Genomic DNA, 72,089 nt, shown 5'->3' with positions numbered 1-72,089 from the left:
GATAAATCTGCGGTAGAAGCCAGCATGTCCTAGGAAACTCCTCACTCCTTTTACAGAAACTGGAGGTGGCAAATTTTCTATTGTTGAAACTTTAGCCTTATCCACCTCAATTCCTGCCTTTGAAATTTTGTGCCCAAGAACAATTCCTTCTTTTACCATAAAGTGGCACTTCTACTAGTTTAACACCAAGTTAGACTTCTCGCACCTTGTTAGCACTTTTTCCAAATTTTCCAAACAATGATCGAAGGAAGAACCAAAAACTGAGAAATCATCCATAAAAATTTCAATACAAGATTCAATCAAATCTGAAAAGATAGCCATCATACACCTTTGAAAAGTAGCAGGGGTGTTGCACAAGCCGAAGGGCATTCTTCTGAAAGCAAAGGTACCGTAGGGACATGTGAAAGTAGTCTTCTCCTGATCTTCAGGTGCTATAGCTATCTGGTGGTATCCAGAATATCCATCAAGGAAACAGTAATATTCTTGCCCCGCCAATCTGTCTAGCATTTGATCAATGAAGGGCAAAGGGAAGTGATCTTTTCGTGTTGCTTTGTTGAGTTTCCTGTAATGGATGCAGATCCTCGAACCAGTGACTGTTCTTGTAGGAATCAACTCATTCTTTTCATTCTTGATCACCGTCATTCCACCTTTCTTTGGGACCACTTGCATCGGGCTAACCCACTTACTATCTGAAATAGGATAAGAAACTCCAACATCCAACCACTTAACTACTTCTTTTCTGACAACTTCTTTCATGAGTGGATTGAGTCTTCGTTGAGCGTCAATTGTCGGTTTGGCATTGTCTTCCATGAGAATTCGATGCATCACTGTTGAAGGAATGATTCCTTTGACATCACCTAGTGTCCAAGCGATGGCCTTATTATGAGCTCGGAGTACCCTCAGAAGTCTATCAGTTTCCACATCAAAGAGAGAAGCTGAAACAATAACTGGCAGCTTTTTATCTTGACCCAAAAATTCATACCTCAAGTGACTAGGAAGCACCTTCAATTCAAGTTCTGGAGGCTTTTCAGTAGATGGCTTTAGCTCTTTTGGAAATGCTCCCAATTCCTCAAAATATCTTCTGTTCAAGGGCCCATAGGAATCAAGCTACTTCACATAACCCATGACCTCTTGTCCCTCTTGCTCCGTCAATTCATCTTCAGTTAGACTTAGTTCGAGAGGATCATCTAGCAGCTTTTTCTCACCCACCATTTCATCAATCAAGTCAATGAAGAAACAGTTATCACTTGCCTTTGGGTACGTCATAGCCTTTAGCACATTAAAGACCACTTCTTCTCCTCGGACTCTCAGCTTTAATTCACCCTTCTGAACATCGATCAAGGCTTGGCAAGTTGCCAAGAATGGTCTCCCAAGAATGATTGGGACATTGCTATCTTCTTCCATATCCAGAACGATGAAGTCAGCTGGAAAGATGAACTTGTCAACCTTAACTAACACATCCTCAAGGACTCCTCTAGGATGGGCTAGTGATCGGTCCGCCAATTGGAGAGTTACTGTTGTTGGCTTTGCTTCACCCAGCTGCAATCTTTTAAACACCGATAGAGGCATCAAGTTAATGCTGGCTACCAAGTCACAAAGTGCATTTATTCCCTCAATTCTCCCAATAGTACAAGGAATAGTGAAACTCCCTGGATCTCTGAGTTTGGGAGGGAGTTTCTTCTGTAGGATGGCGCTGCACTCTTCAGTTAGAGCCACTGTCTCATAATCCTCCATCTTTCTCTTCTTTGACAGGATTTCCTTCATAAACTTCACATAACTTGGCATCTGCTCTAAAGCTTCAGCAAAGGGAATGTTAATGTGAAGTCTTTTGAAAACTTCTAGGAATTTGGTGAACTGCTTGTCTAAGCTTGACTTTCTAAGCCTTTGAGGGTAAGGTGTTTTCACATGGTGATCACTATTAATTGGTGGAGACTGCTGTGATCACATGGTATATAGATTTTCTATACTATGGTATACCATTCAGAAAATAAAATAAAAAAACTTGGATTGTATATTAATTTTGTTGTATAACATACATATATTTTTAATCAAAGAATACCAATCTTTAGTTTTTTCTTTCTTTCTTTATTTTATTCGTCATATTAAGATATGTATTTATTTAAAAAACCATTACTTCTTAAGTTTTTTCTTTATTTTTCTTGTTTGATGTACATAAGCACATAAAAAGGATATATTTGTAGATAAAATGGATATTCTATAGTGTAGATAAATTTTTAATATACCGCAAACTTAAATTAATATACTATTAAATCAGATTTTTTTCCCTAAGATATATAATAGCATACACAAAATATATACTACAATCATAGGTAGAAATACTATAATAAAAAATTAATATAATAAATTAAAAAAATTATATATACCAAAAACGTAATTTAATATTCCACATTTTTTTTTTCTTTCCTTCATGATATACTAATGAACATAAAGACAATATATCTTAGTGAAATATAACTATACCTCAAAGTTAAACTAATATTCTACATTTTTTAATTTTCGTCATTCGTTCATTACTATAACTATTCAACTTTTCGAGAGTATTAATTTCATAAACTTAATATATTATTACTATACTCTTAAAAATGATAGCTAAGCATGCCACTTGACAATGAAGAAAATAGAAATGAGCAAATTTGACTACTAAGAAATAGCACTCAAATCTATCAGAAACCAACAAGAAAGGAAATAAATGAGGAAAAACGAATTGCATATAAGAAAAAACTCAATGAAATAGAGGTTGCTGGTTACAAAATTGGTTTGATAATATCCTCGAATAGTACAAATTACACAATAAATATAAACTAACATAACTCTTAGCTGTCTCTGCTAAATTGATATCCTCATTTTTAGATAAGACACCAATAACTAATAATTGTTACTAAAATATGAGTAACATATTTGAAATTGGTTAATTATGTATACTCTTATCTCTTACTCAATCTTTAGGTATTTATAAAAATTATTAGCCTAATAAATAAATCCTTGTAGGATCTACTTTTTTGCGAGAATGGAGCAGTCCTTTTAATAGACCACAAAGACACATCAGTATCCTTATACACCTCACTTGAGATGATATACCAAATGAACCAACATTATTACCACAACATTCTACATGCAAACATTGTCAAGCAAAGCGATTTATCCATGAACGTAATGACTTTTGGTTTTTGGATGGTAAAGTATCCTTAAAATTGAAAGATTGTCCAACTAAACTTTATGAAATATTCACATCTTCAACAATAGAATCTAAACACTTTAGAAAGTACGTTTGCACTTATAACAATAATTTTGTTTTCACCTCCTTTGGGGCTAAAAATAATAAAACTTTAAGCAAAAGAAATAAAGGAATATACACATTTAAGGTACAAGGACAGGTTTATCATTATTAATGAATTTCTTCCATATGAAAGCTCACCGTCTTTTCTACAGTTGTACTTCTATGATACAGAGCATGAGATAAAAAACTAAATCAAATATATCATCAAAAATGAATCCAATAATAGTTGCACAACTTATAGAAATTATAAATATGAATTCTTATTCTTTATTCTTTCAAAGTTTAAGAACTAATCCTAATTTATAAAATTACATAATCCATATACAATCCAATGTAGGATTAGATCAAAGAATATACAACACTTCCTTTACTTAACAAGTAGGAGTAGTATGGATTTATGATAACTTTGTTAGAGAAACAACAGATCGTGAGATTGTTGTATATAGCCATTCAAGAATTAGTCATAAAGTACAGTATTATTATGGTTGTTACGATCCATTACAATATCTATTATAATTTCCCTTTGGAGAAATAGGATGGCATGAGAAAATTAATCGAGTTGATAAAAATAGAAATCAATCTTCTCATGATAGTAGATCAGTTATTGATCCATCTAGAGCCACCTTTATCGAACAATTATTACAAAAAGAGAGAAACGTAACTAACAAGAATAAAAAAGGGTTGGTTGTTTCTTATAGAGAATACTACTGTTATAAGTTACAAATTCGAACAAACGACAATGGGACAATGGGATCCTACTTCATGTAGATCGGCTCTTACAGCGATATGTTATAGATATGTATGTTAAACTTAAAACATCTAGACTAGATTTCTTTTGCAAAAAAATAAGACCAAATTAGTTGTGAACTATATCAAGGTGCAATTGATAGTATACAAGTATGAGAAAATTGAGGTTGAATGGCTATATACAACAATCTCAAGATCTGTTCCAAAAAAACCAAAAGTTTAAAAATACCTTTTAATAGTCCAAATTTTTTGGTTCCAAACAAAATGTTCAGGTAAATCTCTATAAATAAATATTTTAGCTTTTTTATTAATTTTATTCATTTCAAAAAATGCTGTCAATATAGATTTCGATATATTATTATCTCTTATGACATTATTTAAAGGGTAAATAGCGGCATAAGTACCCAAAGTTTTAAGTTTGTAAGCGGCATAAACTCAATGTTTATTTTTAGCGGCAGAAGTACCCAATGTTTGTAAAACTGTAATTTTTTTAAGTTTTGTGAGTATGGACTCCGTTTTAAATTTATTAAAGGAACATTTGGAAGTAACTGATATTACATGTTTCTGTGTAGACCCAATGATTAAGAATCTAGACCTTATATGTGGCCTGTTTAAGAAAATAACAGGGTTTGTACGGACGAAATTAGAGAAAATTTACAGTTTTACAAACATTGGGTACTTATGCCGCTAAAAATAAACATTGGGATTATGCCACTTACAAACTTAAAATTTTGGGTACCTTGCCGCTATTTACCCTTTAAATAATATCATAAGAGATAATAATACATCGAAATCTATATTGACAGCATTTTTTGAAATGCATAAAATTAATGAAAAAGCTAAAATATTTATTTATAGATAGTTACCTGAACATTTTGTTTGGAACCAAAAGTATAAAATTTGGACTATTAAAAAGTATTTTTTAAACTTTTGGTAGACTTGTTATAGTAAACCCAATAGAAGATGAGAGATATTTTTTACGCTTATCATTAAATCATGTTCGTGGGCCAACCTCATTTGACTATTTAAACACAATTAAAGGTAAACAGGTAACCTCTTTTCGAGAAGCTACTTTACTTAATGGATTATTAGAAGCTGACACAAATCAAGAACAATATTTATCAGAAGCCTCATCATTTAATATTCCCATATCTTACGTCGTTTATTTGCTACTATCTTAGTATACTATAAACCTACCAACCCTAAAGAGTTATGGCAAAAATTTGAACAACCAATGTTTGAAGATTATTGTACTATAACACATACCTCACCTACAATAAGAACCCTATTTTAAATCACATTAAATTTATTCTAGAATCAATGAAAAAAGATATCAAGGATTATAGTTTAGTTGATCATTACATAAGTAATAATGAAATTGATAAATAATATAAAGAGATTAATGAGAAATTAGAAAATATCATTAAGAAAGATGATGTATTAGCTAACAGTTATTAAATTTGAAACAAAAAAAGCGCATAAATTAATATTAAATACAAATTTTGACAAAAAAAACTAGCCTTTTCTTTATTGATGGTCCTCGACGAACGGGAAAAACTTCCCTGTATAAGACAAAAATGGTTGTAGTTCGTTCAAAAAATTAATAGCACTAGTTGTTGCATCTTCGGGTATTGTAGCTTCTATTTTACCTAGTGATTGAACAAATCATTCTCAGTTTAAAATACCTCTTCACATAAATAATTATGGTTTTTGTGCCGTTAGTAAACAATCAGGCTTAAGCAAATTATTGAAATTCTATTTTTTTCCCCGCTTTTCTCTCTAGCTTTTTCAGGTTTTATAGTTGTAGCCATGGCGAAAACTAGGTCGAAAGGCTTAGGGAAGCAACGATCTGGTACTAAGAAATTGTAAAAGAAGGGATCGAATTCATCTATTGATGCTCGGAAAAGCAATTCAAAGGAGGAATCACTAGGGATCGAATTTATAATCTTCTCGAATGATGAGGAAGATCAGGATCATGATCATGGATCTGGATCTGATCCTATGCTTATGGACATGTTCCAACCTCCTCTCTCACCTAAATCATCGTTGAGGAGTATAATGCAACAGGAAGATGTACTAAAGGATTTTGAACAGTTCTTAGCAGCAAGTAAGCAGTGTAGCAATGACATACAACAAGGTAATGCCTCTGTACCACCTGTTTTAACATCTGGCACTGTAATTAGGAGTTTAAAAATGTCTTTTAATGGTGTTATGAAGACTCCTAAGGTCAAGATTACTATGGAGGACATAGAAGAGGAAGTAGAATCCTGGAGGCCCTCGATCGTACGTTATGTGTTGGGTTCTAACCCACCCCTGCACATTCTTGAAGGCTTTGCTAACAGAATATGGAAGGAGAAGATCGAAAAAGTTAAGGTACTCTCTCATGGTGTGTTCATTATCAGATTTTAAAGCATGGAGTATAGAGATGAAGTGTTGAATGGAGGCTATATTTTCTTTAATAAGAGACCTATTATTATGAAGCCCTGGGACCCCAACACAAACTTTAAGAAGGAAGATATAAGGACTGTTCCAATCTAGGTACAGTTAGAGGATCTTGACTTGAAGTATTGGGGACAGAGGTCTTTATTCAAGATAATCGGGCAAGTTTGACACCCCATAATGGTTGATGAAGTAACTCGGGAACGCTCAAGACTCAACTACCCCAGAGTTATGATTGAGGTCAATATGGATCAACCATCACCTGACATGATTGAATTTGAAGATTAATTGGGGGCAAATGTTCATGTAGGCCTACACTATGAGTGGAAGCCAAAGAGGTATGCAGGAAAAAAGGGGAGGTCAAGAAAGAATGGATTGTCAAGGAAGATAAGAGTGGGAAACTAGAGATAAAACAAAAGAAAGATGAGAAAGATGATGAGGGTTTCCAACTAGTGATGAAGGGCTGGAAAAGGAAAGAAGTGCATAACACCGAGGAGACATATACTGAGAATGCTTTCCAAGCTTTGGCTGAGACAGGTCAATAAGAACATGAAATAGAAGAGGCAGAGGACAAGAGGACAAAGCACAATAAAGAGAAGACAGGGGAGGGGGGAGATCCCTCTCTTGTCAATGGATAAATTTTTGTGTTGGAATGTCTGAGGGGCCAATAGTCAGCATAAGCAAAATCTGATAAAGCAATTTATGTAGACACAAAATGCTGGCTTTGTTGGGCTCTTCGAGACAAGAGTCAAGGCTCAAAAATTGGGAGCCTTGTACTCAAATTTATTCTCAGGTTAGTGTTTTACATCTAATTTACCTTGGAACAAAGAAGGAAGAATTGTCTTAGCATGGAATCCTCTCATTTTCCAGGTAAACATCCCAGCTTGCACCAGCCAATCTATGCATCTTCATATTATGTTGGAATTGATTTTACCAGGATCTTAGATCTACTCACAAGTATGTTGATTTAACAACCTAAAAATGAACTTCTAAAACGATAAACAAAACACATAAAAGTTAAGAATAACTTACAGTGATGGCAGCGAAATTAAGTGTCTCCTTCCACTCAGATCTCTAACCCTTGATTCCTGTCTGTAGCAGAGTATAATCAAGACCTGAGCCCGAATGTCCTTCAGTTGGATGTGATCCTTCACAGTCTTCCAAACTATGATTGAGGTACTGAATGATGTGTGTGGGCACTTCTCTCTCACAAAGGAATCTCAAATTTTTCTCTCTATTTCTCTCTTGATTTCGTGTGATACAAAGGCATTCAAAGATATACCAAGAGTAGAGAGACGGGGCGGCTTTATATAGGAAAAGGGAAGAGCTCAACTTTCCAAATAAGCAGTTTCCTCTTTTACTGTGTAATTGATTAACTGGCTTATTTAGTGTGATCCACCACTTTCCTATTATTGCTAGGCTTTGATTAGCAATTACATGGCAATTAAAATTGAAAATAATAATTGGGAAACCTGCAAAGAGGTGGCCGGCCATGGTGTGATATGGGCCTCACTTGGATTTTGCAGTTTCCTCAATTTTATTTCTATTTCTCCAAGAAATGCCACTTTTCCAATTCTAACCATTTAAATGCCAAAACTAATTATTTAATAACTAAAATAGATTATTAAATAATATTGTCATTTAAAATAATTATTAATTAGACATGCAAATTCTCTCAATTAATAATTAAACCTAGAAACCCTTTTATTTACAATTTCATCCTTAAACTCTCAGAATTCACAAATTAGACATAGTCTAACTTTTTAGAATTATAATTAATTAATCATAAATCAATTATAGAGTCTTACAAACAGTATAGTCTCAACTAGAATGGGGACCATGGATCTATATTGCTGAGCTTCCAATAAGTTGAACCGATTTACCAAGTAAATCCCTAACTTATCAATTTCTTGTTCAATCCACTCTTAGAACTTGGAATTGCACTCTCAAACTTATATAGAGCATACTATATGTTTCACGATATACATATGCTATCTCATTTAACCATTGTTATAATCTTAATGTGATTAAAAGATCCTCTATATAGATGATTTACATCGAGATGGGACAAATTTACCGTTTACACCCCTCAATGTATTTTTCCCCTTAAAACACTTAGTTACCTGTAAATGATGTTTTAGTGATCTAATATATAGTCACTGAAACAAGAGCTCATCCATTTACTTCTATTTAACTAACCTCGAAGGGAATCATCACTTGACTTCTATACACCAGTAGAAGCTATAGATTCCATATTTATGTTCAGCACTCCCACTCAGTTATGCTATCATGTTCCCAAAATATACGTATCACCCTGACCCAAAAGTAGGCTTAACTAATAAATCAAAGAACATGAATAGCACTCCTGAGATTGAGCCTAAGCATATCAGGATTTAGATTCTCTTAATCTAAGATCAATTTCTGATATTGACTTGGAAAGATACAACGGTAAGTTTATAATATCTTATCTAAGTTCAATATCGCTCCAGTCCAATGTATACTCCATACATTCGAAACTAGTATACTTTACCAATGTCCTGGAAAGAACATAACACTTACTCTAAGTGTAAGTATACTGTATCGCTGATTATCACATCAGTGTAAATCCAAAATACTGATGAACAGGGACTAAGTCTTTTGAATCATATAATTACAATCACATTCCACTGTATTGACAATACTGTAATTGTGAATGAATATATGTTTTGGATTTAACTGATTTTGTGCATATATTAAATATATATATTAAACCATAAACATGTAACATACATGTAATCATAAATCACTTCAAAATTCTAAATTGATAACTAATAAGATTGTAATGGGTTTTATTTAGGGTACAAAACCCAACAAACTCCCACTTGCACTAACATAAAACAAGTTGTGCATTACAATCAATCTTTCGTCTCGATCCTCTGATCAAGTGTAGTATGTTTGAATCCACCCAGATTTCTGGACCCATGTTCATAAAACTTATGAAACCTCCTTAACTATATGCTTTACTCATCAAGGGATACTGAAATCCTTACTGCTCATTAAGTACATCTGAACAAACAGAAGACATATCTCTCAAATTTTAAAATTTGGAATTGAGATAATGCAGTGTAGAATTTTCTTCAGTAAAATAACTTTCTGGTAATTTCGAATTGACAAAGTTATATCTTCTCTGATGGAGCTTGAATTATTATAGATGGGTTTTTACACTCTTCTACAATAATTCCTCCACCCCCAGAGTAACCACCATCTCAAAATTCTTAATGAGTCGGTGTGGATATTAAGATAACTAATGCATAGTTCATTAATATCTAACATATGGGTCACTGTTATAAATCTTTCTTGATTGTCCCCTAATGTTCCCCATTTGATTACATCTCAGATGGCTACCACTCAATAGTAGATGTCTGGTTAGAAACTTTTAACCTTTTACTATTGTTTTGAGAGATATCTCGTTGTGACTTAATATCTTAGTCTGAAACTAGGTCAACAACATAGCAGTCTAGTATTTGAAGTGTAAAATACTTACTAGAGATTAAGCAATCAAATCAAGATACCATAAAATGTTATGAGGATTAGAAATCTTGACTCAAGTCATTCAAATAGACTATGCAAGAATTCTTCTATCTTATTCTCATAATTCTGATAAGTTATTTCTATCCATGTGAATGGTTAGATTTGTTTTATTAGTGATGTTCTTAAGTTCCTATCACAAATATCAACCAAACGAAGATGGGTAAAGAATTTTAATATTCTCCCACTCAACTAAGGTAATGTGATACATTATCAAAGAACTTTAATGGTATCATTAATTATTACAACAGTAAATCTAAACTGGAACATATAATCAAGATCAAGGATTTATTCTGATAATAACTAATTTATTATATTATTTCCATGGTTAAAATTATGTGTCACAAAGAGTACTGTGGAATAAAGTCCACCCCTAAGTTTATAAAGATTATGATCCACCCCTAAAGGTTGTAAAGATCATTATTCCCTAAGTGTGATAGAGAATATGTGGAGTTGAATATAATCAAGAGTTCATTAGACATAAAAGATCGTTGAACTGCATATTATTCTTAACTTTTCTCCACCCCTATCAGATCAAAAGATCTTTTTATTAAACAAATTCTCAATAATTGTTTTAGAATTAACAATTATTCATAAACATAGAAATAATTTCTAATGTTTATGTAGTAATAACTCTGTAAGGAGCTTAAATATGTTGGAATATATTTTACCAGGATCTTAGATCTACTCACAAGTATGTTGTTTAAACACCCTAAATATGAACTTTCTGAAACGATAAATTAAACACATATAAAGTTAAGAAAACCTTACATTGATGCAGCGGAATTAATGTCTCCTTCCACTCAGATCTCTAACCCTTGAATCCTTTCTGTAGCAGTGTATAATCAAGATCTGAGCCCGAATGTCCTTCTTCTTCAAGTTTGATCCTTCACAGTCTTCCAAACTATGATTGAGTTACTGCTTGCTATGTGTGGGCACTTACTCTTTCACTAGGGTCGAAATTGATCAAGGAGAAAAGAAGAGAGAGGGATTCGGCTAGGTATAGAAAGTGGGGAAGGCTCAGTTTTTCTGAAGAGAGAAATTTCTGTCAGAAAGATGATCTGAAAACTTGTGATTTGACTGGGCCATCACTTTCTATTTATAGGCAAATACTAGGTTTAGGTTAGGAATTATTTGGCATTAAAATAATGAAAATATTAATTTGAAAAACCTATTTAAGTGGCCGGCCATGGTGTGTTATTGGGCCTCATTTAATTTTGCAGTTTTATCAAATTTTATCTCTATTTTCTTAAAAATGACAATTTTCCAATTCTAACCTTTTAAATGCCAAAACTAATTATTTAATAACTAAAATAGATTATTAAATAATAAATAAATAAACCTAGAAACTCTTTTCTTTACAATTTCACCCCTGCTTAGTGAAAATTCATAAAATTAGACATAGTCTAACTTTAGAATTATAATTGATCAATCACGAATCAATTAATGAGTCTTACAAGCAGAATGTTCTCAACTAGAATGGGGACCATGAATCTATATGCTGAGCTTCGAATAAGTGAACCAAATTTACCAAGTAAATTCCTACTTATTAATTCTTCGTTGAATCCACTCTTAGAACTTAGAATTGCACTCTCAGACTTATAAAGAGCATATTGTATGTTCCACGATATCAATATACTATCTCATTTAACCATTGTTATAATCTTATTGTGATTTAAAGATCCTCTATATAGATGATCTACATCGAGATGGGATTTCTTTACCGTTCTCACCCCTCAATGTATTTTGCCCCTTAAAACACTTAGCTACCTGTAAATAGTGTTTAGTGATCTAATAATTAGTCTGTTAAACAAGAGCTCATCCATTTACTTCTATTTGCTAAGCTCGAAGGGAATCATCACTTGACTTCTATACACCAGTAGAAGCTATAGATTCCATATTTCTGTTCAGCACTCCCACTCAATCATACTATCATGTTCCCAAAATATACGTATCACCCTGACCCAAAAGTAGGCTTAACTAATAAATCAAAGAACATGAATAGCACTCCTGAGTTGAGCCCAAGCATATCAGGATTTAGATTCTTTTAATCTTAAGATCAACTACTGATATTGACTTGGAAAGATATGTGTAACGGTAAGTTTGTAATATCTTAACTTAGTTGCAATATCGGTCCAGTCCAATGTATACTCCATACATTCGAAACTAGTATACTTTACTAATGTCCTGGAAAGAACATAACACTTACTCCAAGTGTAAGTACACATCATCGCTGATTATCACATCAGTGTAAATCCAATAACACTGATGAAACATGGACCAAAACTTTTGATTCATATGATCACAATCACATTCCACTGTGTTGACGATACTGTAATTGTGAATAAACATATGATCTGGATTTAACTGATTTTGTGTGTATGAATGTAATAAACATATCAAACATATTGAACCATTAGCATGTAAAATTCATGCAAACATCAATCACTTCAAATTTCTTATATTGATAACTAATCAGATTGTAAAGAGTTTTATTTAGGGCATAAAACCCAACAAAATAACTATAGAATTTGTATCAATAATAAAAACACATACACATACAAACTTAATAAATATAACAATTGGTAACTGATTTATAAGATAAAGTCCTGAAGCTCAACTCATAAATTACAATTAAAAATAAATTTATTATAAACCAAAAAAAATTGTTTGCAATATTATGAGAAACGAACAGGGAATAAAATCCCAAACTTGAAATCCAAATTGTTTGAAAAAATAAACAATTAATTCAAAAAAAAAATTAAATGAGCTTCTTCTTTATCATAGACGACCTCCATCCACAATCCAGCTTTCAGATCCAACTCGCTAAAACAGCATCCGAGTTTAAGAAGCTTGAGCTATAAGAAGAATAAGAAACAAGGTTAGTAGTCCAGAATTAATAATCCAAATGGATAATAATTCACTAAAATACATCATTTTATAAAAAAAATACCTTGTTTCTTTGCAAGAAGCTAAGGACATTGGGATTTCCAATGGCCTTTCTCATTGCAGTAGAAACATTTTCCTTTTGGTGTATCACCAGAAGCTCCAGCCTTTTTGTTCTTAGCTGTTTCGCAGCTTGAGCTCGCTTCTTGGCATTTTTCCACTTCTTCTTATTATTGGATTTGGAAGTAGAAGCAACGTGTGCCTCAGGATTACTCGTCATATTACCATTTCCTGAATTTTGAGGTTTATTCCCTCTTTTCTTGGGACCTCCAATCCAATTTTCATATCTCTGAAGGTCGTTGACTAAAGTATGAAAGTCTTGTTCCTTCTTATTCATGACATAATTTGATGTATAGGGCAGAAAGTCTGGAGTCAGACTATTCAAGATGAGACTCACTTGAGTAGTCTGATCCATTTCAGCACCATGATTCTGGGCTTCCTGGAAATAACTTGCCCTCTGGAGAAGGTGATCACGCACATTCTGATGAGGTTCCATCCGTGCGTTGATGAATTTCTTAGTCGCGTCAAAGCGAGACTGGATAGATGCCATACCGAATAGCTCAGTTAACTGCGTCATGATTTCTGCAGCCGTGACAGTGTTAGCAAACCTTGTTTTCAAGGTGTCAACCATGCTGGAAAGCATGAAGTATCGAGCTTTGTTGTTAGCATTCTGCCAACGCTCGTACTTCTCTTTAACAGCTTTGGTTGCATTGTCACTTGGCTGCTCAGGAGACGGCTCAGTCAACACAAACAGGGCACTTTCACCTATGAGAGCAATATTAATATTATCTCTCCATTTTGGGAAGTTAGCTCCATTTAGCTTATTTTCAATCAACAGTGACAACATGGGATTCGACATTGCAATTCAGGATACTACAAGATAATAAATAGATATCAATTATGGTTTAACACAAAATCTTATTCAGAAATTATTAGCACATAGCAAGTAGGAATGGCTAGAGAAAATACTAAAAAATACAATCCTAAGTAATTTCCAAGGTTTTCAACAAACTGATATCAGTGTCCCGTTTAGGCGAGAGTCAAAGCTATCATCCATTGAATAGAGTTGTCAGCTCATCTAAAATGACAAACATTCTAGCAACCTTTTATTCGATCGAAAAGAGAATCTGACGTTGTCCCGTTTAGGCGAGAGTCAAGGTCATTCCTATTTCATGAGCTTCCACCATTGTTTCATACGTTTGTAAGTCTTATACAATCGCCACCATTAGGGTGATCAATACTAATATAAAAAACTTACAAATATACTTATCTTTCGAGATTAAACGGCGCTAACTTGCTAATGAACGTTCCTCCATTAGGGAGGATTACTCACTAAAACAATAGCTATGTAAAACCAACAATGGAGATCGAATATCTTAATAATAATAAAGCTCATTATTTAAAATGTATTTTCTTCTATTATTTACTTTAAATATATACATTTATTTTAATATATATATTTATTAAATTTTAAATTTAGAATAAAACTTTAAATAAAATTTAATTTAATATTTATAAAATTAAACTCAGACGGTTAATAAAATGAATTATTTCCATCTTAGTGTTAATTTTTCAATAAATATTAAGAAAATTACTTAATTTAAGTTGTATTAATTTAAATTAATTTGCAACTCAAATTAAAATTTTTTACAAATATATATATTGTATTTCCAAAAATATATAATTTTCGAAATACATTAAAATAAATCAAACTTTACTAGAAAAAATACTTCAAGCAAAAATACTATCTATCTAGATTTTCTTGACTAATTAATTTAATTTCTAATAATATATTTTAATTCCTTTATCTAAAATTAATCATTAAATGAAAAAATCATTGATTCAAGTTAATTCAAAATTTATTAAAATAATTAATTTACAACTTTAATCTATCTTTCAAGATAAATTCAAAATCATCTTGCATAATCAAATGCAATTTCAAAAAAATGATTAATAAAATAAATAAAATATACTCTGAAAATTATTCAAATTTAAGTTGTTATGGAAATACCCAACTTAAAATAATTTTCTATTTAATTAAATATCATGAAAATAACAATATTTAAGTATCATTATGAAAATCAACTTAGATATTTAATTTTCAATTTAATTTAATGTATTAAATTCAGGAAATAAATAAGTAAGTGTAGAGAAGAATTAATTATTAATTTCCAGTTTAATACTAGGAAAAATATTCTTAACTTGAATTGTACCAAAAATTAATTATTGAATAATTAATTTCACCATCAATAATATTTTCCTATTTTAATATTAGAAATAATAATTAGTATAGAAATAACTATTTAGAAAATATCTCATTTTAACTAAGTAACTTTTCAAGATTTGGAAAATATCTGATTTAAGTTATTATAGAAAGAATTTATAATGTGCAACTTAAAATTTTCCAAATAAAATTTAATTAAATATCAAAATTAGGTGGTAACTACCTAATTTAAAAATATTCCATTTTAAGTTTAAAACCAACTTAAAAAAATATCTTTTAAGAATCTTCAATAACTAATTTCTAGAATTCCTCAACTTAATATTTTATTCAAAAGATATTCAAATTTAAGTTAAAAAGGAAAATTAGTAATAACTAATTCATAACTTAAATAGGAATATTTAATGAAATAATAAAACTAAGTTTCAGAAAGAATCTAGTTAGTTAAAATTCTTTATTTAATTAAATACAAGAAAAATACAAATAGTTTATCTAGAAATAATATTCTACAAACTATGTTTTTTTCTTAAATTAATTTCAAAGAAAGAAATTAATTATGTTGCTATTCAATTTTATTAGGTCAAACTAATTTAATTAAGCTAGTACAGTTGTCCAAATCAGGCAAATGAGCCTTCACAATTGGGGTTGTTCATGTGAGAGGGGGTTGGGTTCAGTATGTCGTACCCACTTCTAAGGCTCCCAACTCTCACACAAGGCCCAAAAGAGAGGAATCTAACCTTAAAATGAACAACTGTTATTAATTGAATAGGCCCATTTACTAAATGAGCCTAAATAAAATCTATCAAGTTATGACATTTTATTTAGCAACAACAACCTATATGTGTCTATAACAGAAATTAAACATATAGGCTCACACAGGCACACAGATTTGGATAGACCCTATCATGTTACTAGGTCATACACATATGAAAGAAGAATGTAAAAATTTACCTGTTACAAATTATTTACTTGATCTATCGACAATTGAACCATGGGTTAAAATCAGATCATTGGATCTGTCATCAAGTTAACCATGACAATTTAGATCAAGTAATAATAGGTTTTAGAAAACTTACAAACAATCTAAAACACATACTCCTGCAACAAGTTAGATTTGGATAGTTAGATGTAAGATTTATTTAATTTTAAAATATTAAACTTTATTTCGAAAAAAAATAATTAAAAAAAAAAATAAATTTCGGTTTTTTAAGAATGAAATAAAATAATATTTAAAATTAAACCTACAATTTTTGAAAAATTAGGTTTTAAGTAACCTAAATATCATTTCAAAATAAATTTGCTAACTTTCCTTTTAAATTTCATGTTATTTAATAAATTAAATATTCAATAAAATAGAATATGGTAAATACATACACTTTTCTGATTTTACAATTTAATTTAAGTAAAAATAACAAAATTTAAAAGTTAACAAAAAAATCTTATTTCCCCTTTTAAAATACCATGATTATAGTAATCTTATTCTAAATAAGGTCAATTTACTAAAAGAATATTTTTATTAAAAAAATAATTTTTGACCTTATATTTAAAAATAAGATAAAATAATCAAAATTTAAAAGAAATAAGAAAAGAGGTAAGCAATACTTGATTTTAACCTATTTTCAAATTCAAATTACACTAATATCTAAAATTAATTTTAAAATAAAATTAATTTATTTCTGATAATTAGATTTCAAAATTGAAAAACAAAAATCAAAATACAAATCTACACAAAAAATCGGAAGCTAATTCCATGAAAAAGCATGAAAAATCGAGGAAAACGAAAAAAAAATGGCAGGTCGTACGGACAGTATTCAAAGCATACTGTCCGCGCGCGTGGAAGGGGAGACACAGCCGAGAAAACTCGGTGCATGCACTCCTGTGCATGATTTCCGCGCGCGTAGGGAAGGTGCTCACCACCTCGATTTTTTCCGATTTTCAAAAATTCATAACTAATTCAAATTAAATCGAAATAGAGTTCTGTAAAAAAGTGAATTGCTTAGAATTTTCCAAACTATCCAATAAACATAATTTCAGATACAGATAATCAATTATTTTTCCCAGAATTCACAAACATCAATCAAACATCAATATGACACACCATGAAACCATCCAAATCACAAACAAATCGTTTTAAATCAAAATTTATTGCAAGCAAATCAATTACCATGGCTCTGGTGCCAGCTGTTGGAATTAATTTTACCAGGATCTTAGATCTACTCACAAGTATGTTGATTTAACTATTAGAAAAATTAATAATAAACCCAAGATCTATTTGTATATAACATAGAACACAATAATAAGATATAATAATTAGGTATGTGTACCTGATTGATCCATAACAATTATCTCTGTTTGATCCACAGCAGTTACTCCACTTTGATAGTTCAATACTATCAACTAAGTCTTCCTCCCTATATCTCTAAATCAGAAGCAGTTTATTTATCTGATTATCAAAAGGTATACAATTGTGATGAGACAATATGTATTTATAGAGTTAGGGAGGGGACTTAGCTACAAAACCCTAGTTGGACTGGGCCTGCTCATCAAAGGCTTCAGTTAACTAGAAAAGCCCACACTTCTGTTTCACCTAGACTTTACACACAGATGCTAAGCCCATTAACAATTGATCACCAACAACATGGGCTAACACAACAAAGAACTATCCAATCAACCCAAGTTTTAATAAAACCAATAAAATTTAATGTAAGCCCAAATAAAATTCTAACATTCTCCCACTTGGGCTACATTGATTTTAATACATATATATTATATATCAAAATAATTTTGTTTGAAAACGACTCATGGGTTGAACAACAGGAAAACATTTGTGGCCACTTTAAAAAATGATAGTTCTCTGATAGCATCTCAACATACCGGTCCAATTTAATCTTTGATAATGAACTATGACAATCATATTGTTTTTAACTCAACAAAAGACATTCATAATCAGAAATACCAAAGTATTAAATCGACATGGTCAATAAGTCTAGTAGTGTGGTAAGGAATTATGTTCAACATGTGATCAATTTAAAATAACATAATATCCTTATCAGTCTCAATTTCACTGATACCGTGATGCTTAATAAATAAGCCAGTGAAATTAAACATACACTACTTAATAAATAAGTAAGTGTCACTAAACTTGCTTAAAACATTAAGCCAACAAAATATCATTGTCTTTTAGTAAATATACTTAAAATATGATCACAACAAGATATAACTACATGCTTTCAATTCAATTATTCTCGAGAATATAACAAAGCCTAACTGAAAGCATAAACATCCAATAATCAAAAAAGTATTGGCCCACAAAGTAGTTCATAACATCAACAAGTAAATTACATATAAATGTAATCTCAAAAGATAAAGCAAGAAACTCCCACTAACCCAAAGGAGCAAAAGATTATAAAATGCCTATATCAAAAACATGTTTATCAAACAATATGGCACTTAATCCTTTGGTTAGAGGATCTGCAAACATCAACTTGGTCTTTCAATATTCTATCACAATGTCTCCTTTCTTAACCAAGTCTTTAATAGTGAGATACTTTATTTCCTTATATTTAGAAGCACTACTAATCTCATTATTCTTTGAAAAGAAAACAACAATACTATTATCACAATAGATTAGTATAGGAGAGGAAATAGGATCAACTAGTCGTATCTCTAAAAACAAAAATTCTTTAACCATAGAGCTTGCAAAGATGCACCATAACATACGACATATTCAACATATATAGTAGATGATACGATTAAAGTCTATTTAACACTTTTTCAAGAAATAGCAGCACCAACAAAAGTGAAAATATAGCCAGAAGTTGACTTTAAATCATCTACATAACCACCAAAATCTGAATCTGAATAACCAACAACTTAAAGATTGTTGACATGCTTATACACAAGCATAAAACTCTTCGTTCTATGCAAATATCTCAAAACTTTATTGGCTGCAACCCAGTGATCATGGCCAGGATCAGATAAATATTTCCTAAGAACATCGACCATAAAAGCAATATCAGGTCTAGTGCAAACCTAAGCATACATCAAACTCCCTACTGCACTTGCATATGGGATATTCTTCATTGCTTCTCTTTTTAAGTTGTTCTTAGGACAATGTTGCTTAGTAAATTTGTCCCTTTCAAAATAGGAACGAAACCAGCTTTACACAAATCCATGTTGAACCTTTTGAGCACACGATTATTGTTTAACTAAAAGCGGAAGTGAAACTGAATTACTTTAAAAGTAGGAATCAATAAAGTACTGTTCAAAACAATCTGAACACTAAACTGTAATTCAAGAATTAATGTGCCAACATAAAGAACGTCAACTCCAATATAAGTGTCCACTGTAAGCATTGACTCCCTCTCACTTGGCTTTCTGAGATCCCTTAGCCCCTGGTTGTGGTTGCTTCTTTTCATATTTTCTTTATCCTTTGTTGGGCTTGAGTTGAGAAACAAAGTGAGAAGATTCATTCTTCTCATTCTATTAGCTTGCTTGTTTCAGCTACACACTGAGAAATAAGGTCACTAACACTCCATGCTTTATTATAAGTGTTTAGGCAGTCTTGATCATAAAGCTAAAAGAGGTAGGGAGTTCATGAAGAACTTAAAGAATGGTGTAAAAGCCGGGAAGAGGAATATTATGTTCTTTCAACTCGGACTGAACATGAATAATTTTCAGAATAAAACCTTGCACTCCTTTGATTTTTCATACTTAATGGTTGCCATTTCATCCATAAGATGTCCAGCTTTAGCGATTTCACTAGTGTGAAATAGTTTTTTCTACTACTTTGAAAAACTCATTGGTATTTGAGGTGTTTGGCAAACCATCAAAAGAATGTCATGGAATTGAACTTTCATAGCAATGAGACTAAGATGATTTGAATTTTTCCAATGTGCATGAAGAATTTTTTGGGCAACAATTCTAATATTAGAATAAGATCAGCAGATTTTTCTTCTCGAAAGCATAAGTCCAAATCTATTATGCCTAAAGCAATTTTCACATTTCGTTTCCATGTCTTAAAGTTGAAGCATTCAGAATTCAGATGAAAACGTTATTGTTGTTCGCAGAAAGGAGACCGAAAAATCCAAAAAATTAAAACTTGAATAAGCAATATGAGCAATGCATTAGAAAATATTGTAGAATCAACTGGTCATTATAAACTCCCCTTTGGTGTGAGAATATAACACACACATGATCTACCTTCATGAAGTTAACAACAAAGAAAAAATACATATCATTTAAGAATTTTATTACCTTTGGGCAAATAAATTTCTTAAAAATATGTATTAATTCAAGCAAAAAATAATAATAAATTTATATATTTAAATTATTACCTTTGGGCAAATAATGAAAATATATATATTTAATATTAACTCACTTCATGGAATGTGAACTAATATATGTAAATACTACATTTGGGCAAGTAATTACACATATAGTCAACCCAAATAAATATTTTCTATAACATGTGAAATTTGGTGATAAAACAATCTTTGAAGATTAATAATTTTCAACCAAATTTCCAAAAGAGATATATAATTGCTTTTATTATATTGATAATCAAAAAATAAAGTGTCCACCATAACACATTATTTTTGTATCAAACAACCAAGTTTTATAATTTTAGAACAACAAATAATCAAAAGATGTGAATATGAGAAAATTGGTGGAGACTACATAGTCAAAATAAATTAAATAAGAGAGTGACTATGTCATATGGAACGAGAAGAAACTCAAAAAAATTTCTATAATCGACAAATTTCGAAAAATTATCAAAAAATATTTTTAATAATTTTTTAACTACATAATTATCATTAAAATAATAATAATTATTAAACGGAGTCAAAAAATTAATTAAAAATCATAGAAAAATCAGAAATTGAATTTTAAGCACGTTGGAAAAAAAAACGTCAAAAAACGACCTCTGACGTGGTCCCACGCGCCCCCATGCGCCGCCTGCGCGAGTGGGCTTCGCGGCTGGAAGTCATCTTCTACCTTGGGCGGGTCTGAAACCGGGTCACGCGACCCGGTTCTCTCCAGTTCGGGTCTGACGTGAAAACCGGCCAAAAAAAACGACGAAAAGTGGGGATTTTGGATGGGTTTCGATCGGGAATCGATTTCTAATTGATTTACACTATTAATTTCGTGTATTAAAGACTAAATGGGTAGATTTATGTTTAAAATCAATCCGAAAATTGAAGAACTTAAAAAAAATTGATTGTGATATAAATTCTCGGTTGAAACACGAAATAAATTGTGTAAGAACATTGATAAACAATTAATTATGAGAAATCTATTATCAATTTTAAATCAAAAACAATAAAATTAAAAAACACAAATTATAATTTCATAATGTAATTATATAAACTCTAAAACTTTAAAGTTAAAATTCTCTTAATATACACAATGATTTCATGCATATAATATATCAATAGAACAAGAATTTAATGATAAACAAAACCCCTAAAGTTTTAAGATTTAAAAACAAAAAATTCAACATAAAATAATAACGAAATTAATATGTAATTATGGATAATTAACATATACAAATTAATTATACTAATTATAGGTTCTAAATCATATACAATAGGCAATCTGATACCACATGTTAGAAAAATTAATAATAAACCCAAGATCTATTTGTATATAACATGGAACACAATAATAAGATATAATAATTAGGTATGTGTACCTGATTGATCCATAGCAATTATCTCTGTTTGATCCACAGCAGTTACTCCACTTTGATAGTGCAATACTATCAACTAAGTCTTCCTCCCTAGATCTCTAAATCAGAAGCAGTTTATTTATCTGATTATCAAAAGGTATACAATTGTGATGAGACAATATGTATTTATAGAGTTAGCAAGGGGACTTAGCTACAAAACCCTAGTTGGACTGGGCCTGCTCATCAAAGGCTTCAGTTAACTAGAAAAGCCCACACTTCTGCTTCACCTAGACTTTACACACAGATGCTAAGCCCATTAACAATTGATCACCAACAACATGGGCTAACACAGCAAAGAACTATCCAATCAACCCAAGTTTTAATAAAACCAATAAAATTTAATGTAAGCCCAAATAAAAGTCTAACATTAACAACCTAAAAATGAACTTTTAAAACAATAAACAAAACACATAAAAGTTAAGAATAACTTACAGTGATGGCAGCGGAATTAAGTGTCTCCTTCCACTCAGATCTCTAACCCTTGATTCCTGTCTATAGCAGAGTATAATCAAGACCTGAGCCCGAATGTCCTTCAGTTGGATGTGATCCTTCACAGTCTTCCAAACTATGATTGAGGTATTGAATGATGTGTGTGGGCACTTCTCTCTCACAAAGGAATCTCGAAATTTTCTCTCTATTTCTCTCTTGATTTCGTGTGATACAAAGGCATTCAAAGACATACCAAGAGTAGAGAGAGGGGGCGGCTTTATATAGGAAAAGGGAAGAGCTCAACTTTCCAAATAAGCAGTGTCCTCTTTTACTGTGTAATTGATTAGCAGTCTTATTTAGTGTGATCCAGCACTTTCCTATTATTCCTAGGCTTTGATTAGCAATTACATGGCAATTAAAATTGAAAATAATAATTGGGAAACATGCAAAGAGGTGGCCGGCCATGGTGTGATATGGGCCTCACGTGGATTTTGCAGTTTCCTCAATTTTATTTCTATTTCTCCAAAAAATGCCACTTTTCCAATTCTAACCTTTTAAATGTCAAAACTAATTATTTAATAACTAAAATAGATTATTAAATAATATTGTCATTTAAAATAATTATTAATTAGACATGCAAAGTCTCTCAATTAATAATTAAACCTAGAAACCCTTTTATTTACAATTTCATCCTTAAACTCTGAGAATTCACAAATCAGACATAGTCTAACTTTTTAGAATTATAATTGATTAATCATAAATCAATTATAGTCTTACATACAGTATAGTCTCAACTAGAATGGGGACCATGGATCTATATTGCTGAGCTTCCAATAAGTTGAACCGATTTACCAAGTAAATCCCTAACTTATCAATTTCTTGTTCAATCCACTCTTAGAACTTGGAATTGCACTCTCAAACTTATATAGAGCATACTATATGTTTCACGATATACATATGCTATCTCATTTAACCATTGTTATAATCTTAATGTGATTAAAAGATCCTCTATATAGATGATTTACATCGAGATGGGACAAATTTACCGTTTACACCCCTCAATGTATTTTTCCCCTTAAAACACTTAGTTACCTGTAAATGATGTTTTAGTGATATAATATATAGTCACTGAAACAAGAGCTCATCCATTTACTTCTATTTAACTAAGCTCGAAGGGAATCATCACTTGACTTCTATACACCAGTAGAAGCTATAGATTCCATATTTATGTTCAGCACTGCCACTCAAATATGCTATCATGTTCCCAAAATATACGTATCACCCTTACCCAAAAGTAGGCTTAACTAATAAATCAAAGAACATGAATAGCACTCCTGAGATTGAGCCTAAGCATATTAGGATTTAGATTCTCTTAATCTAAGATCAACTTCTGATATTGACTTGGAAAGATAAAACGGTAAGTTTATAATATCTTATCTAAGTTCAATATCGCTCCAGTCTAATGTATACTCCATACATTCGAAACTAGTATACTTTACCAATGTCCTGGAAAGAACATAACACTCACTCCAAGTGTAAGTATACTTTATCGCTGATTATCACATTAGTGTAAATCCAAAACACTGATGAACAGGGACTAAGTCTTTTGTTACATATAATCACAATCACATTCCACTGTATTGACAATACTGTAATTGTGAATGAATATATGTTCTGGATTTAACTGATTTTGTGCATATATTAAATATATATATTAAACCATAAACATGTATTATACATGAAATCATAAATCACTTCAAAATTCTAAATTGATAACTAATCAGATTGTAATGGGTTTTATTTAGGGCACAAAACCCAACATATTATGAGAGTAGGTGGATTTTTTAGCATCTATATTACAGTGATATATACTTTTAATCAAAAGCAAGGGAGGCTGGTATTATGGAAAGAATTACAGGGACACAAAACTGTAGATAAATTGCTAATCATGGGAGATTTTAATGACATTCTAGCCAAGGAGGAAAGGATAGGGTAGAGAGAAAAATCTCAGGCTGATATGGAGTTTATTAATTGCATGGAGGCTTGCAACATGGAGGATGTCAAGTACACAGGTTGTTACTTTACCTGGAAAAATAAGCAACATGGACAAGACATGATATATTCAAAGATTGACATAATGATGGCTAATGGTGCTTGGATGGATGCTTATCCTACAGCTGAAGTGTACTTCATGAATGAAGGAACGTTTGATCATGCTCCTGTAATACTTTGCTTACATCTTGATGTGCAAACAAGAAAGAAACCATTTTGATATATTCGAATGTGGAAATCTCATGCAGATTATGATAGGAAAATTAAGGAAGTTTGGCAAGTTCAACAGGGAGGAACCAAGATGTACCAGCTGGTGACAAAACTTAAAGAACTGAAAAAAGTTTTCAAAGAAATAAATAAAGAGGGGTACTCAAACATTCAAGAAGATATCATTCAGTTTAAAGGAGAGCTAGAAGACTGTCAGAATGAAATCAAAACAAATCCTTTAGATGCTAACTTACACAAGAGAAAAGTTGAGGCAAGAAAGCAACTAATTCAGAGACAAGAGGATTACCTGTCAATGCTGCAACAGAAGGCAAAGCTCAATTAGGTAAGGCATGGAGATGACAATTCAGCCATTTATCATGCAAGTATTAAAGGGAGAAGGAGACACAACAGGGTACTATCCATTGAACAAACTGATGGATCAAGAGTCAATGACCCCACCAAATTTGGAGATGCTTTTCTTACCTACTACATTGATCTCTTGGGATCAACACTGGAAGATAGAAAATAGGTTAAAGCTTCTGTAGTTCGGATGGGCCCTATTCTGAATGCACAACATGCTACTATGTTAATGACCGGATATACCAGGGATGAAGTGAAGAAAGTTGTCTTTGAAATCCTAGGTCTCAAGGCTCCGGGAGAAGATGGCTAGTCAAGCTATTTCTTCCAGGATAACTAGGATTTGGTGGAGAATGAGGTCGGTGATGCTGTGCTTTCATTCCTAGAAACAGGGAAAATTCTCAAGGAGATTAATTCCACTATGCTCACATTGATTTCCAAAATTATATGCCCTAATACAGTGAATGACTGTAGACCTATAGCATGTTGTAATGTAGTTTATAAAATTTCTACAATTCTAATTTGCTATAGGCTAAAGACTGTGTTACCAAGTTTGATAGCACAGAATCAGGGGGGATTTGTACATGGGAGGTATATTGGACACAACATCATGATTAGCCAAGACTCATCAAGCATTATTGAAGAAAAAGCAAGAAAGCCAACTGCATGATCAAGTTAGACCTTCAGAAAGCATATGATACAATTGAAATGGGGTTCATTGAGGAGATTTTAGAAGCTTTTAACTTCCCATTTCATCTCACTCAGCTGATTTTAAGATGCATAACAACACCAAAATTATCTCTAATGTTTAATGGAGAGATGCAAGGTTTCTTTGCATCAAAGAGGGGACTAAGACAAGGGGATCCCATGTCCCCCTTCATATTTGTGCTACGAATGGAATATTTGACAAGGATTATGATGAATGTTGGTACTAAGGTAGACTTTAAGTACCATGATAGATGGAAAGAATTACAACTAAACCATTTGAGCTTTGCAGACGATATACTCCTATTTTGTAATGGAGATTTTACTAGTGTCTTACAGATGCTACAAGGCTTGAAGTTATTTTCACATACTTCAGGATTGTTTCCAAATGCAACCATGTCTGAAATTTTTTGTAGTAATATGCCTCAGCAAGACCTCAGCAGAATTTTAGCAATCTCAGGGTTTTCTCAACAAACCCTTGTCGGGTTTTATGTCCTAAATAAAACTCTTTACAATCTGATAAGTAATCAATATAAGAAATTCGAAATGATTAATGTTTGCATGAATTTTACATGCTAATGGTTTAATATGTTTATTACATTTACACATAAAATTAGTTAAATCCAGATCATATGTTTATTCACAATTACAATATCGTCAACACAGTGGAATGTGATTGTGATCATATGAATCAAAAGACTAAGTCCCTGTTTCATCAGTGTTTTGGATATACACTAATGTGATAATCAGCGATGATGTGTACTTACACTTGGAGTAAGTTTTATGTTCTTTCCAGGACATTAGTAAAGTATACTAGTTTCGAATGTATGGAGTATACATTGGACTGGATCGATATTGCAACTTAGTTAAGATATTATAAACTTACCGTTATATCTTTCCAAGTCAATATCAGTAGTTGATCTTAAGATTAAAAGAATCTAAATCCTGATATGCTTAGGCTCAACTCAGGAGTGCTATTCGTGTTCTTTGATTTATTAGTTAAGCCTACTTTTGGGTCAGGGTGATACGTATATTTTGGGAACATGATAGTATGATTGAGTGGGAGTGCTGAACATAAATATGGAATCTATAGCTTCTACTGGTGTATAGAAGTCAAGTGATGATTCCCTTCGAGCTTAGCAAATAGAAGTAAATGGATGAGCTCTTGTTTAAGTGACTAATTCTTAGATCACTAAACACCATTTACAGGTAGCTAAGTGTTTTAAGGGGCGAAATACATTGAGGGGTGAGAATGGTAAAATTATCCCATTTCGATGTAAATCATCTATATAAAGGATCTTTGATCACAATAAGATTATAACAATGGTTAAATGAGATAGCATATCTATATCGTGGAACATATAATATGCTCTATATAAGTCTGAGAGTGCAATTCTAAGTTCTAAGAGTGGATTCAACGAAGAATTAATAGGTAGGAATTTACTTAGTAAATTCGGTTCACTTATTGGAAGCTCAGCATATAGATCCATGGTCCCCATTCTAGTTGAGAACATACTGCTTGTAAGACTCAATAATTGATTCGTGATTAGTCAATTATAATTCTAAAGTTAGACTATGTCTAATTGTGAATTTTCACTAAGCAAGGGCGAAATTGTAAGGAAAAGAGATTCTAGGTTTATTTATTAATAGACTTTATATGTCTAGTTAATAATTAAATTAAATGACAATATTATTTAATAATCTATTTTAGTTATTAAATAATTAGTTTTGGCATTTAAATAGTTAGAATTGGAAAATTGGCGTTTTTGAGAAAATAGAAATAAAATTTGTTAAAACTGTAAAATCAAGTGGGGCCCATTATCTACACCTTGGCCGGCCACTTTATGTGGAATTTCAAATTGATATTTTCATTATTTTAATGCCAAATAATTCCTAACCTAAACCTAGTAGTTGCCTATAAATAGAAAGTGATGGCTCAGTCAAATCATAAGTTTTCATAACCTTTTCTGTTAGAAAATTTTCTCTTCAGAAAAACTGAGTCTTCCATTTTCTAAACCTTGGCCGAACCTCTCTCTCTTTTCTCTTCCTAAATTTCGAACCTAAGTGAAAGAGTAAGTGCCCACACACAGCAAGTGGTAACTCAATCATAGATTGGAAGACTGTGAAGGATCAAACACAAAGAGAAGGACATTCGGGCTCAGATCTTGATAATACTCTGCGACAGAAAGGATACAAGGGTTAGAGATCTGAGTGGAAGGAGACATTAATTCCGCTGCATCAATGTAAGGTTTTCTTAACTTTATATGTGTTTATTTTATCGTTTTAGAAAGTTCATATTTAGGGTGTTAAACAACATACTTGTGAGTATATCTAAGATCCTGGTAAAATAATTTCCAACAACTGGCCTTAGAGCCATGGTAATTGATTTGCTTGCAAGAAATTTGGACTTTAAAACGACTGTTTGTTATTTGGATGGTTTCATGTTGTATTGAGTGTTATATGATGATTGATTGATGTTTGTGAATTTTCGTGAAAAATAATTGAAATTTTGTTTCTGAAATTATTTTTATTGGATAGTATGGAAAAAATTAAGCAAGTTACTTTTTTACATAACTCAATTTCGATTTAATTTGAATTAGTTATAATTTTTTGAAGATTCAAAAAAAGATAGGGATGCTGCACTCACCCAACGCCTATCTGAAGCCTCATATGCGCGCGGAAATGCTACACGTTCCCCCCAGCGCCGAGGTTTCTCGGAAGGCTACACCCGATGCGCGCGCGGACGTGTATGCAACGCATATCGTCCGTACAGCTCGTAATTTTTTTTGTTTTTCTTCGATTTTTCATGCTTTTTCATGGATTTAACTTCTGATTTTTTGTGTAGTTTTGTATTTATACATTTACTATTCCTATTTCAATTCTAATTATCATAATTAAATTATTGAATATTTTTTTAATTTAATTCATGATATTAGTGTAATTTGAATTTGAAAATAGTAAATATCTATCTTTTTGCTTAATTATCTATCTTATTTTTAAATTTGATTATATCTTATCTTATTTTTAAATTTAAGGTCAGATATTAAATTTTTTTAAATTAAATTTTTTTTTAAAAATTATTTGACCTTATTTAAATTTAAAATAAGATAACTATAATCATGAAATTTTAAATAGATGTAAGATATTTTGCTAACTTTTAAATTTTGTTATTTTATTTATTTAAATTAAATTAAAATCTGAAAAAGATATTTCATTTATTTTTTTTTAATTTTTATTTAATTTTTACTTATAAAATAACATTTAATTTTTAAAAGTAGTTAGCAAATTTTGAAATGATATTTACGTTAGTTGAAGCCTAATTTTTCAAAATTGTAGGTTTAATTTTAAACTTTTTTTAATAATTTCGAAATTAAATATAAATATTTTTATTTTTCAAAAATTAAATATTTATTTATTTATTTATTTAATTATTTTATTTTCGAAATTTAATTATTTAAAATTAAATAAATCCTACATCCAACTATCCAGCTAACCTTGTTGCAGGAGTATGTGTTTTTAGCTTGTTTGTAAGTTTTTAAAACCTATTATTACTTGATTGCAAATAGCCATGGTTAACTTGTTGACAGATCCAATGATCTGATTTTAACACATGGCTCCCTTGGTCAAGTTAATAATTTGTAACAGGTAAATTTTACAATCTTCTTTCATCTGTGTATGACCTAGCAACATGATAGGATCCATCCAAATGTGTGCCTGTGTGAGCCTATATGTTTATTTTATTATATAGATGCATATAGGTTGTTGCTAAATAAAATGTCACACCATGATAGATTTTATTAAGGTCAATTTAGTTATTAAACCTATTCAATTAATAACATTTATTTATTTTAAGGTTAAATTCCTCTCTTTTGGGCCTTGTGTGAGAGTTGGGAGCCATAGAAGTGGGTACGACATACTGAACCCAGCACCCCCTCACATGAACTACCCCAATTGTGAAGGCCCATTTGCCTGATTTGAATAACTGTACAGGTTAATTATATTAGTTTGACCTAATAAAATTGAATTAGCAACATAATTTACTTTTAAAACATATGAATTTTTTTTCATTTTAATATTTCAAAGTTAATTTTAAGAAAAACACTTTTAGTTTTAGATATTATTTCTAGACAAACTATTTGTATTTGTCTTGTATTTAATTAAATAAAGAATTTTAACTAACTAGATTCTTTCTAGAGCTTATTTAATTAAATATTCCTATTTAAGTTATAAATTAGTTGTATCAACTGATTTTTCATATCTAACTTAAATTTGAATATTTTATTTAAATTTAAAATTAAGTTGAGGAATCCTAGGCATTAGTTATTAAAGATTCTTAAAATATTTTTAAGTTAGTTTTTAAACTTAAAATGGAATATTTTTCAAATTAAGTGGTTACAACTTAATTTTTGATATTTAATTAAATTTAAATTTGAAAATATTTAAGTTTTAGATTTTTCTATACAACTTAAATTAGATATTTTTCAAATTTTATTGAAAAGATACATAGTCAAATAAGATATTTTCTAGATATTTATTTCTAGACTACTTATTATTTCTAATATTCAATAGGAAAATATTATACATTGTGAAATTGATTATTTAAATAATTAATTTTGGTACAATTTTATTTAAGTATATTTTTCCTAGTATTAAACTAGAAATTAATAATTAAGCCTTCTCTACACTTAATTATTTATTTCTTGAATTTAATACATTTAATTAAATTGAAAAATTTAAATATCTAAGTTGATTCTCATCATGATACTTAAATATTTATTTTTCGTGACACTTAATTAAATAGAAAATTATTTTTAGTTGAAATTTAATTTTTCAACTTTAATTTAAATAATTTTCAAAATATATATTTTTTCTTTATTTTATTAATCAATTTCAAAATTGCATTTTATTTATGCAAGAATTTTGAATTTATCTTGAAAAATAGATTGAGTTGTAAATTAATTATTTATTTTAATTAATTCTTGGACCAACTTAAATCAATGATTTTTTCATCTATTGATTAATTTAAAATAAATGAAATTTAAAATATATATTATTAGAAATTAAATTAATTAGTCAAAAGAAAATCTAGATAGGTGATATTTTTGCTTGAAGTATTTTTTCTAAGTATTTATTATTTAGTATTTTCGAAAATTTGTATAATTTTATACTTTATTTTTCGAATACAATAAATATATTCTCAAGGAAATTTTTAAGTTGCCAATTAATTTAAATTAATACAACTTAAATTAATTTCCTTAATATTTATATTTAAAATTACTACTAAGATGGAAATAATTCATTTTATTTCAATCACCATCTAAATGTAATTTTATAAATATTATATTAAATTTTTTTTTTAATTTTTAATTCTAAATTTGATATTTAATGAATATATTTATTAGAATAATAAAGAAAATACATTTTAAAGAATGAGCTTTATTATTATTAAGATATTCGATCTCCATTGTTGGTTTTACATCGTGTTTGTTTTAGTGAGTAATCCTCCCTAATGGAGGAACGTTCATTAGCAATTTCGCACCGTTTAATCTCATAAAATAAGTAATTTGTAAGTGTTTTATATGGTATGGATCACCCTAATGGTGGCGACCATATTTGACTTGCAAATTGCGAAACAATGGTAGAAGCTCATAAGATAGAATAGCCTTGACTCTCGCCTAAACGGGACAACGCTGGATTCCAATCTTGATCGAATAAAAGGTTGCTAGAATGTTTAACATTTTAGATGAGCTGACAACTCTATTCAATAGATGGTAGCTTTGACTCTCGCCTAAACGGGACACTGATATCAGTTTGTTGAAAAACCTTGGAAATTATTTAGGATTGAATTTTTTTTAGTATTTTCTCATATCACTCCTACATGCTATGTGCTTATAATTTCTGAATTGATTTTGTGTTAAACCATTATTGATTTCTATTTGTTGATTTCTATTATTTTGTAGTATCGTGTATAAGCATGATGAATTCCATGTTATCACTGTTGACTGAAAATAAGCTAAATGGATTTAACTTTCCTAAATGGAATGAGAATATTAATATTGCTCTCATAGGAGAAAGTGCCTTGTTTGTTTTAACTGAGCCGTCACCTGAAGTGCCTGGGGATAATGCATCCAAAGCTGTGAAAGAAAAGTATGAGCGTTGGCAGAAAGCAAATGACAAAGCTCTATACTTTATGCTTTCCAGCATGGTTGACACCCTCAAAACTCAGTTTTCTAAAACCGAGAAGGCTGCTGAAGTAATGACGAAGTTAAATGAGCTATTCGGTAAGGTATCACTTCAGTCTCGCTTTGACGCGACTAAGAAGTACATCAATGCACGGATGGAACCCCATCAAAACGTGCGTGATCATGTTCTCCTCATGGCAAGTTATTTCCAAGAAGCCCAGGATCATGGTGCTGAAATGGATAGCACTACTCAAGTAAGCCTTATCTTGAATAGTCTGACTCCAGCATTTCTACCATACACAACAAATTATGTCATGAATAAGGACATAGACTTTCATGAGTTAGTCAATGACCTTCAAACTTATGAAAATTTGATTGGAGGACCCAAGAAGAAAGGGAGTAAACCTCACAATCCTGGGAATGGTAATGGAACGATCAAACCTGAAGCAAATATTGCATCTGCTTCAAAACCCAAATCGAAGAAGAAGTGGAAGAACACCAAGAAGCGTGCAAAAGCCATGAAAAACAAAAAGGCTGCTGCTTCTGGTGATGCTACACTCAAAGGAAAGTGTTTCTACTGCAATGAGAAAGGTCATTGGAAACCTAGTGTCCTAAACTTCTTGCAAAGAAACAAGGTATTTCTTTCTATAAACTTTAAGAGTTTTAGTGAATTATTATCCACTTGGATTTATGATTCTAGAGTAACTTTGTTTATTTGTTTCTTCTTCTTATAGGCCAAGCTACTTGAACTCAGATGAGTTGGATCGGAAACCTGGACCAAGGGTGAAAGCGTCTAGATGAAGATGAAGCTCTTCTATCTATTTTTGAATTAATTGTTTTAGTTTAAAGACAATTTGGATTTCGAATTTTAGTTAGGGATATTTATCCCTGTTTTTCTCATATTGTTGCAATATATTTTTTTTATTATTAATAAAGTTTATTTTATTTTCGAATTCAACCTATTGCAATTTATGAGATTGAGCTTCATTTACTTTATCTTCATCAACAATTACTACATTATATTTATATGTTTGTATGTGTAAGTGTGGATCATTTTTACAACCTTTAGGAGTGGATCATAATCTCTATATACTTAGGGGTGGAGTTTATCCGCAATACCCTATATGTATATACTTAGGGGTGGAGTCTATTCCACAATTCCCTATGTAACACATATCTTCTTTAAACATGGAAGTAATATAATGACTTAGCTATTATCAATATAAATCCTTGATCTTGATTGTATGTTCCAATTTAGTTTTACTATTGTAGTAAAAGTTTAATACCTATAAAAGTTCTTTGATAAAGTTTCACACTACCTTAATTGAGTGGGAGAATTTTAAAATTCTATACCCATCTTCATCAGGTTGACACTTGTGATAGGAGCTTAAGAACACTACTGAAAAGAAAATCTAATCATACACATGGATAGGTATAACTTATCAGAATTATGAGAATAAGATAAAGAACTCTAGTTCAGTCTATTCGAATGACTTCAACCAAGAATTCTTAATCCTCATAAAATTTTATGGTATCTCAATTTTGATTACTTAATCTCTGGCATGTATTTTTCACTTCAAATACTAGTCTGCTATGTTGATGACTTAGTCTTAACTTAAAGTTTTAGTCTAATACAAAAGTCACAACAAGATAACTCTCCAAACAATAAAGAGGTTAAAAGTATTATTTAACCAGACATCTGCTATTGAGTGGGAGCTATCTGAGATGTAATCAAATAAGGAACATTAGAAGATATTCAAGAAAGATTTATGAAAGTGATCTATACGTTAGATATTAAGGAACTGTGTATCAGTTGTCCTTGTATCTCACCATCTCATTTCAAAATTCTTCAGATGGTGCTTACGTTGGGGGTGGAGTAGTTATTCTATAATAATTCAAGCTCTACCAGAGAAGAATTATAACTTTGTAAATTTGAAATTACCAGAAAGTTATATTGCTGAAGAAAAGTCTACGCTGTATTATCTCAATTTCATATTTTAAAATATGAGAGATATGTCTTCTGTTTATTCAGATGTACTTTAAAACAGTAAAGATTTCAGTATCCCTTGATGAGTATAATATATTGTAAAGGATGTTTCGTAAGTGTATTTATGAACTAGTTTCCAGAAGTTTGGGTGGATTCAAATATACTACACTTGATCTGAAGATCAAGACATCAGATTGACCTATTTGCACACTTTGTTTTATATTAGTGCAAGTGGGAGTTTGTTGGGTTTTATGCCCTAAATAAAACTCTTTACAATCTGATTAGTAATCAATATAAGAAATTCGAAGTGATTAATGTTTGCATGAATTTTACATGCTAATTGTTTAATATGTCTATTACATTTACACACAAAATCAGTTAAATCAAGATCATATGCTTATTCACAATTACAGTATCGTCAACACAGTGGAATGTGATTGTGATCATATGAATCAAAAGACTAAGTCCCTGTTTCATCAGTGTTTTGGATTTACACTAATGTGATAATCAGCGATGATGTGTACTTACACTTGGAGTAAGTGTTATGTTCTTTCCAGGACATTAGTAAAGTATACTAGTTTCGAATGTATGGAGTATACATTGGACTGGACCGATATTGCAACTTAGTTAAGATATTATAAACTTACTGTTATATCTTTCCAAGTCAATATCAGTAGTTGATCTTAAGATTAAAAGAATCTAAATCCTTATATGCTTAGGCTCAACTCAGGAGTGTTATTCATGTTCTTTGATTTATTAGTTAAGCCTACTTTTGGGTCAGGGTGATACGTATATTTTGGGAACATGATAGTATGATTGAGTGGGAGTGCTGAACATAAATATGGAATCTATAGCTTCTATTGGTGTATAAAAGTCAAGTGATGATTCCCTTAGAGCTTAGCAAATAGAAGTAAATGGATGAGCTCTTGTTTAAGTGACTAATTCTTATATCACTAAACACCATTTACAGGTAGCTAAGTGTTTTAAGGGGAAAAATACATTGAGGGGTGAGAACGGTAAAATTATCCCATCTCGATGTAAATCATCTATATAGAGGATCTTTGATCACAATAGGATTATAACAATGGTGAAATGAGATAGCATATCTATATCGTGGAACATATAATATGCTCTATATAAGTCTGACAGTGCAATTCTAAGTTCTAAGAGTGGATTCAACGAAGAATTAATAAGTAAGAATTTACTTAGTAAATTCGGTTCACTTATTGAAAGCTCAGCATATAAATCCATGGTCCCCATTCTAGTTGAGAACATACTGCTTGTAAGACTCAATAATTGATTCGTGATTAGTCAATTATAATTCTAAAGTTAGACTATGTCTAATTGTGAATTTTCACTAAGCAGGGGCGAAATTGTAAAGAAAAGAGATTCTAGATTTATTTATTAATGGACTTTATATGTCTAGTTAATAATTAAATTAAATGACAATATCATTTAATAATCTATTTTAGTTATTAAATAATTAGTTTTGGCATTTAAATGGTTAGAATTGGAAAATTGGCGTTTTTGAGAAAATAGAAATAAAATTTGTTAAAACTGTAAAATCAAGTGGGGCCCATTATCTACACCTTGGTCGGCCACTTTATGTAGAATTTCAAATTGATATTTTCATTATTTTAATGCCAAATAATTCATAACCTAAACCTAGTAGTTGCCTATAAATAGAAAGTGATGGCTCAGTCAAATCATAAGTTTTCATAACCTTTTCTGTCAAAAAATTTTCTCTTCAGAAAAACTGAGCCTTCCCTTTTCTAAACCTTGGCCGAACCTCTCTCTCTTTTCTCTTCCTAAATTTCGAACCTAGGTGAAAGAGTAAGTGCCCACACACAGCAAGTGGTAACTCAATCATAGATTGGAAGACTGTGAAGGATCAAACACAAAGAGAAGGACATTCGGGCTCAGACCTTGATAATACTCTGCGACAGAAAGGATACAAGGGTTAGAGATCTGAGTGGAAGGAGACATTAATTCTGCTGCATCAATGTAAGGTTTTCTTAACTTTATATGTGTTTATTTTATCGTTTTAGAAAGTTCATATTTAGGGTGTTAAACAACATACTTGTGAGTAGATCTAAGATCTTGGTAAAATAATTTCCAACAACCCTCCCATTCACTTACTTAGGAATTCCTCTTTGCTCAAAGAAAATTTCTAGTAAGGAATGTGCTATTCTTGTTGAAAAAATTACTGCAAGGGTGAGAACATGGAGCACAAGGCATCTTTCTTTTGCTGGCAGAGTAGTATTGATCAATTCAGTTATATTGGCCATTCGTGCCTATTGGAGCCAAGTCATGATCTTGCCAATTAAAGTTATTAAAGAAATTGAAGCAATTTAGAGGGCTTTTTTAAGGAAAGGGCAACATATGTTCCAAGGAGCAGGGGCTGTAGCTTGGGACACTATCTCTCAAACAAAAATAGAAGGAGGCATCGGTTTTAGAAGAGTAAAAGAGTGGAATAGAGAACTTGCTAATAAAGAAGAGAACTTGTGGGTTAAGTGGATACATGTTGTCTATATAAAGGACAAAGAGTGGTGAAGCTACCCTATTCCAACAAATTGGAGTTGGTATTGGAGGCAATTCGTAGCTCTAAAAACCCAGCTATGCCCCATGATTAATACTCAGCAGTTTACTCAGGAAAAGTATCAAATTGCAGCAAGTTATATACTGCTATGTCCTCCTCAAGATAGGAAATACTGGGTTGCACAAGTATGGGGTAGGTTCAACATACCCAAGCATCGTTTTATCTTGTGGTTGGCACTTCAAGGAAGACTAAGAACAAAGGAAAAATCACATAGATTTGTCATCATTGATTGTCCAAATTGTTTGTTGTGCAACAATGGTCTAGAAATTATTAATCACTTATTTTTTGAGTGCAGTAAAACAAAGCAATGCTTAATGGAAATTTCACATTGGCTTGGATGGGGAGGGCAAGCCACGACTGAGCTGAATCGTGTCTCCAAGTGGATTAATCGAACCAAAACCTGTAGGTTTTCAAGGAAAGTGATGGTTGCTGGTTTAGCTAGCCTTGTTTACCATGTGTGGAAAACGAGGAATGAGTTAATTTGGCAAGCAAAGGAGCCTAATTGGGTAAATCTTACTGCCAGGATCAAAGAAAATGTAAAGCAAAGGGTAGTTTTTGTATGGCCTAAGAAAGTTAGTCAAAAGGATGAGATTTGGTTTAACAATTTGTAAATTTATGCATAGATAGACATATCAAGGCCTTAGCAAACTTTGTTAGGGTGCTTATAGTTTGTACAAACATTGTTGTGAGCAATAAAAATTATACTGATTCATAAAAATAAAAAAAAAATTAAAAAAAAAGCAATTGAAGCTTTAAAATACATATTGAAAGAAATAAATAATCCTAGTGTCCCTTTTGTTGGTAAAGTAATAGTTTTTGGAGGTGATTTATGCCAGGTATTACCTGTTGTTCTTAAAGGGACGAGACAACAAATGATTAATGCAAGTTCAGTGAAATTTTATTTATGGTCCTTATTTACTAAGATTACATTAACAGACAACATGGGTGCAAGTCAAGATCCCTTATTTAGTAATTATTTATTAAATATTATAAATGGAATTGAACCAGTGACTATAGATGGAAAGATAAAATTACTCTGATCTATGATTTTATCTTATGAGGATGATGATACTTCGCTAAACTACTTAATAGATTTCATATTTTCAAATATTAATAACTACATAGAAAATATGAATACAATACTCAATCGTGTAATATTAACTCCTAAATATAAGTATATTAGCCATATTAATAAAATTCTCATTGATCGATTTCTTGGTAATTGCATAAAATATTATAGTTTTAACGAAACCATGGATAAAATTGAATAAGGGGTACAAGTAGATTTTATGAATAGCTTAACACTAAGTGGATTCCCTGCTCTAGAATTAACATTAAAACTAAATTATCCAATTATATTACTTCATAATATTAATACTTCTGAAAGATTATGTAATGGAACACGTCTAATATGTCGACAATTTGGCTCTAATAATATTGATGCTAAAATAGTTATTGGTGATTATTGTGGAAAGTGAATTTTTTTACCCAAAATACTTTTTACTCCATTGCAAAATGAAAAAAAAAAAAAACATATATTCCAATTTAAACACACTCAGTTTCCCATTAGATTAAGATTTGCTATGACTATTAACAAAGTTCTGGGACAAACTTTAGTTTCAGTTGGTGTATTCTTACTGGAGCCTATTTTCTCCCATAGACAATTATATATTACTCTATCTAAAGAAAAAACTTTATTAGCTTTAAAAGTTCTCATTAGACCACCATCAGTCAACAAAGCTAATTATAATCATACCTTCAACATCGTTTACGATGAAATATTATTATTAAGCAATACTATATAAAAATATAGAACTTCTTAATTCTCTTCTTATATATCTTTTCAATTTTTATCACCATTAATTATTAAAGATTTCACTTTTACTAATTGTTATTATTTCTTTTTATAGATTAAAGATGAATCCTGAATATAAGTTACTACAAAAAATTACACCTATTACTAGAGAATGGATAACAAAAGTTACTATTATTGAAAAACTTATCCCACGTTACTCTCACAACAAAAAATTGTACCAAGGTATAATTCTTGATGACATACAAGTATATTTATCACAACTCTTATATTTATATAAACTATATAAATTATGTTAAAATTTTGTTTCAAATATAAAGATATAAGATTGTAAATTAATTAACTATCAAATCTCTACAGATGTTACTTTTTTTTTATATCATTTTGTGTATTTTTTATTTATTACAAATAGAAAATTCATCTACAAGCTATTCTGTATGGTAATGCAATCAATCATTTTGAAGATACCTTAAATGTTTCAAAAGTCTACCTAATTTCCAATGCTTATATAAAGCGAGTAAAAAAGGAGTTTAGAATTGTTGACAATCAATTTGAATGGAGCCTCAACACTTCTACATCAATTAAGGAACAATTGAAGACAACCAATGCAACTTTGAAGATCTCTACAACTTGTATTATCTTAATCAACAAGACGCCTACATTGATACAAAGACTTGTGTTGGTAATATTTATATAGTTTTTATTATGTGATCTTCTTAATTATTACCAAATAAATAATGATATGTGTTTTAATGTGAATTACAAAAATTATAGCAGTTACATTTTGTGTTGATCTAATAAAAAAAAATCCACACAAGATTCGGACATGCAAGTATTCAAGAATTTTTTCTTGTTGATCAAATGTCTAAAACTAACATCCTTCATATTTTTTAAAATTACTGCACATATTATATTGAGATTTAACAAAATATATTGTATAGCTTGCAATTAAAAACTTTAACTATGTGGGGCAAGCTAACTAAGACCGTCAAAAAAGTAATATGTAAAATTCTTCCTCAAAATTCTATTATAATATCAACACGGCTAAAAGTTGTTTCTCACAATGGTTTAATTTTTTCAACTAATTATTTTACTATTATTGAAAGTCATCTTATAATATAATATAATTTAATAAGTATATCTTTATTGTTCAAGCAACAAAGTTCATTCATCATCAACCTTACGAACATTCTACAAATAAATGAGCTTCGTTAATGGTAAACTAATTTATATTTATCTTTCATAAATTAATTCAAATTAGACCTATGTATAAATAATTTTTACATACCTAATATTTCTTTTCTATAAATTAATAGGAGCATTAATATTAAAGAATACCTAACTGTCATTATCAGTGAGAAGAAACTTTTCTCAACCAAAACTGCTCTAAGAACTCTTAAACATAATGAGGTATGTTAAATATATTTATTTAACTTTTGACTAATTAATTAGTTCATTTTCTTAGTGTTTATAATTAATTTTAATTTCACATAACATTATATACTTAATTTCAATAATCATGCCATGCTTCATTAGCAAAATACATTTTGGATTAATACATCAATCTCTATGAAAAAATTAAGACAACCCTTCTGGTACATGATTTGTACAAAATATCGTCAAAAAGTACATCTTGACAATGAAACATCACCCGCATATTTTAAATGCTACGAATACAACAAATAACCTAGTGAGACAACCCCAAGGTTTATACTAATTCAATTTAGTAAAAAATCTTATGATTATAATTTGTTAATTAAATTAATTAATTTGTATTTGAACATAATTTTTTAGAAGTTGCTTTCAAGCTCAACTAACATACCACACACGCTCACTAATAGCAACATTCTTCAGTGAAACTGTAGAGAAGTTTCTAAATTGTATCGCAGAAGAGCTCATTCACATCTCAAATGAAAATTTTTTACCATTTAAACTCATTCATTTCATTAACATACATTAATATTACTATCTTCCTCATCAATGTTTGTAATAACAGGATCAAAATATATTATAGATTACATGGCTTTTTACTGCTAGCGAATTTTTTATTTACTTAAAAGCAAGAGCGGATGAATATAGTGCGGAAGTCAAACCAAATACAATGTTATCTCATTGCTTGAAAGTGATATTGAGTTAAACACCTCAGATACTGTCAATAATGCTTGAAGCATCTACAAAATAATATGAACTAATATATAAATTATGTAATAGTAATATAAATAGTATGTAAAATATATTCAAATAATGACTATCTTATATAGGACACTATACGTATCTATAACTTTAATAAAAATGAGAATGTTTACAGGCTTATACTAATTGCATTACCAAAATAGCCTTTATTAATTATGAAATTATAAAAATAAAAAAAAATAAAAAAACTCCCATTTAGCAAATATCTATATATATTTATTCAATACCTTGTTTAGTTCTCCAAGCTTATTTTTTATTATGTAAAATTTTGGTATTTATAGATTTCTACTAATTGAATTACTAAATAACTTTTATTATTCCAAAAAAAAACTCCCATTTAGAGCAAATATATATTTATATATTTAATATTATTTAAGCCTCAAAACTCATATTTTTTTTATTTATTTGAAATTTTTGTCCCATTTTTTATATATATATCTAATAAGTGATGAATAGTATTGATATTTTTGAATTATTATTTTGTAATTTTGATTCTGTCTATTATTAAAAATTAATAATTTAATGAACTAATTTATATATTTTTCCTACAGCATTTTGTACATATAATTTAAACTTTTACACATAAAAGTTAAATTATTGTTGAAGGAATTTGTACAACACCAAAATTAAATTATAATAATAATAATAATAGAGAATATATGAGAATACTAAACCCAGAATGGTGAGCACTCAAATCAGGAACACAAAATACTTAATAGAAACTCGAAATACAAAGAACACGACAGAATATAGTGGTTCAGTCAGATCACGGTCTGCTTAGTCCACTGTTCCAAGGATTTCTTTTCTTATTCCATTTCACGATGGATTACTCCTTTATATACAAAGCAAGTGTCCTATTATTTACACATGGATTAAATTTATTATCAATCCGCTCATACATTGAATTACAATAATTAAACTAAAAAACGTAAACACAATAAATAATGAAGAACAGTTTCGAGCTTAATTCATTTAATACAGCAGCATATGCGACTTCTATAGTGCGAGTTGGCTGTTCATATTCCTGCATAAGCTCGCAGGCTTTAAGATGCATTCGAGACTAATCGAGTCTAGGATGTCTGCGTCCTTTTAAGGTTGCTTATATGAACATCATATAAAAAGCTGACAGGACCAAGACATGCAAGTCTGTATCGGTTTATCAAGGTTGTTGGGTCAACGGGACCAGCTCGCAGAATAGAGAATCAATCTCTATGTTTTTGCAGGAGGATCAGGGGGATACTCGAATATAGCCTGGTACATGCGAGCTTAAAATCGTTCCTTGGTCCTCCATAGTGCGAGCTATACGAATGCGATTAGACCCGGTCATGTTCGCATCATCTCGCTGAATATGGTTCAGGCGAGGTTCATATTCGAGGGGTCTCTCATTGACGTCTCAGCTTTCCTCGAGGAGAGAGAATACACGTATCGTTTTTAATAGGTGTTCGATCTCGAGTTTCTAGGTGAGAAAATCTCACTATAATACATGCCCTAGTTTCACGACTGACAGATGAGGTCATGAGGGAAACTATAATCGAGAGGCAGGCGAAGAGACATCACGAGGTGATGACATTTGGTTGTCCCATCAAGTGTTTCAAAAAATGACGGCTGTAATTATTACTTTTAATATCATTTAGGCATTCCCTTTGCCACGTGTCATAATCCCAATTAATGAGGGATAAGGGTATTTAAGCCTCCTAATACGAGCCCATTTTAATTTTCCCTCTCATTTCCATTTTCTTCTTCCTCTCTTTCTCTAAAATTCTAAAGATTCAAAAACTTCCTTTCAGCTTTTCATCCCTTTCTCTCCAGAATATTAAATCTTCTAAGTTTCAGAAACAATCGAAACCAATCAAAGGGAAAATCGACGAATCTCAAGGTCAGGTTTTCGAAACTATTTGCGAACATTTGTTCTCATTTTGAGAAACAATCTGCTTTTTGAATTTTAGGGAGTAGAAAATGTATGTCATTGTAGGGAATACACATAGAGCCTTATTTCTCTGCTTAAAACTGGGTAATTCCTAGGAGAAAATAGGCTTGAAATTTGTATAATCGTGAGTTTTTAGGAGGAACATTTCGAGTATTCGCATCTTTTTTTGCTTGATGTTTTGAATACTTGCAAGTCTTGAGATGAACATCTTGAATACTTACGTGTATATTCTTAGGGCGTCTGGGGACTTAGTCATCCCAACCAATGTTTAGAACATAGGGCTTGCCTTATGTTTTTTGTATGCTTTTGTTGGGAATACTGGTTAGGTCATTCCAATGGTGGGTGGGTCACCGTAACTTAATGTTCATGTGTGCGATCGCATGTTCCTTAAGTTACTACGATACACCCAGCCATTTGCGATATATGGCCAGGTTTCTCTTTTCCTGCTTAATCGCATGTTTTAACAAGTTAGTTTTATCGAAATAGTGAGGATTTTCCATTGACCCAATGGTTATGCGAGAAATGCATGTTCCTTGGGACACTGGAGACTCCTCAACAGTTTCTAGATATGCGCGATGTAGTCGCATGTTGTGATTGGTCAGGTTTCTCGAAATGGTGGGTGTTTCCCAGTAACTCCATGGTCATGCTCAAGAACGCATGCCCATTAGGTCACTGGGAAACCCCCAGCCATTTTTTGAGGCACACTATTCGTCACACATCTGAAATTTATGTTAGGTTTTATGCCCTAAATAAAACTCCATTTCAATGTAATCTATTTTATGCAACATCAATAAAGAAACAGAAGTATTTTTCATTCATTTGTGTATGTTTTAGTTCACTTTATCAATTGCTTGTCTATTTGATTTATAAATTCATCTTAAACCCTTTTCACATACTTGATCATGTTTATTGTGTTGTCGTCACATTGGAAAGTAAACATGACTATGTGAATAAAGTTTCCTAGATTTATCAGACACAGGGTTTTACTGATATGATAATCTACAACAAGAGTTTACTTGCATTTGGAGAAATGCTATGTTCTTTCCAGAACATTGGTTAAAGTAAAGCTCAAGTTGGATGTATGGAGTATGCATTGGAAGGGACCGATATTGAACTTTGACTTAGATTTAATAAAACTTACCGTAAAATCTATTCAAGTCAATATCGCCAAGTTGATCCTAGATCAAATGTTCTTAATCCTGTTATGATTAGGCTCAATCTTGAAAGGCTATTCCTGTTCTTTGATTTGTTAGTTAAGCCTACTTTTAGGTCAGGGTGATACGTACATTTTGGGAACACGGTAGTCCAATTGAGTGGGAGCGCTAACATAGACATTGAATCTATAGCTTCTATCTGGCGAATAGTAAGCAAAGGATGATCTCCTTCGAGCTTGACCAAACGAACATAAATGGTGGAGTACTCATTTCACATAAGCTGAAATATCATTTATACGAGGTCAAGTGTTTTAAGGATAAAATACATAGTAGGGTGTTACGGTAATCTAATCCCTTTACAATGTAGATCATTCATATAGAGGATCATTGATCACATTAGGATTATAACAATGGATAACTAATGATGCGTATATATGGTGGAACATATAGAGCATTCTATATACTGAGAGTGCAATTCTAAGTTCTATGCGTGGATTCAACGAAGAATTAATAAGTTAGTGAATTTTAGTGCTAAATTCTTGATCTACTTATTGGAAGCTCGGTTATATAGACCCATGGTCCCCGCACTAGTTGAGATAATATTGTTTGTAAGACTTATGTAATTGGTTTTGATTAATCAATTATAATTCACAAATTAGACTATGTCTATTTGTGAAATTTTCACTAAGTAAAGGCGAAATTGTAAAGAAAGAGTTATTAGGGGCATATTTGTTAATTATGATACTTTGTATGGTTCAATTAATAAATATGATAAATGAAAATATTATTTAATAATTATTTATAGTTATTAAATAGTTAGAATTGGAATTTAAATGGTTGAATTGGAAAATTGGCATTTTTGAGAAAATCAGATACAAAAGTGTTAAAATTGCAAAATTGCAAAAAGCAAGGCCCAAATCCATCAAGCCATGGCCGGCTACTTTTGTAGGCATTTTAAACTGATATTTTCATTATTTTAATGCCAAATAATTCAAACCTAACCCTAGTGGAATGCTATAAATAGATAGTGAAGGCTTCAGGAAAATCAACACTTCTGGATCCGAAAAACCTGAGCATTCTCTCTCTTCCTTGGCCGCCACCCTCTCTCTCTCTTCTTCCTTCATATTTCGAAATTACCTTAGTGATTAGAGTAGTTCCCACACACAGCAAGCAATACCTCAATCATAGTGAGGAAGATCGTGAAGAAAGATCATCAACAAAGGAGTTTCAGCATCAAGGATTCAGAGAAAGAGATCCAGGTTCAGATCTTGATAATACTCTGCGACAGAAAGGATACAAGGGTTAGAGATCTGAACGGAAGGAGTCATTTAATTCCGCTGCACCCAATGTAAGGTTTCTTAAACTTTATACGTGTTTATTTCATCGTTTTAGAAAGTTCATATTTAGGGTGTTGATAAACATACTTGTGAGTAGATCTAAGATCCTGGTAAAATAATTCCAACAATTTACACTCTGAGAAGATTGCCTAAGTTCTCGAAATGGTGGGTGTGCCCTTGTACCTTAATTTTTATGTAACGACATGATCATTAGGCTACTAGGATACACCCAGCCATTTCTTGAGATGTTAGGTCATCCTTTACGCTTTTAGTAGTGTTTTTTTATGCAGGTGAGGTCACTTTACTTGTTTTCATACTCTCACCACACTGAAAAGATCTTCTATCTTTCAGATTAGCAACCTGTCGGATAGCCAAATGCTCGACTCAGGCGGTGGTGCTTTTGCTGACGAGCAGGATAAAGAAGATAGCTTTATACCAGCTTCGCTCTCTGAAGAAGAAACTCTTGTCACCAAAACTGTGACCTTAGGCACGCTATCTTTCGAAGACATAGAAAGAATGGTTCAGGATTTTTCTGAACCAGGGACGATCAAAATTCACGATAGCAAATCCACGGTGTCTGCCCGGGCACACCTCGTTCACTCCAGGCACGCCCCTAACATCAAAGTCGAGGAAATGGGGGAAGATTGGGAGGTTCGTGACCGCAAGTCAGAAGGAGAGGAAGATGTCGAGGGAAGCGGGACAGATTCGGTGGACAATACCCAACTGAACGAACCCTTCTCATGCGAGGGCCTGGTCTCGCGAGTTACCAAATCCGACCTCAATACGTTTACGAGGTTGAATTTGCTGCGACTCACAACCATGTGTCCTCGCTCTACTCAAAGGTCTCATCTCCCCTTCACCAATCCCGCGATAATCCCCATAGAGGATGTGGTTGTCTCTATACCCATTCTTCGATGTGGAGTATCGATACCTTTCCATCCATTTATTGTTGTTATCCTCAAGCGATATGATGTTTCTTCTTTTTAGCTAACCCCAAACAATTATCGCATAGTCCTTGGGTTTTATGCGATGCACATGGAGTATGCGGGAAGGGAGCCTTCGATGGAGGATTTCAGCTATTTTTATGATAAAAAAAATGTGGGCCACGACAATGGCTTCTATTGCTTCAGAAAGTGGGCCACTTCTGAGATTAATGGGGTAGAAGGCATGGTTTCCAACATGGGAGATTGGAAATCTAAGTGGTTCTATACATTTTGAGTACCAGGGATTAGGACAGATTTTAATCATCGACCTAGTACATCGCATTTTCCAACACTTAGTTTATATTCATGTCACCTTATGAGGTCATTGACATTTGTTTTTTCGTTGATCGCAGATAGACCAGCTTAACCTGTTCTGGATCTGGTGCGCAAAGAAGTCGCTGAGGTCCTCGGTAGCCTTCTTTTTCAAGATCACGACTGGCAATTACTGTGTAGAACTTTGAAGTTGCGAGAACATAAGCTAATCCCTAAGGACGCTAGCCTTCATCGGGAACCAGTGTAGAAAGAGCCGTCTGAAAAGCAAAAGGAGAGAATAGACAAGCGTCTATCCAAACAAACCTCTCTACCAACATCAGGTAAATCATTGCATATATTTTTAATATAACATAATAGATTTATACTTATCTTAATGTTTTGTCTTCGCAGAAATGACTTTCTTGAAGCAAGCTCCAATGCTTAACCGTAAGCCCGAAACCGGAACTGCGACGACTTCTCCCATCATCCCTCAGAAGAGGAAGAATGACGTTGTCGCGACTCCCGCTGATGACTCCTCTAAGAAGGAGGTTAGGCCTGGTGAGGACAAGAGAAAGAAAGTCATGATCGACTTGGCTATCAGAGCTCGCAATTTTGTGACTCTTTAGGACAAATTTGTGAACGCGAGTTCGTGTCAAGGGTGGAGGCAATCCCTACTGAGGAGATGATGTCGTTGGAGGTAGAACTGGCCACGCAGTTCATGATTGTATTCTCGAGGGCATTCGTCACAGGTTCCAAAGAAGTTGATCTCTTGAAAAAGAAGATCACTCATCTTCAGGAGAGAAACAAGAAGCTGAAGCAGGACGCGAGCTCCAAAATAAAGACCTCGAGGACCTCTAAAAGTCCAAAGAGCAGGTGGAACTTCAGGCCAAGCTCTCTCAGTCGAAGGTCGAGGAATTGGCTCGCGACTTGGAGACCGAGAAGGAGAATGGGAAGAAGCAGTATGATTAAGTTGTTTCTAACTATATATACACGACTATATCCAAGGTGTCAGACTTCGATTTCTCCATCCTTGGAGCGGAAGTGGCTGAGATGGCTGAAGCTTTTCGTGCTATGTCGCCAACTCAGACTCAGGGGTGCGGAGGAAATCTTTTTCCCAAGGAGGCAGAGACTGCGGATACTGAGGAAGTCACTGATGGAGCTGCCAATAAGGTCACGGATTGCTTTACTGCTCCAACTGCTTAATTTATCTCAGTTTTTATTTCCTTAGTTATCAAACTCTTTTAGCGGTACATGGGTACTCGCATTTTGTACTTGGACAAATTTCTCTCTGCTTTCTTTATGTTTTGAACAGTATATATCCCATCGAGGATATCTTTGTAACTATTTGCTTTTCGCAGTACACGGGTACTCACATATTTTATAGACTTATTTTTAATTTGTTTTTCCAATTACAGCTTGGTGTAATAACTTAAAAAGGATAAGACTTGCAAAAAATTTAAAATGTTAAGAAACCAATAACTTTTATTATTACAAGAAACCAATAGTACAAAGTAGTTCTATGGTAGGCTATACCCCCTATACTTAGAACATTTATACAAATAAATTGATTAAGTATAATTATACTGCGAGTACTATTGATAATAATAATTGAGACTTTCCCCATTCCAAGCCCTTCGAATCGCGGTACCATCGAGTTGTGCAAGCCGATAGGTTGCGTGGCCAATTTTTTCAGCGATAACGTATGGTCCTTCCCAATTATCACTAAAAACTCCATGCGCTGGGTTTTTGTGTTTGGCATAACTTTTTGTAGAACCAAATCCCTTACTCGCAGAGTTCGCTCTTTGAGCTTAGAATTGAAATAGCGAGCAGTTCGTTGCTTATAGGCAGTGTTCTTTAGATGGGCCTAATCGCACTGTATTATACAACCATAAAACTTATGGAAGTTCTTCTGGCCATACACCTTTATGCTTTTCGAGCTTACCCTTGATGGTATGTTTGATTATCTTATTTACTGCCTCTGTTTGACCATTGCTCTGTGGATAAGCAACTGCGGAAAATGCTTTTTTTATGCCCAACTCATCACACAGCTGGCGCATCTCCTTACAGTCGAACTGTTTTCCATTATCTGAGATCAACTTGTAAGGTATGCTGAATCTGCAGACGATGGAATTGTACACAAACTTTCGCAATTTAACAGGCGTAATAGTTGCAAGGGCTTTTGCTTCGCCCACTTGGTGAAGTAATCAACTGCGACTACGACGTATTATACTCTTCCTTTCCCTTTTGGTAATTCTCTAATTAGGTCTATGCCCCAAACCGCAAAAGGCCAGGGACTCGTTATGGAGTTTAACTAACTTGGTTGTTGGTTGACATACGTGGCTATCCGCTGACTTTTGTCACATTTCTTAGCAAAGTTTGAGGCATCTACTCGTAATGTCGGCCAATAGTACCCTTGCCGCATTATTTTTAAAGCCATGGAATTACCTCCGGTATGGTTGCCGCAGATGCCACCATGAACTTCGCGAAGTATGTACTCACATTCAGTCCCATCTATGTATTTGAGCAATGGTTGGCTAAAGCTTCTGCGATAGAGCTTATCGTCGTAAATGACATATCAAGCAGCTCGATATCGCAGTTTTCTAACTTCTATCTTATCTTCAGGAAGGATTCCTTCTTTCAAGTAATCAATTATTGGGGTCATCCAGGTGACCTTTTTGACGGTATCCACCTCCATTACCTCGTTCCAACTGACTGTTGGATGAGTTAGCACATCAACAGGAATTACATCGAGTAATTCGGCTTCTCTTGTCGAGGCCAAATGGGCCAAAGCATCTGCATGAGAGTTATGAGCACGAGGTATTCTAGAGACAATTACTTTCTTAAATTTTTGTAGCAACTCACAAGTGAGGGCGAGGTATCTAGCCAAACGACCTCCTCTGGCCAGGTATTCTCCATTTACCTGACAGACAGCGATCTGGGAATCGCTAAAGGCTTGTAAATACTCGATTTTCATCTCAAGAGCGAGTTTCAATCCTGCGATCAAAGCCTCATACTTAGCTTCATTGTTAGATCCAGAAAATTCAAATCTAAGTGCAACATGTACCTTAAAATTACTGGGGCTTATGAGTATTATACCACCCCTGAGCCTTTGCTGTTGGATGTTCAATCAACATATAAGGTCCATCCTTCATTGCTCGGTATGTCAGGATCAATCCGCTCTTCGATAATTTCCGCTTCGCTACTTGGAAATTCGAGTATGAAATTTGTAAGGGCTTGTCCCTTAATCAGGAATTTAGGTTTATATTTGATGTCGAACTGGCTTAGCTCCACTGACCATTTCAACAATCTACCCGAGGCCTCTGGTTTCGCTAAAACTTACCTCAAAAGATAGTTTGTTAAAACTACAATGGTATGGGCCTGGAAGTAAGGTCGCAATTTTCTCGACGCTATTACCAGTGCAAATGCCAATTTCTCCATCTGTGGATAACGAGTCTGAGTGTCTAAAATATTCTTGCTGAAATAGTACACTGGGTATTGCCTCCCTTGGTCCTCACGGATTAGTACCGAACTAATCGCATATTCGGACACCGCGAGGTAGATGGATAAGACTTCTCTACGCATCGGTTTAGAAAGAATTGAAGACTGCCCCAAATGCGATTTGAGGGCCTGAAAAGCTTCTTCGCACTTCTCAGTCCATTGAAACTTCTTATTTCCTTTTAAAATTTGAAAAAATTATTTGCATTTGTCAGAGGAACGTGATATAAAGCGATTTAAAGCTGCGACTTTCCCTTTAAGGCTTTGGACCTCTTTTGGTTTGGTCAGAGATCGCATTTCCACCAAGGCTTTGATTTTCGTAGGGTTAGCTTCAATCCTTCGCTGGTTCACCATAAAGCTAAGGAATTTTCCTCATCCAACTCCAAAGACTCATTTGAGAGGGTTGAGTCGCATTTTGAATCGTCGCAGTATCTGGAACATTTCTTGTAGGTGGGTGACATGGTCCTTCGCATGTTGAGACTTTACGAGCATGTCGTCAACATATACTTCCATAGTCTCGCCGATCAGATCCGCGAACATCATGTTTACTAGCCTTTGATACGTCACTCCTTTATTTATCAAATCGAAAGGCATTACCTTGTAACAATACAGACCTCAATCTGTAATAAAAGAGGTATGTTCTTGGTCTGGTTCATACATTGGAATTTGGTTATATCCCGAGTATGCGTCCATAAAACTAAGAAGTTCATGACCTGCAGTAGCATCGACAAGTTGGTCAATGCTAGGTAGGGGAAAACTATCCTTTGGACATGCTTTATTTAAATCAGTGAAATCAACACATGTGCGCCATGAGCCATTAGGCTTGGGCACTAGTACGGGATTTGCTAACCAGTTTGGGTAGAATGACTCCCTTATGAAGCCACATGCCAAAAGGCGATCTACTTCCTCTTTCAACGCTTGGTACCTCGCGGGGTCCATTTTGCGACGCTTTTGTCGGACACCACGCACTTCGGGGTCAATGTTCAAACGGTCACACATGACTTGCGGAGATATTCCGACCATGTCTTAATGTTTCCAGGCGAAAGCATCCAGGTTTTGTTTGACAAAAGTAAAAAGCTTTCTCGCTTTTGAAAAGTTAGTTTAGAACCAATTTTCAAAACTGCGTTATTACCTAAAGGATCGATTGGTACCTCAATGGTATCTTCCACAGCTTGGGCGGTAGTGGTATAATTGAGGACCCTTGGATCCAGGTCTTGTTTTTCTTCATGGGGTATCTCCTCGATTCTAAATACTTCTTGTCGAGGAGGCGGTGCTTCTAACATGTATATCATGTTAACTGATTTCTTCTCTGCAAGTTTTATTGCTGCATTGTAACATTCTCGCGAGTGCGACTGGACTCCTCGTACAGATCCCACTCCAGCGGGAGTAGGGAACTTTATGATAAGATGGTAGATGGATGTCACAATCTTCATTTCCTTTTGGATAGGACGACCAATCACTGTGTTATATGCTAAAGTGATAGGGAGTTTGATCATTCCCTTTAAAGCAATGGTGTCCCCGGTAAAGCCATAGATACTCGAAACCACTGGTCGCATATCCTTCTCCTGTAGTCCCACTTGCTTAAAAGCTTGAAAGTTAAGGAGACTCACAGATTTCTGTTGTCCACTAATATGCGGTGGACATTGTCTCCTCCAATATTATCGACGATGACCAGTGCATCGGCATGTGGGTGGTGAACCCATCTGGCGTCACTTCCATGAATGTGATATTATTGCACTCCTTCTTGAATAGTTTTTCTGGCCGCTCACTCAAATTATTTACATTAGTGAGTGGCCTCTCCTTTTCCTCCTTGGCATATCGTTCCCGTGACTTTTTGGAGTCCTTTGCGATGTGAGGCCCTCCAATAATTGTTAAGATGTTGCGAGGAGTTCTCGAACTGCTCGCGTTGTTACTTTCTTCCTTATCATCCGCTCAGGGATGACCTTACTCATCTTTCTTGTACTTGCCAAATTTCCCTCGTCTGATTAGTTCCTCGATCTCATCCTGCAAAAACCAACATTCCAGAGTGGTATGGCCAATATCCTTATGATACTTACATAATTTCTTTGGTTCTCTCTTGTCGCGATTTCCTCTTATTGGGGGAGGCTTTTTGAAGACTCCATTCTTCTCCTCAATCGCGTATATGTGGTCCCGCGGGACTGCTAATTCTGTATAGTTCACAAAATGTGGGCCTCCTTTTCTCTTAGGAGACGACTCTTTCTTTGGAGGGGATTTGGCCAACTTTGTACTCAGCTGTCTTTGGGGACTGCGTCTTCTAGGGCTTCTCCCTTTGGAATTTTTCCCTCTGGAACTGCGGGATCTTGATCGCGGTATAGGTGACTCCCGTTTATCCTTTCCTTTCTCCAGCTCGGCCAGAGAATTTTCAATCCTTTTATGCGGCTCAACCATAGCGAAGAACTCGACTAACAATTCATGCCTTTGAGCCTGCAACTCCTTCCAGAAATCGGTTCTTGGCAAGACACCTGTTATCAGCATACAAACTAACGAAGACTCGGGGGCCTTCTCTACTTTAGTTACTTCAGCATTAAAACGTTTAAAATAATCTTGTAGTGACTCACCAACGTCTTGCTTAATGTTAGCCAGAGTAGTATAGGGTGGCCTATATGTCATCGTTGCTTGGAAATGTGTGAGGAAAAGGTCGACAATGGTTTCCCACATCGATATAGATGCTTCAGGCAATTGGCTGAACCAATCGTGAGCATTATCCTCCAGTGTAGCCGCAAGAATGCGACATTCCGCAAGCTAGGGTACCTGGTCCACTTCCATAATAGTATTAAATTTCTCTAGATAATCTATAGGGTTAGTGATACCTTTATATTTTAATGATTCAGACAGCCGGAATCCCTTAAGCAACCGAGCTTGTCGCACTTCCGTGGTAAAAGGAAAAGTCCCATGCAATTTGTAAATGGGCTTTCTCTGTTGCTCGATTATCTTTAAAGCCTGCAAAAGAATACCCTGGTCGATACCCCTTGGAAGGGTGGCGTTGCCCTAAGTCGTCGCGGGTGCAGTTGCTACAACGGCTATATTTGATGGGATAACCATCCCAGTAGTTGCAGCTGATGCAGTAGGTGGGTTGGTGAGATTATTTATGCCCTGATCTCCTAACTGGGGATCACGAGGCTCTTCATCGTTAAGGTGATCACGAAGGTCACCCCTATGAACCTGGTATCTTCCTCCTCGTGGTGTTTCCACCAAACCAGACCTAGTGTACAGACTCGGGGTGTGACTTTGCGAAGACGAAGAGCCAGACTCAGCGTCATTCTCCTCATTCCGCGGTTGGGGTCTACTTCATGGATTACGTCATTCTGGGTCCTCTTCTAGTTGCACCTCCCGGTTGAGGTTCCGTGCGGTCTGATCCCTCGAGGTTGGCTGATTCAAATCGAACCCTTCTTGACCTGTCCTTCACTCCCTGCGAGTACGGTTAGCTCGTTGTCTAGAAGTAGTTACCTGCGGATATTCGAATGGGTGGTGGGTACTCAAGGAGGACGTCGAGTCCTGTTTCGTCCATCAATTTCGGCCCGCAATTGGTCTTGTATCGATGTGTACAGATCAGTAGTCAATTGAACAATGCCTTCGGACACCACGACGGGCGTGATAGGTGGAAATTGTCCCACTGTGGCTGTTGGTGTGAGCGTTTCCCCAACGTGAGCAGCAGCATCTGGGAACAAATTGAGCAGTTAAGTTTGTCCGCCCCACTCCGTCATTGATGGTGTCGACGGGAGGTGTCCTGTTTCCCGAGAGTGGGACATTATCCATTGTTGATATCTCCATTCGTCTGATTTCCAGCCATAGTAATTTTCTTTCTAAATCAAAAAAGTATTGCGTTCCCACAGACGGCGCCAAATGTTCTTGAAGGAATTTGTACAACAACAAAATAAATTATAATAATAATAGTAATAGAGAATATATGCAAATACTCAACCCAGAAAGGCGAGCACTCAATTCAGGAACACAAAATACTTAACAAAAACTGGAAATACAAAGAACACGAGAGAATATAGTGGTTCAGTCAGATCACAGTCTGCTTAGTCCACTGTTGCAAGGATTTCTTTTCTTGTTCCATTTCGCGATAGATCACTCCTTTATATACAAAGCAAGTGTCCTATAATTTACACATGGATTAAATTTATTATCAATTCGTTCATACATTGAATTACAATAATTAAACTAAAAAACGTAAACACAATAAATGAAGAACAGTTTCTAGCTTAATTCAGTAAATACAGGAAGGTATGCGACTTCTATAGTGCGAGTTGGCTGTTCATATTTCTGCATAAGCTAGCAGGCTTTAATATGCATTCGAGACTAATCGAGTCTAGGATGTCTGCGTCCTTTTAAGATTGCTTATATGGACATCATATAACAAGTTGATAGAACCAAGACATGTGAGTCTGTATCGGTTTATCAAAGCTATTGGGTCAACGGGACCAGCTCGCAGAATAGAGAATCGATCTCTATGTTTTTGCAGGAGGATCAGGGGGATACTCAGATATAGCCTGGTACATGCGAGCTTAAAACTGTTCCTTGGTCCTACATAGTGCGAGCTATACAAATGCGATTAGACCCGGTCATGCTCGCATCATCTCACTGAATATGGTTCAAGTGAGGTTCATATTCGAGGGGTCTCTCATCGACGTCTCAGCTTTCCTCAAGGAGAATGAATACACGTGTCGTTTTTAATAGGAGTCCGGCCTCGAGTTTCTAAGTGAGAAAATCTCACTATAACATAAATTATTATCTTTTTTTTTTAAATAATGGTAGAGTTCAATGTATATTCAAAGTTCATTAATAATATGTGTTTTTTTTCTTCTTCTTCTTTTTTAAAAAATCCATTTATAAGTGATGAATGTAGTGATATTTTTAAATTAATGTTTTGTAATTTTTATTTTTTTAATTAATAAATTAGATGAAATATTTATGCATTTTTATTTATAGATATAATTTAAATTTTAACATATAAAAATTTTATAATTTTTATCTTAATCTTAATTCTTTTATGGAGATTCTTTTAAATTTTATGTATAATTTAGAGTATTTTGCCTAATTTGATATTCTTAGTTTTATTTAAGTATATTTGTTTAGTTTTATTGTTTTAACAAATATTAATTGTACAATTTTTAATTTTTTCTTTGACCATATAAAAGTTTATATTGTTTTATCAGTAAGTACATTATCATCAAAGCTATTTTATGATCAAGCATCGAGATAACTCATTTTTTTTTTATTTATATATAAATATACAGATATATAACTTAAGAGCAAAACATTCAACCCATAATCAAATTTATATGATAGTATGTTTAATCTTTTTTCACTTAATAATTCGTTAACTCATTACCTTCACAATTAAACATATATAAAGATAATATAATCTCTTCTATATTTAAATGTGTATATAGCTAACTATAAATATGTATAATTATTTTTTAAAATATATTTATTTTATTATTATAACAAGTAATATCTCTCATTTCAAAATAATCTTTTTAAAGAAAATTAAAAAATACCTCACGTGCGTAGCACAAGTTCTCTAGTATATTTAAAATGGTCAATTTCAATTAATTTGTAATTACTATTGTATAATATAATATATATTTTACAATTTACACTTCACTTAAAAATATTAAATCTCTATTTCACATTTTTTATTTTATCACAATCAATTATAAAATGAAAATTGAAATAAAAAATCAAACTAAGAGTTACACACGTGCAATTGCACGTGTAAACTCATCTAGCATTTATTTAAGAAATTTACTTAAAGTGGGTAGAAGTTTAAATTTTGTAAATATTGAAGTTTTATTGCAAATATTATAATCAAATGGTTTGATTGTCAAAAAAATTATAATAAGAATTTAAATATAAAAATAAAATTATTTATAGATATTAATTATTAAGAAAAGTATACTAAATATTTTAATTAAAAAGTTATTTTTTAAAGTATATAAATAATTTAATTCTGAAAAAAAAAAAAGTTACCTATTAATAACATCATATTATAAGTACAAAAAATATAATCATCATAGTTACATTCAAATAAATAATGAAATCATTGAATAGACATCCTAAAGATGAAATATGTAAAAATTGAAAAGCACTTAGTTGCAAACTAAAGAACCACATTTGAACATACAAATTCTTACCTATAATTACAGAGATTTTTTCCGTTTTAAACTAAAAATATTTAGAATAAACATTTATACAATTCAAAGAAAAAATAAACATTTATAATATTTAATATTTACAAAAATATTATTTTTAAAGTTTGGTATTTACAAAAATACTGTAGAGAAATAAGATTAGACAAAAAAAATGCGCGTGAAAGGCACACTCAAGTGGAGAACAATATTCAGAGTCTGCCAGGTGGAGAATGTTACTGAGGCTGCCACGTGAAACTCTTATTATTATTAAAACAAAATTGACAACTATTTGAGAAATCACCTTTCTACAAAAACAAAAAAAAAAAATTTAAATTTATCTTTAAACATAAAAAAAAGATTAAATTTATAAAAAAAAAAATAATAAAATAATATATATTATTAATTTAGGTACTATCACAAATAAGGTGTCATGTCAATGTATAATGTCAGTCACTAATTTTGACATAATTTTTATTTTATAAAATATAAAAAATAATTTTATATTGTACTTTTTTTAATCAATTAGAGAAGTAGTAGCTTTATGCGTATCTTATTATTAGTTTAATAATATATTTGTTTTAGAATGCATAAAATTAAATAAAAAATTAAAACTATATTTTTTAAAATATATATATATATACAATCTCTACAGTTACAAAAACATAAAATAATTATACATGATAATAAAAAAAAACTAACATTATATATATTTGCAACTATAAAACAACTAAAAAAATACCAAATACTAAGAGAATAGTGCTACATAATAACTTAGGCATAATATATTATGTCGACAATATAAAATCTACGAAAAAATAAGAGAAAAACAACATTAATATATAAACACATATGTATATATATATATATATATATATATATATTTTTATCTAAGTTGAGTAATTTAATAACAACTAATAATTTAAATAACAATGAGCAATCAATTAGACAACAACTCTAATATAAAATAACAATAATTAGGTATCAACACATTACATCAATTCAAGATAAACTCCAAAATAACATACAATTAAATTAAAAGTTTTAAAGAAACTACAAAATACTTGTGTAACAATGAGGGTTTTCGCATAAATATTTTTTTAAAATATTTTATTTACATTTTAACAATCTATATTTTTTTATTTGTAAATTTAATTTTTCTAAATATAATTTTAATGTTTTAAAATTACAAAGATCTCATTTTAAAATAATATTGTAGAAAAACACCAGATAAATAATATGACATCAAACGCACTGTAACATCCAAATCAACTAGAGATCAATTATAAATAAACTATATAATAGCAATAAAAAAATATTGAAAAGCAACTAAAAAATAAGATATTAAATCTAATGCAATATACAAATAAACTAATCAACTCAGAATAAACTACAAAACAACATTAGGAAGTTTATATACAACTAAATATCAACTAAATGAAAGCTAAAAAACAATCAAATGTGTATGTTTGCTATAATATAGTTTGACAACACAACTACAAATTACTTATTTAACTCAATGTATAATATATATAGTCGATTAGAAATAATATAAACATCAACTAAAAAATATACATATAATTATTTCTCTTTTATTTGAACAACTAAATAACAACAAGTAAATAATTAAACAACAACCTTATTATAATATGCAAATTAATCAACCCAAAAGAAACTTAAAAACAATATCAAACTAACCTCTTAATTACAAACGAAACTTAAAAACAACTACAAATCACCTATACAATAATTCATTAATGTACTAACAAAAATAAATACTCAACCAAAAAAATCAGCTCATTGCAATACAATATCTAACCAAATAACTAGATTTTAGAAATAAATTAGATGCGATTTGTATTACGTTACGTTATTAGAAAATGATTGAATAAATATTATTAAAAAAGTTACTTTAAATATAATAATCTATTTTACTAGTAAAAGACTTTTAGATTATTCTTTCTTAACAACTAAATAACAGAAAAAAGTTACTAGACAACAACATTACTTTAATACATACGAAAATTAACTAGGCATCAATACATTTTTTTTGTTGCTGATAATCTTAAATACAAAATAAATAAATAAAAAAGACAATACAACAACAATTTTAATGTATGTACCCATAAAAAATTAAATATATATATATATTCGTATTCTGTCAATTAAACAACTAAATAACAACGAAGAAACAACAACAAAACTATATTGGACAACACTACTATAATACGTACGAACATCAACTAGGAATCAATTTTTTTAACAATGTTAAATACAAAAAAAAAATACAACAATAATATTCTTAATATGTATTCCCATGAAAAACTAAAAATATATACATATATACTTGTTTTCTCTTAGTTGAACAACTAAACAACAACAAATAAACAACTGTATAATAACTCAATTGTGATATGCAAATTAAATAGGTATTATAAAACAATCCCACTAATTGCAACCCAAGAAGAAAAAAAAAATACCAATAATTCATAAAATACATTTAAAAGCAACTACTAAATACTTTTACATCAACTTAAAAAAATATATTAATTTTTTTTTGTTAAATAACTTAATAACAATAAATAAACAACTCGATAACAACCACACTCTAATATAAAAATTAATTAGGCATCAACACATTGCAGCAACTTAAAAAAATAACACACAAATAATCATAAAAATTTTAAACAACTTAAAAATAACACACATTACTTGTACATCAACTCAAAAATATATTTTAATTAAACATAAATTCATTTAGTACAATTTAATTTGATATTTTATATTAGTATTTTTTTTTTATTCACTTGAATTTTTAGAGATTAGCAATAGGTCATTTAGGAGTTGTGTTAAGTGCATAAAAATGCATATTTATTTATGTAAGAAATCAAAATAAAGCTATTTCTACTTAAAATTTAATTATATTAATGTGATATAATTTTATTTAAAATATTTTTGTAAGAAAAATATTTTTGTGGCACATTTGAAAAAATATGAAAAAGAGAAAATTCCATTTTTAAAAATAAAATAAAAAGATATATTTATTTTTTATTTTGAAAAAAAAAAACAAGTAAAATCTTATTTTTTTTAACTAACAACATACAAAAAATATTAATACATGCTTGAACAACTAAATAACAACAAATAAACAACAGTATAACAACTCCACGTTAATTAATATTCAAATTAAATTGGCATTAACATAAAAAAAAAATAATAAATATAAAACATACATCAATAATCTAATAAAAATAAAAAATAAATAAAAATTTAAAAGCAAATATAAAAAAATTGCTCACTAACTCAAATGTATATGTACCTATAAAAAAATAAAAAATATACTCATTTTTCTTTTGATTAAATAATTAAATAACAACAAACAAAAAATTTGATAATAACTCTGAAAAAAAATATTGTACATCACCTAACAGAAATATATTTTCAAAAAATTAAAAAGTAGTAAAAAAAATAATTATTTTATTAGTCAAAGCTAAATAAAATACTCTTAAAAAAAGCTAAATAAAATATAACATTTTATTAATAAAAGACAAATCATGTTATCTTTTTATTTTTCATAATTACTCTTACACTTTATTATTAATTTTTTTTTTTTAAAAAAAATAATCTTCTCAATCACTTTCACATGACAGTAATACAACCTACACGTCATTTCATTTTTTACTTTTGTTTAATTATTTAATTATTAGCATTATTTACTTTTAAAGTTTTATTTGTCAAAAAATAATAAAAAAAAAAATTGATAGAAATTTTCTAATGAGCCAGTCTTCCTCCCAAAAGCAACAAGTGGGGTCTATGATAGTCAACAATGCTTCTGACACCGTATAAATGAAAAAAAAAATAAAAAACGTAAAAAAGAAAAAAAAAAGTGTGTCACACTAAATTTGTAAATAAAAAAAGTTTTTAGTTACTAAGTGTAAATTTCCCATTAAAAAACCATTACTCATACATAGGAAAAGGTTCTAAACATAATAAACTATCAAAAGGAATCATAAAATTACATGCTTGTTACCTTGGAAAAAAGTTGGAAGTACACCAATATATGGGTTGTTACATAACTAGAAAAAGAAAAGGGAAACTATGTTTTGTTATACCTTAAAATTACGAATCAGATCTTCTTGACAAAGTATGAAATATTGGTAAATAATATCAACATGAGAAAGATGAACAACTTATAGCTGTTGTAGGTTTCTCTAGCAAATTGCATAAAGGCGGCTTCATCCTTATACTTGGTAGAAATATCTCATTTGTGAAACCTTCTTACCATTATGGTCTTTTAGTTCTTCTTAACAAAAGATTTTGTTAATAAAAAAAAAAGTAAAAAAAGAAAGAAAACTCCTAAAGAAACAGCATACAAGGTAATCATGATGATCATATAGCTCTTGGAGGTTTCTCTAGCAATGCAGAAAAGTAGACTTCATCTTTTGACTTGGGTGAAACAGCCCACTTGTGTTTTTTGTACCTAAACTGCAGAAACATGTACATGAAATCATCTAAATCCTTTCTTTTGCAGAAAAACCGATCTATCCACAACAATCCTCCAGGCCTCAGAATCCGATCCCAGTCGAACAATATGAAATCCACCAACAGCAAGTCTATCCAGCCATCAAGAAATCCAGATGTATGAATCAAATCCATGGTGTTGTCAAAGAAAGGGAGCCTTTGGTTTAATGTGAGATAGAGAGGAATCAAGCCTCTAAGTGCAATCATCTCATTAAAAGGAGCACCCAGGTTGAGAGCAGTTGTGATGATTGTCACATTTTTCTCTCTCATCCTTGCTGCAAAACTCCCTGTACTAACCCCAAAGTCCAAACCAATCCTTATCTCCCCAGGCTTAATTGCCAAGACATCACTGATCAGGATATCAACAGGGAGTGAGCTATTTGTCACCCATTTGAGCTTCTCTTTCTCCATTTCAAAACATCCAGCGCATTTGGAATATCCTCTCTTGGGATTTTTACTTGACAAGCATTGAAAGTTTCTGCACTGATAATTTCCCCACCTCACATTTCTGTCATCTGGGATCTGCCAAAGGGACTCATTGATGGGGTATGGCTTCTGGTAGACCTTGGAGGCTCTTGTCAGGCACCTCCTTCGGGGCAATGGATCACAACCATTGAGCATCAGCTTCTGAGCTAAGTTCCAGTCATCGTTGCAGTAAGATCCAATGTCATAATCCATGTACTTCTCCAATTCACTTTTGCTCAAAACACATGAATGTCCAATTGTATTTAGTACCTTCTCAGTCCCATATATATTGATTTTTCCAACCCTGTTTTCTTTTGGGGTTATGTATTTTCTGATCTCTTCATTGACAAAAGTGTTGATCAAAGGATTTTCCTTCAGTGTTGAGTTTCTAAGTCCTTCAAGCTTAGGCAAACGAATCTGCCTAAGAGCAATATGGGCATTGTAAAGAGGCCTGATTACTTCCTGCTCCAAGTATTTCTTGTGCTCCAATATAGTAATAGTAGTTTTGTCTAGAGGCTCATTCTTCTTCTCCATTTGCAGTACAGCCAACTCAAGCTTTTCTTGTAAGTTGTCCATCTTGTTTAACACTTCTGCAATTCGATCCGATAGTGCTATTATGTCGAACCCTTCATCAACAACCTTATTCTCGGGAATCACAGCATAAAAATGTTTGCATATGTCTTCATTATGCAAGAAAAATCCAGCAGAATAGAATCTGAAGAGACTTGATACACTAACAATTATTACAAGCCCTCCCAATACAAGTTGAAGCCAACCCATGATCCTGGTCAGTCTGCATTTTGGAAAGCACGGCCTTTTCATCCTCCTTAAAGCTCAATGTTGAATCTTTCAGCTAGCCAAAATCCTGTAGTTTTTTTCGTTTTGCTCAGGTTTTGAAACTAGTAAAAGGCCATCATCTCTATAGTGATTGCCATAAACAAAATGAATGTAAATTTTTAATACAGATCAATCATTATAAGCTTTATTGTAACAGATATATCATACATTTAAATATCATGTAATTAAGAAAAAAGAAATGAGATCATTCAGCTAGTCACTCAGTAATTCAAAGATACTACATCACGTATAAACTATGAAGTGATAAAAAAAGTAATTTCTTCATTCTCTTTGAATGGAATGCCAGTCATACCAGCCTCTTCATTAACAAAAGCAAAGCCCGAAACTAAAGGCAATTTGAAAACTCCTAGTATTATCCACCAATTTTCTCAGCAACCAAACAGAAACTAACAAGGTAAGACAAGAAAACATAATGAAAAAAGTTGAATGCAAAAACAATTACTAATATTCATCGAAAGGGTTTGCTAATAACCTCGATTAAGACATACCCAGATAAAGAATCTCCAAGAACATGCATCAAAGTGAAGCTAAATTGCCATTTTGCTAGCTCAAACTCAAATATTCCGATTTCTTTTCCACTAGAAATACAAAAGCTCCCTTTCCTAAACTTCGGATATACGCCTAAGCTCATAAACTTCCCCATGGAGGTGTTTTAGAGCTGGAAATCCGTAGTCCTTAAGCTTAAAATTTTAATAATGAATTAACCAACAAGTTAGTGTACTAAAAAGTTGTAATGGCTTATCATTTATCAATTAAATACTCAAGGCTCTGTCGATCAAGAGGCTGCAAAAGCCAAGCTCGAATCTCAATGAATAACCCATTTGAGAAATCAGTAGAATTTATTGCCAATTTTGAAAATTCAATTGTTTAATGCCATGGAAGCGTTGACTGTGAGGCTCTTCACCTTAAACCGCGGCCAACCCGATTCTCTTCCTTTTTTTTTTTTTTTGATAAATATAGGGAAAACAAATTAAAGTAGTATTTGCGGTATAAATATTAAATCATTATACACGTGTCATTATTTTTATTAGTATATTTAAATTAATTTTTTTAAAAAAAATCAAAATTTGATGACTTTGACCAATTAGGAATTGACACATAGCAATTTACTTAACATTTAATAATCAGTTACCTACAAAAGTTTCAGAATTATAACTTAAGTATTATTACCGCCAAAAATTAAACTTAAGTATTTATTTACAACTTGAAATTAAACATAGATATTTACGCCGCAAATTATTCTTACTTTTATATTGCATAACAAATAATACAAAAAGATGTGAGATTAAATAAAAAATAAATAAAATATGGGAATTAAATAAAAAAAGTATAAATAAAGTTGATAAATGTTTAAATAATAAATACTGTCGATAAAATTGTCAGAGTACACAATCGTTGGAAAAGTCACCGGATTAGACATCATTGCTAGAAAAATTACTGGAGTTGTCATCGTCATCAAAAAAGTTTCGAAGTTTCTATTGTCACCGGTGTTATCCAAGTTTTCATTAACAAGACACGTGGCATGATCAAAGGGAAGAATACGGCCACGACAAGAATTATTCGAGGTAACTAAGAAAAGGAACGTCTTCTAGACCTGGAAGGTAACAAGAGACGATGACCTCTGAGGGTAACTTCTTTTAGTAAAGGACCCAGAGCGCGAAGCCAGCGTCTTGTAATAATCACTCCATAGACGGTTACACCTTTTTCTAACATAGGATCAGATTTTGTCTCCCGTGGCAGATCATGGTAGTGCGCATACGCACCCTCAAATATGTTTTTTGCCCAACAATCTGGTTAGAGAGTATTTTTCAAAGGAGAGACCTTTGCGCAATGCGTGTCTTGGATCATACAAAGGTCTCCACACCGGCTATACACCACACAATGAAGAAGGTTCCTGCCAGCCAATGGTTAGATCGTCCTTTAGTACTGACCTTAGTAGCGTATGGAGTATGAAACCCAAGGTGGGTAAGGGGTATGCCCTTTACCCCATGTGTGTCTATAAATAGTCCTATTTTTCTTTAGGCAAAGAGAGAACTAATTTACTTACAGTCACTCTGCGAAAATTCTAAGAAAGCTCTCTCTCAGTATTGTAACCATCTTGTAATCTCATAAACATTTGCCCAAAGAGGCCAATACAATAGACTCGTGGACTAAGGTGTTAACGCAGATTTTCATTAACGATTATGAGCCTATTTTCGTAATAGATTTGGCACATAAATTATAAAAGATCTAAGAAAGAATAATAGAAACAAAAATAACACCAGGTTTTTACGTGGTTTTGCAGTTAACTCTGCATAGTCCACGAGTCAATCTTATTCAGATTTTTCTGATACAGAACTAGAGTTCTTGACAATCAGTGTATTCCTTTTTCTCTAAGATTTTTTGTTCACCTTTTTTGTATCATCTGCCCCTATTTATAGTAATATAGGTTGGCAGTTAATTACATTTAAAATCAAATCCCATAACAATATTCCCCTAAATTGTGAGCTTTAATTATGCTCCACGTAAATAAATACGGTTATTATTTGAAAATCACACAGCTGTGATTTAAACTGTTTTGAAGGAAGTCAATGCTGACGTGGATTAAGACACGTTGTCAAAGGCATCTCACTAAGGTGTCTCGCCTAGTACATAAACAGCTCGGTTTATCCATAAGTCTTCCAACAATCGCATGAGCACCAGTGTACTGAGCAAACTTAAGAACTGCTCTTTGACCATAAGGCCTTGCAGACTGGAAAATCATGTCATTCGAGTTATTACATTTAGTTAGTATAATGTAAATCATACGCTAAGTGTGTTAACAGTCAATTCACCTCGTCAACACCTCTTGATATATCGTGAGGTAGATACCTCGCTATGTGTTGTCTATGTCTTTCTTGAGATTATGTCCTCTGACGCGAAATGATTTCTTGTCAATACGTGAATCAATAGTTTGTACATCCTTGTCTCGCTAAAGACTGTGCAGTCTGCGAGTTATAAATATACTCTATTAATTCTGCATTTAATGAGTTATTCCATTTTGCATTAAATAATATAATTGCCATTATATTTGTTGGTTCATATTCTCTGAGACTAATACGTGTGACCTTCTGAAGTAGCAGCCGAATTTCGGGTATAATAATTGTCCATTAAAAAGTAATTTTTTAATAAAAAGTGCTTTTTAAATGATTAACATGGGTATTTTGGTCATAATCCAATTTTAAAATGTGCATGCCATTGATTTTGGTAATTTTGTGGTGTCGAGGGACATCATTAGCATTAATGAACCATCTTTTCCACTTCTCTCCCATTTCTATCCATTGGATCTTCTATATTTTTATCTAACGGTTACTAAATTCAAAGTATTAAACGGTAAAGAATCCACTTTTAACCATTTTCGTCTTTTCAAAAGCTCAAGCTTTCTGAGAATTTTTCATCCCAACTTCTTGAAACCTTGCATGCCATCCTTGTCTTTGACATTTTTTTTTTGCAAATTTACTCGAATTTGCTTTTCGACCTCAGGTGTTCAAAGAATTCATCACATCGTTCATCCCGTCTACGTTTGCAGGATTTTCCACCACTTGATTTCAAACAGTAAGTATCTCATCCTTCTCCCTTTTTTTATGTGGGTTATGATTATCTTGCATCTTGTCACTCCACTTGGTTTAGCAATTCGGGTTTACATTTTTTGGGTAATTTTTAGGGTTTAGGCATGATTTAGGTTTATCATATTCTTTAAGCCTCTCATTTAATAAATTTCATCGAGGAATTGAGATTGTTCTATTTTGTAGAAATATCCCAATCTGGTTCAGAAGTTTATTCTCCAGAATTTTTAGAAACAGAATATCCTAAACAATTAGCCCTCCCATACAAACCCAGAAATTTCCAACCTCGGTCCAAATTGGAAGTGAATGATGCCAAAAGTAGAGACCATCTAATTAAGTCGGAGCAAGAAGAAATTTCCAGCCACTATAGGCGATTCCTACAAGAGATTTCTAAGGGAAAATGTCATTTTTTGCGAGATGCAGCCTGGCCTGAAGCCACAATATTACCTTCTATTCCACTCGCGAGACCAATATTTTTACCCAAATTCACTGTTTCTTTTGAACCAGGTGACCTTGAGTTTGACATTGTGTCTCCTAAGCCTCGCAAATCAAAGACCCCATAGGATCCAAGCGTCACTTTTGAGTCTAAACTCACCGAATCCAAGGTTAGGTCGATTGGGGCCTCCGTTTGCGACATCTTGACATCATGTGGCATCAAGCAAAGGAAAGGTTGAGTCATAAGGTCCGTGGCACCTGGGGAATTTAGGTGTTTTCCTCTAGAAAGGGTAATACGCGAGGAGTGTAGTGGGCCTAGCACGAGTAATTCCTCGGGCGTTGGAGCTTGGAGCCTTGAGCACATCAAGGCTTGGGCGGTCCTTCCCCTTAGGGATTACTTTAAGGAGTACCATAACTACCTCGGGGTTCCCCATTCCGACTAAACCCCATCTCGTATAAGATCCTTGCAAGCTTGAAGGTCGTATAACATATTTTAGGATGGGAATGAGCCTGCTTTTACTCAGTCAAAGCAGTCCCTACGAGGAAGAATGCTGCAGGAGGCTTCTACTATCTTGGGACTTATACTGGTGATCGCAAGATCATAGTTAGGTTGTAAAACAAGACAGAGTTTAAAGAAGACTTCTTCTGGACGACGAGCCTCTCTCCAATAAATACAACTTCCTTTTGCATTATACGTAAGTTCCCTTTCTTGGAAATTTAACCTTAAAATGTATTAATTTTTATCTTTAAGGTCGCTTATTAAACTTTTGTCTGTTTGCAGCGGTTCCTCAGAGACCACTTCCTACTCATGAGATAGTTGAGCACCACAAAATCCTGCTAAGTCTTCCATTTGGGATGCGAGCAGCAGATTTCTTATTAAATGAGAAGAATCTGAAGAATGTTGGCCTTCTTGCCTCAGAAGAATTTCTTCGTGGCAAAAGGTCTCGGTCCCAGACAAAGAGGAAAGCGAGGACTTCGTGGCTCACACACACTATCTCGAGAGAACTGCCCCTCGAGAAGAAGGAGCATCCTGAGGTAATCAATGTGGATGGTCACCCACAATGCTTAGGGACGAATGTAACACCTTAGTATCTTTCTGAGATAGTCGATATAATTTTACACTTGGAATCCCCTCCTTATAGACCGCATAACTCATAGGTTTGATAGTTGGTACCCAGAATTTCACGTTCAGATTAGTTGCACTTGTTCTTACTATGGGATTACCGAGCAGTACGGGACCACGTTGGATAGATTAGGTCACATAGATTCAAGCTGAGATTTAGATCCACTAAACCCTTATGATATATTTATGATCATGGGATCTAGGGAGTTTAGTGAATATTATAGTCCTCCCTCGTCATCTTTTGAAGATTATGGTAACCTTCTCTAGTGGGAGTTTATTCCCACTTATTTATTTTATTTAAGTGCTAATGAACCTCTCTTGCTTCACAGATATGGATGTGGATTTGGAGAACATGTTAAAAAGTCCTCCCCCAGCCGACAAGAACTCTAAGAAGAGAGTTGCCCAAGCTGGTGAGGCCTCAGATTCTACCAAAGAACTCAAAAGGACCAAAACCACGACCAACAAGAAGAATTCCTCAAACTAGCTTACCATAGAGCCAGTCAAGTCTCCAGAGAAAGTGAATGAGGTCTCTGCTGTGGGGAATGCCCATGAGCAACCCACTGGGTTAGTGCACCAGGTGAAACTCTCTGGTTCTCGCCCAAAGATGGTTTTCCTCGAGCCATCCTGTCCCCTACCCCTTCAGGTTGGGACTGAAGGCTCGCAACTCTTCTCGCAACATGCTACTAACGGTTCGCGTAACATCTTGACTCTTTGCTCCATCGACTTGGATCTTCTCATGCGAGGCAGTTTAGAGAGTCTGGCCAAAAGGAGTTATGAACTTTTGCATCAGTTTAATTTCCTTTTCTCCTCGTTCTCACTTTTCCTCATTTTATCATCTTTACTAACTTTGATTTTCCTTCTCCTCGTAGGCTTCTCTCCTCTCCTATGTTACCCATCATCGGTCGTCTCAGCGGGTTGAAATACTCGAGACTGAGCTTCGCTAGATCAAAGAGCATAAGGATACCTTAGCCAAAAAGTGGAACGACTCTGTGGCCGAGGTTTCTCGCACAATGGAGGAGGCAGAAAATAAGCATCTGGCCGACCAAAATAAGATCAAAGAACTTGAGGATTCTGTCAAGTCCCTCCAAGCTGATCATGACAAAAAAATGAAGAAAATGGAGGCTAAAACCAAAGACAGGGTCAATAGCATTGGCAGGAGGACCATCTACCAAATCTGGTCAACTAACCATGATTTGAATTTCAGCTTTTTGGGTGATAAAGCCTATGCCATGCTTGCCTTTTGCGAGAAGACTAGGAAAGAAGAACTGGGCGAGGAAGAAGAGGTTGAAGTGGAACCAGAAGATCCATCCAAGTCTCCTACAATGTAGGCTTGGTTTTTAAGTTCTGTCTTTTTTTTTATTTATTTAGGAAAATTTCCATATGGCCGAGACAATGGTTTGCCCCTTGCAGCACTTTTGTAAAGATAAATTTGCATTGTTGGATGCCCAACTTTGCTTTTTTATTTTATCTTTTACTTATTGCCTTGTATTTTTGCATTTGAACTTAATATATTTGCTTACTTGCGTTTTACTCACAATTTAAAAAATTATACTTCGATCAAATGTAAAATACTTTAAGCATTTCCACTGATCATGTTTTCCTTTAATATTGCTTAAGTAGTTAGTAATCTACTATGTGCGCGAGCAGTTATCAGTTTGTTTCGCGTAAACAGTTATAATTTGTTTTAGATAAACTTAAACATACTTTTAATAATTCATCTCGTGAATCACTTTGTATATTTTTGATTGCATGTATGAATAGTTAAGCCTTCTATTCACACCTTAGATTAAGCATTGTCAAGGCATCTTGGTGCCTCGTTTTAATACATTCCTATAAAATACGAGTCGTTAGACATTCAGCTTCGCATGTAGCTTAATGTTATTTTTATGAGTTAAATACAACTGCTACTTTTGACTTTCTTTTCTTACGAGAAAGGTTCTTTAATCAATTATTTGAAAAAACTTTAAAAAAATCTAAAGTGGAGTGGGTTTGTAATATATCATGTATTTCTAGATAGATTCTAGTTAATCATATACACATATATATGCCCCTCAAGTAATTTTAAAGAATAAAACTTTATAATTACTTGGAAAATACTTCAACTTTGTTAATAATTGAATTTAAAAATTTACATCAGAAAGAGAGATTACAACATTATTTTACTGGTAGTAGGGTCACAAACGTTCAACATTCTAGTGGTTCTTTATTAGTGAGCTGTTAAGCTCAGCTAATTTATAAACCCCAGTTCCAACTATTACTTCAATCACATAAGGACCTTCCCAGTTTGGGTTAAATACTCCCACAAATGCGTCTCTCGTGTTTGTAAATACTCGTCTTAGCACCAAGTCACCGATGTTAAAGAGCCCTTTCTTAACTTTCTTGTTGAAATATCGTGTAAGTTGGTGTTGGTATACTACATTAGTAATTTACGACTCGGTACGTTTTTCTTCAAGTATATCCAAGGAAAATTTCAAGAGTTCTTGGTTTTCTCCTTGATTATAGAAATCTCTTCTGTGCATCGCAATATTGACTTCTACTGGCAGCATTGCTTCTGAGCCAAATGCCAGCGAGAACGGAGTGTACCCTGTTACTGTTTTCTCAGTCGTTCTGTGAGCCCAAAGTACCTATGGTAGCTCGTCTATGCATCTACCTTTAGCAGCGTTCAAGTTCTTTTTGATAGTATCTTTCAAGGTTTTATTAACAACTTCTACTTGCCTATTTGCTTGAGGCCTTGATACTGACGAGAAGCTCTTAATAATCTTGTTCCTCTCGCAGAATTCAGTGAATAAATCACCATCGAACAGAGTTCCATTATTAGATACTATCTTAATGGGTATTCCAAATTTACAAATTATGCTCTTGACGACAAAGTCGAGAACTTTCTTGCAGGTTATGGAAACGACAAGTTCAGCCTCTGTCCAATTTGTGAAGAAGTCGACTGCCACTACTGCGTATTTTGCTCCTCCTCGCCCTGTGGGAAACGCCCCAATCAAATCAATACCCCATATTGCAAAAGGGTATGGCGAGATCATCATTTTTAATTATGTTTGTGGTACGCGAGGTATATGCAAAAACCTTTGACATTTATCGCATTTTTTGACAAATTCGTGTGTGTCTTTATTTATAGTTGGCCAGTAATATCCTTGTCGAATTATTTTCTATGATAAGCCTTGCCAACTTGCATGGTCTCCACAAAAGCCTTCATGGATTTCTTTGATAATCTCATTTGCTTCTGTGGGGAGAACACACTGTAGGAGAGGCATTGAATAGCCCATTCGATACAATTTGCCTTCTACTATCGTGTAGTGAGGCACTGAATACAAGAGATTTCGTGCCTCATTTTTGTTAGCTGGAAGTTGCCTGTTGAGAAGATAGTTGACTATGGGTGTCATCGAAGTAGGCAAGCTGTCAATCATCTCAACTTCTTCCTCTTCACATATACTTGGCTCGTCTAATACTCCACCCGTACCAATTTCAATTCATCAAGTTCGTTCTACGAGGCCAGTTTTGCCAGGGCATCGACATTAGAGTTTTGTTCTCTTGGAATTTTTTCGATTTTAAAATAATCAAACTTTTCCAAGTTCTTCCGAACCTTCTCTAGGTATTTTTCCATTTTAAGCCCTTTGCCTGGTATTTGACTAGGACTTGATTTACAATTAACTGCGAGTCACTGTAACACACAGATTCTTGACTTTTAAAACTTCCGTTATTCTCAAACAAGCTATCAAGGCTTCATACTCATCCTCATTGTTTGAAGTGTCAAATTGAAATCTTAAGGCATAGTGAAACTTAAAGCCTTTTGGCGAGATCAATATCACCCTTGCACCCGAGCCATGTTCATTAGATGCTCCATCCACGTACAACTTCCAAGTGTCTGTGTCTCGCAAGGTGATTGGATTTTCATTTGGAATTATTCCTTCTATCAGGAAATCGGCCAAAGCCTTGCCCTTGATGGATGTTCTTGGGTGATAAGTTGTGCCTAACTGCCCCAGCTCGATGGACCATTTTATCAATCTTCTAGAGCCATCTGGTTTTGACAAAACTTGTCTCAGGGGTTGATCAGCTAACACCCTTATCGGATGTGTCTGGAAGTAGGGCCTGAATTTGCAAGATGCATGAATTAGGCTTAGGGCAAGTTTTTCAAGAGGTGGATATCTTGATTCTGCCCCCAGTAACCTTTTACTAACATAGTAAACAGGTTGCTGGTGCTTTCCCTCTTCTCGCACTAATGCTGCGCTAATTGCATTTTCTAAGACAGCCAAGTAGAGGAATAAAGTTTCTCCAGTTATTGGTTTAGCCAAAACTGGAGGTGTTGACAAGTGCCTCTTTATGCTTTTAAAGGCTTCCTTGCACTCATTTTTCCATTCGAACATTTTGTTTCCTCGCAATACATTGAAGAATGGTAGGCAATTATCAGTTGATATCGAGATGAATCTGCTAAGAGCTGCCATTCTTCTTGTTAAGGCCTATAATTCATTTGGCTTTGTTGGTGATGGCATTTCTATCAAAGTCTTAATTTTTTCAAGATTTGCCTCAATGCCCCTCGCGTTGACTATGAATCCAAAATTTTTCCTGAGGCGACTCCAAAGGAACACTTCTTCCGGTTGAGTTTCATATTGTACTTTTTCAGTATCTCGAAGCACTTTGCGAGGCTTTTGTGTGATCTTCACTTTTTATCGACTTCACCAACATATCATCGACGAAGACCTCCATATTTCTTCCTATCTGTCTTGCAAACATTTCATTTACTAGTCGATGATACGTTGCCCCAGCATTTTTCAAACCAAAAGGCCTGACTTTATAATAATAAAGTCCCATGTTGGTTACGAAGCTTGTATGCTCTTGATCAGGGACATTCATTTTAATCTAATTATATCCAGAATATGCGTCCATGAACGTCATAAGCTTGTGTCTAGCAGTAGCATCCACTAACTAGTCGATCCTTGGTAGTGGAAAGTAATCCTTTCGACACGCCTTGTTTAAATCTAAAAAGTCGATACAAGTTCTCCAAATTTTGTTTTGTTTTGGGACAAGGACAGGGTTGGATATCACAAGGGATAAAAGGCGTCGCGTATAAAGTCATTAATCAACAACTTATCCACTTCCTGCTTGAGTGCCCCTTCTCTTTCAGAATCCAAGGGTTGTCTCTTTTGTCTCTTGGCTGGGTAATTTGGGTCGATATTCAAGTGGTGACAAATAATTTTAGGGTCAATCCCTATCATATCTAAATGGCTCCAAGTGACTGATCTTGGTTTGCCCTCAAAAAACTTATTAGTTGCTATTTTAGTTTGTCATTGTCTTTGGTTGATTCCTTAGAGTCATCTT

At 32.8% G+C, this 72,089-nt stretch overlaps 3 protein-coding genes across 8 annotated transcripts; all 3 read right to left on the bottom strand.

The window, feature by feature from the left end:
• Nucleotides 1–51,564: 51,564 nt before the first annotated feature.
• Nucleotides 51,565–52,251, bottom strand: LOC133034476 (uncharacterized). The gene has a single exon (XM_061109567.1). It carries the CDS (start codon nucleotides 52,249–52,251, stop codon nucleotides 51,565–51,567), a length of 687 nt encoding a protein of 228 aa, XP_060965550.1.
• A 7,476-nt stretch (nucleotides 52,252–59,727) lies between these two features.
• Nucleotides 59,728–62,540, bottom strand: LOC115718436 (probable methyltransferase At1g29790). 6 transcript variants are annotated; one of them, XM_030647217.2, is made up of 3 exons: nucleotides 62,111–62,540; nucleotides 60,152–61,629; nucleotides 59,728–60,081 (listed from the first exon to the last, which is right to left on the bottom strand). In XM_030647217.2, the coding sequence occupies exon 2, from the start codon at nucleotides 61,584–61,586 to the stop codon at nucleotides 60,168–60,170; it is 1,419 nt and encodes a 472-aa protein (XP_030503077.2). In that variant the 5' UTR covers nucleotides 61,587–61,629; nucleotides 62,111–62,540; the 3' UTR covers nucleotides 59,728–60,081; nucleotides 60,152–60,167. The 6 variants fall into 6 exon arrangements, with proteins under 6 accessions (XP_030503077.2, XP_030503078.2, XP_060966805.1 ...); XM_030647218.2 differs by having other exon boundaries at nucleotides 59,728–60,078; XM_061110822.1 differs by having other exon boundaries at nucleotides 59,728–61,629; nucleotides 62,095–62,540.
• A 6,848-nt stretch (nucleotides 62,541–69,388) lies between these two features.
• On the bottom strand, nucleotides 69,389–71,215 carry LOC133034475 (uncharacterized). The gene is made up of 3 exons (XM_061109566.1): nucleotides 70,583–71,215; nucleotides 69,943–70,012; nucleotides 69,389–69,735 (listed from the first exon to the last, which is right to left on the bottom strand). Exons 1-3 carry the CDS (start codon nucleotides 71,213–71,215, stop codon nucleotides 69,389–69,391), a joined length of 1,050 nt encoding a protein of 349 aa, XP_060965549.1.
• Nucleotides 71,216–72,089: the final 874 nt, after the last annotated feature.

This window comes from Cannabis sativa, chromosome 2, assembly GCF_029168945.1.
Source record: "Cannabis sativa cultivar Pink pepper isolate KNU-18-1 chromosome 2, ASM2916894v1, whole genome shotgun sequence".
Classification (NCBI taxonomy): Eukaryota; Viridiplantae; Streptophyta; class Magnoliopsida; order Rosales; family Cannabaceae; genus Cannabis; species Cannabis sativa.
This window is presented reverse-complemented; position numbering and strand designations above follow the sequence as displayed.

What these genes read in the sequence shown, in the direction of transcription:
- LOC133034476 (XM_061109567.1), bottom strand. Translation starts at nt 52,251, where the DNA reads ATGACATATAGGCCACCCTATACTACTCTGGCTAACATTAAGCAAGAC.
- LOC115718436 (XM_061110822.1), bottom strand. Translation starts at nt 61,586, where the DNA reads ATGAAAAGGCCGTGCTTTCCAAAATGCAGACTGACCAGGATCATGGGT.
- LOC133034475 (XM_061109566.1), bottom strand. Translation starts at nt 71,215, where the DNA reads ATGGCAGCTCTTAGCAGATTCATCTCGATATCAACTGATAATTGCCTA. An exon ending in AACATGGCTCGGGTGCAAGG is followed by an intron (nt 70,013 to 70,582) that starts GTGATATTGATC and finishes CCTCTCCTACAG; the next exon opens with TGTGTTCTCCCCACAGAAGC. An exon ending in CTTTTGTGGAGACCATGCAA is followed by an intron (nt 69,736 to 69,942) that starts GTTGGCAAGGCT and finishes CGTTTCCCACAG; the next exon opens with GGCGAGGAGGAGCAAAATAC.